Raw genomic sequence first — 72,089 nt, 5'->3', positions numbered from 1 at the left:
GTAAGTTAGCTGCAATCTTAATTTCCCTTATTTACACCCTTGCCTCTTTCCTGTTGTGTTGTCTTTGGAGTGTCATGGCTAAAATCTGACCAGAAGCTTCTTGAGGAACAGGCTGGTCCCTTTGTAGTACCGTAGAGAATGCACCACACTTGGAGTGGAAGTGAAATTAAATTATAACAACAAATAGCTAACCAAATTATAACATGACTAGATCATTTTGCACACTTGTAAATTGCAATTGTTAATTGGAAATAGTAGCCTGGGGAATGATTTTCCTAGACCTCAGAAATGTGGATAAAAGAATGGCCAGGACAGCTGAGGACTTGCCCTGGGTGGAAAAGGAAGAGGTTAAAGACTTGTTGGCCAAGCTCAAGGCTAGGAAGCCAATGAGTCCTGATGGGATGCATCCTAGAGTGCTGAGGGAGCTGGTTGATGTGGTTGCTAAGCCACTCTCCATCATTTTTTGAACAATCATGGAGGACAGGCGAGGTGCCTGAGGACTGCAGAATGGCCAATGTCACGCCAGTCTGCAAAAAGGGCAGGAAGGATGACCCAGGAAACTACAGGCCGGTCAGCCTCATCTCCCTCCCTGGAAAGGTGATGGAACAACTCACCCTGAACGTTATCACTGAACATATGAAGGAAAAGATGGTTATCAGGGGGAGTCAACATGGCTTCACCAAGGGGAAATCCTATTTGACCAATCTGATATCCTTCTATGAGGGCATAACCGGGTGGCTAGATGAGGGGAGAGAGCGAATGTCATCTGCCTTGACTTCAGCAAGGCTTTTGACACTGTCTGCCATAACATCCTCATCAGAGGGCTCAAGCAGTGTGTCTTGGATGAGTGGACAGTGAGGTGGATCGAGAGCTGGCTGAATGACAGAGCCCAGAGGATGGTGATCAATGGAACACAAAAAGTTCCACTTAAACATAAGAAAAAACTATTTCACTGTGAGGGTGAGGGAGCCCTGGCACAGGCTGCCCAGAGGGGTTGTGGAGGCTCCTTCCTTGGAGGTCTTCAAGACCCACCTGGACGTGTTCCTATGTGACCTGATCTAGGTGACCCTGCTTCTGCAAAGGGGTTGGACTAGATAATCTCTAAAAGTCCCTTCTAACCCCTACCATTCTATGATTCTATGAAAGAGGTGAAAGAATCATAGAATCACGGGATGGTTCAGGTTGGAAGAGACCTAAAAGATTGTTTGGTTCCAACTTCCCTGCCACGTTCAGGGATTCCTTCCACTAGACTAGTTTGCCCAAAGCCCCATTCATCCCAGCCTTGTACATTTCCAGGGATGACGCATCCACAGCCTCTCTGGGAAACGTGTTTGAGTGCCTCACTGCACTCACAGTAAAGAATTTCTCCCTAACATCTAATTAAATCTACCCTGTTTCCATTTAAAACTGTCACCCCGTGTGTTATCACTACACTCCACAGTGAAGAGTCTCTCTCCATCTTTTCTGTAGGCCTCTTTAGGTACTGGAAGGCTGCTACGAGGTCTCCCCATCGAGCTGTCTCTTCTCCAGGCTGAACAATCATAACTGCTCAGTATTAATCAGAACTGCTGCAAATTACTTTCATTTTCCATATATCAGATATAAAGTAATCTAATTTTCCATACATCAGAGACGTTATGCATGTTATTGAGCAGACATCAAGTGAGTTTTTATTGTCAGTTGCTTCAACTGAGAAAATATTTGCACAGTTTGCCTTGTTGAATCAATCATGTGAGGTGTTACCTGATACAGGTGTTCCATCACCTGCAGTGGTTTTTTCCTTTTATTTGGATAAAAACTAAATCAGGAAAATAAAAGAGAGTATGTTACCTATCAGTTGCCTGTACTGAGCCCGTTTCCTTCTATAGCGTGATCCCAGATTGTGCAGCTTGTAATCAATCTCCTTTAAATCTGTCAACCACACAATCTCATGGGGGCATTTGTGGAGAACGAGTAAAGGAAGGACATTTCCTGTTTTTCTAACAAAACTCCCTTTCTGTTTCCAGGAAAGCTGCCTCACATTACCATAGTTCTATCTCCCGTCGGGGAAAGATCATTTTCTACATAAATTATTTCCAAAAGCTTTTCACAGCTTGCAGTTCCTCAAATAAAGGGATTTCCAGATATTTCTCTGTATTACCAGCCCCCAGCCTGAAAGATGTCACTATGAAGCAATGAGTTTCCTGACTATCCACCTGCATACTCTTTAACTCAGTTTATCTTGTTAGACTTCATTGTACTATGGAAATCAAGTGTTTCCTTGTCTTACAGCTCCAGACAAAATTCCTGATAAGACCTGCTAATATCTATGGATATTATTAGAACTACAGGACTGAATCTGATCAGAGATATTTCAATAAAGCTGTTTAAAAATATTTTTTCACAATGTTCCACAAACTACCAAGTCATACTTTATATGTAGTAGCAAATCAAACTTCATATGTAGCACCCGATCAAGGAATTTGGTATCTTTTTTTACTTACGGTGGTTACATGTTCACATTCTTTCAGTTAAGAAGTCTTTTTATCACCCTCTGTTGAGAAAATTGTTGTCAGCTTAATCTTGCCCATTTCTCATTACTCATTTACTTGAAGCACAATTCTGCTCAGGAATGCATGTTTTGTTTTCTTTTTTGAGGTAAAAGGAAGACAATGAGTTACAAATATTGGCTTACAGAAAAAAAATAATAAATTGCCTTAAAAAAAAAAAACCCACAACATTTTTAGTCCTATGTCTTGCATCTTCCATTATTTGGAAGAAGCTTTTTGTGTGATTCATGACCTTACACTTAAAAATAGGTCTTTGATGGAACGTAGTGTCAGCTAAAGTGATATACAAATTTAGAACAATGGCGTGCACCTGAATGTGTCCCCACAGCATTATTCATTGGACTACTTTACCTTTTGCAAACATGTCCTTCCTTAGGTAAGATGTGACTTTTTAACAGGATCTGCTGTACCCCATTAAAAACTTTAAAGCTGACTGAAGGGTTTAAGTTCAGAAAAAATTCCAATCAGTTTCAAGCTAGTTTAAACATGGTAATATCTTTTATTACGTGTTTGTACTGATGACCTAATATCACTCATACCTTTTCATGTGCTCTTTAAGGCAAAAGTTAGAAATAAGAAGATATACTTGAAATTGATTGAGGCTAAGAAACCAGCTTTCATGAAGACTGAAATTATTTTGAATATACTAGTGGTGGTTTAGCCTGGTGTCCATCAAGTCATAAAATCACTTCCCCTCCCAAACTGGACAGGAGAGAGAGAGAGAAATATAACAAACAGTTTGCAAGTCAAGATAAGGACGGAGAGATCACTCAGCAATTAGCGTCATGGAAAAACAGAGTGAACTTAGGGAGAAAAAGGTTTGATATATTAAAGAAACGATAAGAGCAGGGAGATGAGAAATAAGACCATCTTAATGGTTTGAATCTGCTTTGATTTGGTTTCAGCTTTTGCAGAAGATCGTACACTAAGGTTTCTTTAAAATTTCAGGAGGTTTCTAGGATAAGTAATGAAAATCCCCGTAACACTCTGGACATGTAGCATGGACTTGTTTTTGTATCAGGGGCTTTTTTTTTGAATGCTGGGCCAGGTTTTAGGCTGGTATAGCTGAACATAGCTCCATTGCAGTCAGGGTTCGATACTCCCCAACAACTGACTGTGCATTGCATCAGTGTGAAAACACCTTTTGGGACACCAGTTACAACAGATGGTGACATGATGCTTACTCTTTTGCTTTAGTAATACTTGGTCATGAAATACTCTACGTTTAATGCATGTGAACTTATAATAGCATCCTATATATATCTTTTTCACACTGCCACGATATTTAGCTGTCTCCATACAAGGCAGAATAGCTGTAGGCAATAGATCCGGAAGAACAGTTGCAAGTTCTCTTGCTGGAGCCTTGATGATAACACAGCTACAACTTGCCTGTGTCTTGGAGCGTAGACTTGCAGCACCATGCCAAATCCTGCGTGTGAGACATCGGTGCCTTGTGCTCTTATCCCTTGCTAATAGGCTTCCCTGAAGATGCTCAGGATGCAGGCAGCACACCTGTGTGGTGTGCTAGCTCCCCATGAAGGGTCTAGCACCTGTCTCCTTTTCTCTAGAAGATGGAGAGAAGCAGTACAGTTGATCCATCCTAACTTTTTTGGACACATAGCCCTCTAACCAAAGATGAGATGAGAAATAAGATCATCCTAAAAACTCCTTCCCCGACCCCTCCTCTTCTCAGGACTCTCCTTCCTTTCATTCCAGCAGTGCAGGGGATGGGGGTTGCGGTCAGTTCAGCACAGATGGACTTTGCTGCTGCTGCTTCTCAGGGGGAGGCCTCCTCACACTTCCCACTGCTACACTGTGGGGTCCCTCCCACGGAAGATAGTCCCTCACAAACTTCTCCACTGTGGGTCCTTCCCATGGGCTGCAGCTCCTCACAAACTGCTCCGACGGGCGGTCTCCCATGGGGGCAGCTCCTCACACCCTGCCCCAAAGTGGGTCATCCACCAGGAGAACAGTCCTTCAGGGACGGACTGCTCCAGCCTGAGTCCCTCTCACAAGTCTTGACAGCAAACCTGTTCCGGCATGGACACCTCCCCCATGAACTCCCAGATCCTGCCAGGAACTTGCTCCAGGATGAACTTCTTACAGAGCCACAGCCTCCTTCAGGCATCCATCCGCTCCAGTGTGGGCTCCTCCGCTGGCTGCGAGTGGATCTCTGCTTCTCAGTGGCCTGCATGGGCTGCAAAGGGACAACCCACTTCAATACTTAAGCACTCTATACCTGATGTCATATAGAACAATGACAGACTACCTAAAAAATTATATTAATAAATAAATCGAAAAGAGAAATCAAAGATAGGCACTAAACATTACTTATCTTTATTTCCTTCTTTACCCATGGTGAAAGGTATTTATGGAGATATTGCTGTCTCTAACTTACCTGCATGGTGATTTGACCAACACAGTAGAGATTCAGACAATTTGAGTCTAGTTGTGGAAGGAATTGTTTACCTGCTAGAGATCAGACACAATATATGGATAGTATAGGTGCCCAAGGCCTTCCTATATGTGATTGCAAAGTCACTCTCTCTCTCCAAATCACCTTACCACTCTGCCTAGGGCTCCTCTCAGGTGCTTTAAAATTAGGTCACAGAATAATTCAGATGGGAAAATACTCATATAGATCTTTGATCCTACCTCTTCTCAAAGCAGAAGCAACTAGATGAGGGTCTTTCTTTGTCTGAGTATCTCCAGGATATGGTGAACTCACAGCCACTTTGAGAACTCACAGCACCTGAGCCAGTTCACATCATTCATACAGAACTCATTCACCACATTCATACAGAAAAATTTTTCTTCTTTCATTCAAGGGAATTTTCCGTTTCCGTAATTAGTGAAAAGTGCGTATCTGTTGTCCTTCTACTGTACGTCTCTGGCTCTGTCTTCTCTATGGCCCGCCTTTAAGTGTCTGAATTCAATTAGATGCCTGCTAAGCTTTCTGCTCTGCAGGCTATACAAACCTGCATTCCTTAGCTTTTCCATGCATGTCATACTCAGCCCCTTGAAGCATGTCTGTGGCCATCCTCCAGACTCACATCAGTTTATTGGTCTCTCTGTTGTTCTGTCTCAAACTGGGTATCAGTCTTCCAGCTACAGCTTCAAGATATGGTTTTAAATTATTAAAGGGAGATAATCACATCCCTTCAACTGACATCACACTCCTAAGCATGTGTTGTGAATGGCAAAGATAAATACAGCCTGAATTTGCCAGTCCCTACTGGCACACTGGAGTCTTGCAAAACGTTTCTACCCCAGGATCTGATGGATTTTTCCAGGAGAAGCTGACGCTGACAAAGCAGTGTATCAACTTGGATGCAAGAATAATGCGTTTGTACAGTCCAGGAAACAGGCCAAATGGGCCATCTTACCTATAACAGACACATTAGGGATCATTTGCTGAGGACTTATTGCTCCTTAGCAGGAACAGCCTATCCACAAATAGCTTGAAGTTCAGCTTCCACCCACCGCTTTGAAAAACTACTCTGTGTGTACTAAGTCCTCATTGCAGCACGACCAGAATTCAGTAGGATGTGACCACTTCCTCTGGCTTTTAGTAGTGAACAAAAAAGTGTTTTCTTGGTCTTTGACTGAAGACACTAGTGTTTCTCAAGGTGCATCGTAACCCAGACTGTACTTGGTTTTGAGTAAAAAAGCAAATACTTAGAATGTAGCAGAAGAATGGGAAACCTCAAACTCTCATTAGAAGACTGAAACTGGTTCTCAAACATCTCACCTAACCAACCTGAAAAGTAAAGACCTCTGTCTACAGAGCACGGACATCATGAGGAGGCCCAGGGTCACAATCTCTACTCTTACTTCATCAGCCTAAAGGCTATTTCCCTCAGAGCAAGAAAGGCCTGCGATGCTCTAACATTGTCAGTGTACTTTCAAAGAACAAGTAGAGCCTTCCCCTTCTACCACTAATGTGCTGCTCTGCCCCTCAGGCCTCAAGATACTTTGCATAGAGAAGTGGTCTTCAAAGGACAAAAAAAAGAACAGTGGAGAAAGGATAATCTCCTCCACACACAAGCCAAATCCATGAGGAGCCGGTTGAACACAATGAGGAGCAGGTTGTGCCGAATTCGGCTTAACTTCTTTCACACCCTGACATGGAGAGCAGCCAATGAACATTTGTGTAGAAGCTGCCAAGTTACCAAGCAAAGCATTGGCTGGGACATAATCTTAAAAACAGCCCAAAAAAAAGATCCTGTCAGAAGATATAGAAATGGGAAAAAGAAAACAAAAAAAGAAGAAAGATCGTACAGAATCTGAAATACTAACGCTGCTTTGTCCTCGACCTTCCTCAGGTGGGGTGTTTCACCACATACCTGTCATCATTTTTCTGTCAGCACCCCATCTCCGAGCCTGCCTACGTTGGTTCAAGACGTCTGTGAAAGCCTTCATTTATTAAACTATTTTCAGGAACAGTAAGCACACTTACATTATAACATAGCTGAAGCTGTTTCCCAAATTGTAGTTATTCTATAATAATTTTCCTTCTTCTTTTATTCAAAGTGCATGGCAACTACTGTAACATTGCTTTTGGAAAGTGTGCTGGAAACTCTCATCTCAGGTATCTAAGTCAGGATTGATTTTTTTTTTTACTTTTTCCACATTGAAATATTTCAAATATAGTTTACAAGCATTTTACACATATGCTGCCACACATATTACATGGCAACACTTAACCGATACCCTTTCAGAATACCAATTCCTCCACTCCTTCATACTTGTACATTCATTAAACATCCCTGGTGTAACGTTTCTTTTACTAAAACAGATATAACCACTTAGCTTCTTGACAAAAGTTTATAATACTGTTCTGTAATGTGACTCAATCCATCCTGATAATCCTGCAGAGCTGCTTTTCAGCAGGTCAATTCCCAGCCTGTACTGGTGCATGGAGTTGTTCCTTCCCAGATGCAGGACTCTGCACTTCTCCTTGTTGGACCTCATGAAGTTCTTCTCTGCCCAACTCTCAAGCCAGTTGAGATCCCGCTGAGTGGCAGCACAGCATTCTGGGGAATCAGCCAGTCCTCCCACTTTGGTGTCATCAGTTCTCGATCCAACTCACTGTCCACTTATCCAAGCCACACTGCCTGAGCTTTCTGATGAGGATGTTATGGGAGACAGTGTCAAAAGCCTTGCTGATGTCAAGGTAAATGACATCTGCTGCTCTCTCCTCATCTAGTCAGACAGTTATGCACTCATAGGAGGCTATCAAGTTGGTTAAATAGGATTTCCCCTTGGTGAATCTATGTTAACTCCCCCTAGTAACCATCTTTTCCTTCATATGTTTAGTGACAACACTCAGGATGAGTTGTTCCATCACCTCTCCAGTGATGGAGGTGAGGCTGACCGGCCTGTATTTTCCTGGGTCCTTCCTGCCTTTTTTGCAGACTGGAGTGACATTGGCCTTTCTCCAGTCCTCAGGCACCTCACCTGTCCTCCACAGCCATTTAAAAATGATGGAGAGCGGCTTAGCAATAAGCTGGTCAGCCAGTTCTCTCAGCGCTTGTGGGTGGGTCCCACCAGGCTCCACAGAGGAACTGAAGATCCTCTAACGTCTGTGTTTGAGTAAGCAGACTGCACTGCCTTGTCCTGGTTTAGGCCCATCAGGGAAAAAAAGACCACAATTAGCCTCAAGTACCAAAGACCTGAGATTGCCAAAGGGCAGGGAGAGCTTAATTGCAGCTTAAGGTTCAGGACAAAATAGACCAGGCTACTCGGCTTGGGGAAGAAAGCAGAAAATAATTTAGTGCAACACCAACTAAAACATAACCATAAAACCCAAAACATAACCAAAATAAAACAACACAGAGTGGTACAATGATGAAGAGTCCGATCAGCCCTTTAACACCACCTTCTTCCCACTCCTCCCCTCTTCCTGGGCTCAGAGTCCTGACCCCAGTGTTTTTACCTCCTCCCCCTCTGAACAGCCCAGGGGGGCAGGGAGTGTGGATTTCAGTCAATTTCTGATAGCTGCTGCTGCTGTCTCTCCTCAGGGCAGATGGGCTCCACACCAGTCTTCCCTGCACGTCCATGGGGTACTTCACACATATGGTAGACCTGCACGGGCTGCTCCAACGCACATTCATCCCAAAGGCTGCAGCTCCTCTCTGCCTCTCATGTGGGGCTGCTCTGCGGCCCGCAGGCTCTCCAGCACGGCCTGGGCCATGGCCGTCTCCCCACACAGTCCCTCGCCTGTCCGGGTGCACTCACCCGGAGCTGCTGGTGGCTCTCAGTCCTGCCATGGCCCTCCATGGGTTGCAGGAGCACAGTCTGCATTCTCACCACAGGTTGCAGAGGGAGGGGTCTCTGGTCTGGTGCTCCTCCTTCCTTCCTCCTTCTCTGACTGTGGGGTCCGCGTGGTCGCCTCCATCTTGTATCACTCTTACACCTCCTACCAGCACTTCAAATTCCCATCCCTAAATAGTGATGGCAGAGGTGCCAGATTTTGGATGTGAAGGTTGGAGGCAACCTCGGCTGCAGTGATCGTGAGATGGTAGAGTTCAAGATCCTGTGTGGAAGAGGCAGAACACAAAGCAGGACCGTGACCCTGGATTTCAAGCCAACTTTGGCCTCTTCAAAGATCTACTTGGACGGATCTTATGGGATATGATTCTAAAAGATAGAAGTGCCCATGTGAGCTGGTCAATCTTCAAGCACCACTTCCTCCAAGCCCAGGATCAGTGTGTCCCAATGCGCAAGAAAGGAGGAAAAGGAGGTAGGAGGCCTCCATGGATGAGCAAGGATCTGCTGGGACAACTCAGGCAGAAAGCAGCCACCCATGAGAGGTGGAAACGGGCTGGCTTCTTGGGAAGAGCATAGCAACATTGCCAGGGCATGCAGGGGTGCAACTAGGAAGGCTAGAGCCCTTCTAGAATTAAACTTAGCCAGGGATGTTAAGGACAGCAATAAGGCATTTTTCAAGTACATCAGCAGCAGAAGGATGGCCAGGGGACTGTGGGCCTGCTGCTAAACGCTGAGGGTGCCTTATTGACCGAGAATGCAGAGAAGGCCAAAGTACTGAATGCCTTCTTTGCTTCAGTCTTTATGGCCAAGGCCGGCCCTTGGGAAGCCCAGTCCAGGAAGGATAACAGGATGACCAGGACAGCAGAGGACTTGCCCTGGGTGGAAGAGAAAGAGGTTAAAGACTTGTTGGCCAAGCTTAAGGCTCATAATAAGCCAATGGGTCCTAATGGGATGCATCCTGGAGTGCTGAGGGAGCTGGCTGATGTGATTGCTAAGCCTATCTCCATCATTTTTGAACAATCATGGAGGACAGGTGAGGTACCTGAGGACTGGAGAAAGGCCAATGTCACTCCAGTCTGCAAAAAGGGCAGGAAAGATGACCCAGGAAACTACAGGCCAGTCAGCCTCACCTCCATCCCTGGAAAAGTGATGGAACAACACATCCTGAATGTTATCACTGAACATATGAAAAAAAAGATGGTTATCAGGAGGACTCGACATGGCTTCACCAAGGGGAAATCTTGTTTAACCAACCTGCTATCCTTCTGTGAGTGCATAACCGGGTGGCTAGATGAGGGGAGAGTAATGGGTGTCATCTACCTTGGCTTCAGCAAGGCTTTTGACACTGTCTCCCATAACATCCTCATCAGAAAGCTCAAGCAGTGTGTCTTGGATGAGTGAACAGTGAGGTGGATCGAGAGTGGTGATCAATGGCACAGAATCGCGTTGGAGGCCTGTGGCCAGTGGAGTTCCACCGGGATGGGTTCTGGGGCCAGTCTTGTTCAACATCTTCTTCAACGGCCTGGATGAGGGGACAGAGTTTACCCTCAGCAAGTTGGCTGATGCCACCAAACTGGGAGGACTGGCTGATTCCCCAGAGGCTGTGCTGCCATTCAGCGGGATCTCAATCAGCTTGAGAGTTGGGCAGAGAGGAACATCATGAGGTTCAACAAGGGCAAATGCAGAGTCCTGCATCTGGGGAGGAACAATCCCATGCATCAATACAGTCTGGGGGTTGACCTGCTGAAGAGCAGCTCTGCAGAGAGAGACCTGGGAGTCTTGACTGATAATAAACTGAGCATGAGTGGCAATGTGCCCTTGTGGCCAAGAAGGCCAATGGCATCCTGGGATGCATCAAGAAGAGTGTGGTCAGCAGGTCGAGGGATGTTCTGCTCCCCCTCTCTACTCTGCCGTGGTGAGGCCTCATCTGGAGTCCTGTGTCCAGTTCTGGGCTCCTCAGCTCCAGAGGGACATGGAAGTGCTGGAGAGAGTCCAGCACAGGGTCACCAAGGTGATCAGGGGACTGAAACATCTTTCATATGAGGAAAGGCTGTGGGAACTGGGGCTGTTTAGTCTAGAAAAGAGGAGACTGAGGTGAGATCTTATTAACATTTACAAATATCTAAAGGGTGGGTGTCAGGAGGTTGGGACATCCCTTTTTTTCTATAGTAACTAGCAACAGGACAAGGGGTAATGGGATGAAGCTGCAACACAAAAAAGTTCCACTTAAATATAAGAAAAAACTATATCACTGTTCAGGTGACGGAGCCCTGGCACAGGCTGCCCAGGGGGGTTGTGGAGTCTTCTTCCTTGGAGGTCTTCAAGACCCACCTGGTCATGTTCCTATGCGACCTGAACCTGCTTCTGCAGGGAGGGGTTGGACTAGATGATCTCTGGAAGTCCTTTCCAACCCTACCATTCTATGGTTCTGCGATTCCATAATCTCAAGTAGACACAAACGTCTTCCATCAAGAGCTCTGAATGCAGCGGTGTAAAATCTCTTCAGGAAAACAGGTGCACATAGAGACATTCGTTTTCCTCTCCTTGCTTTAGCAGTGCTACTTTAACCACTTACTGATGACATAAAAATACAGTCTCGGGTTGGCTTTTTCTTTCAGGTTACACGACAACTATCACAAGGAACTGAGATTAGGGGGAAGAAGGAAGGTAAGACTTGTCTTTTTGGTGCCAGAAGAAGAAGCTGCGGCAGGAAGTTACCGTGTCATGGCAGTGTAAGGAGACCCAACTGCTGGCTGTCCTTTTAGGGCTGCTGGTTCCCTCCTTCAGCAAAGGATCCACCAGATACCAGAGCTGGCACAAGAAAAGGGCTGGAGTATACTCTTAGGGTTGGAGTCCAACCAGGACTGTGGTAATCACACTGAGAACATGTCTTGGTGCTTTGGTACATACCCCTTGAAGTAGTTAATGACATATAACTTCAAATTAAAAAGAAAAAAAATCATAATTGCTCTCTTGGGATAATGCTGTGCTGCAGCGCTCACCACAATTAACACTTAGTGGGCAAATTCCATAGCTTCACAGGGAGGAAGCAAGTTATGTTAAATCTTGGAGCTGAGGTCTGCATTAGCTGACACTGACACAGAAGTCACTGTCTTTTAAAGCCACCTCTCAACTCCCTTACGAATCAGAAAAAAAAATCTGCTCTTATATGTGAAATGATCCTACAGACCTCTACCACACTACTGTATAGTCCTACATGGTCATCAAGCACGTCCTGACTTCAAGATTCAATTATTTAGTAGGTATGAAGAAAATATGTGTAGCATGTTTAGCAGTTTACACCACAGACTTTCACATTGACAAACCTGTCTAAGAACAGATGTTTTATTCAAATAGAGAAGTGGTTCCAACAAAGAACAATCAGAGATCGTACATATTGAAAGCAGAAAGACAGTTATGGGAAACAGATCAAAACTGAGAGACAACAAAAGGGAAGAAACAGTCCATTATCCTAAGCCAAGAAATGAAACAGCTGAGATACATACTTTCCTAAATACTCAGGGGACGACATTTTTTTTCTGTAAGAAAAGGAGACAGAAAGGCTGGTGGGATAACGGAAGGTTAGGAAAACTAGACGACACGCCAGATGACAGTACTGCACACTGGGAAAACACACAGCCATCAAGCCTATCTTGGTGTAGCTACAGTACTTGTAGCATTTTACTCAGTTGTGATGCATTGTTATAGTCATACAAACAGTGGTAGTACTTGGATAACATGTCCTACAGTTCCTACAATTAAGCATCTTCTGATGTTTTCTCATCACAAAACAATGGGGCATGACTCGGTGATACATTTATTCCAGTGATGAAACTCACCTGGGAAGCTTCTGCCTCTCCATTCCTCCTGTCCTGCTGCTTGGCAATTATGGCCTTCCCACACCGCTGGGCCCTGCTGTGCAGCTTTCTGGGGGCTTATGAAATTACCTGGGTCAAGGATCAGCCATTTTTCCCTACCTGAGGGGGTTTATTTGAGACTCAGATAATTTTGGAAGCAAATCTGATCTCCCTATTTGAGAGAGATCTCTCTAATGTATGTGTTTATGCTTTGCCCCATCATTGTAGTGTCTGAGTGCCGTGCCATTTGACAAGCCTTACCCATGTACCACCTTGATAGAATTAAGGGGTAGGATTCACCAGCCATTCCATCTATTATAAGCAACTCCAACAATATGTGTGAGGTAATCCTCAGGTAGGGTGTGATCACCCACAAGAGCTGGCTCGTGAGAAACATACACAATCCAAACAGTAAATGCTAATAAAAATTACATCAGTTTTTAATCACCTTTGCTGCAGGAAAAGAGGAAGTACATTCAAGTGGCCGCCTTGTCAGCTTAAGGAAAAATATCTTCCCAGGTTTAGGGTACAGTAGAGGTGAACTACTCTGATTACGGGCTGCTGTGGAAAACAGCAGTTAAATTACCCAGATGCCTCGCTCTTCTCTCCCCTCATCTGTGCATGCTGCTTCTCTTTCACTGTTGGTTCTTGTTTGACCAGCCTGATCACAGAGCTAAAGCGACACAAAACCAGTTCTACCAAATCAATCAGTGAACAGCTTTATCCTTGGTTGGCTTCCTAAACTGACCCACCTCATCCATTGGACTCCTGCAGTGGATGCCTGTTGTTGTGCAGTGTTTATCCCTCACAGTCAAAACAGTAGTGCCCTATCCCAGATAAAAGAAAAGATCACCATTCACCTAGATATGTGTAAATCAGCAAGTATTAGTTTCATTTGTCGTCGTTTCATAGCATTTTATCTGAAGGTAACATCTTTAAAAGCCACCTTGTTACACTGAGGAAGTGTTTTGCTGAATAACTTGGCACAGAGCTTCTGAGGAGAGACGGGACAGAAACTGAGCTCCTGTAAGTTCAGAGAAACCTGTACCTTCTGCTTGAGCCTTTCCACACTTCTTTTCAGCAAATCTCCTGTCCTGAAGGAGATGAAAAATCTCTGGGTAAATGTGATTTCCCGTGACTAATTGGCTCCAATGTTAAAAGCTATGCCTCACTTCCAGCCTTCACTTGATTAGTTTTGACTTCCAGCAAGTGGATCTTCTTGTACTGTTGGTCCCTTGACATTGGTGTCTGTTCTGTGTAACTATGGAAACAAGAAAAGTCAGTTTTATAAAACTTATTCCATTCTAAGTCTCAAATAGCGCTGAAAAGATGTACATTCCCGTGAACCTTCATATTGCGTCCTTCACCTCTTTCCTAAGGGCTCCAGGAGGAGCTGCTAGGGGAAACACTTTAGTCTACCATAACATTTGTTGCTTTGCAAAGTTCATGCTCTTGGATGCTCAAATGATCTGTCAACCTCATCAGCAGACCTACAGCTGAGATCATTTTTCTGAAGTTTGATTGGAAGGATCAGCTGTTTTTATACTTCTTTTGTGGGCAAAAGATAAATAATCTGATGGATCATCTGGCCATACACCATTTAAGCAATTCCCTTACAAGGTCAGTGTGGCTTCACTGCATGCTGAGAACAGAGCAAGAACAGACTCTAGGCTTGCACTAGCCCTAGTGCAAGAAGCTGTGGTTACTGGTAATGGCCTGTCCATTAGAACCTCATCTATTGTGGGAGCAACAGGGCATACTTACGATGGCCTCCAAGCCCACAAGAGAAGTTTTCTCATGGCATTAAACTTCCATGCACAAAGACCATCTTGTCAGCCTTGGAGCTGCAAAAGAAATTCATGACATTCAGTGAGAGAACCCCATAGGAAAACACAAACAAATCCTGTTGAGTGCCTCTTTTTTTAGGTTTAGGTGTCATTGAGACCTTGGAAATTATTTTGCCTTCAACATAATGGATATAAATGAGACACAGAGCCCTATGTAGACTAATGATATCTAGTAAATGATATCTAATAAAATTATATTATATATAATGAGAAGAAACTAATACAACTTGTCCAAAATTTTCCAGGAAGGAAAATCCAAGAATACTCAGGCTTTCATTAGTTTTCAAGTAATCCACCCAGTTATGATTTAATTGTGAGGGACTGAACTTCTTGTTCTTGGGCTAATGGCATAGCAGCTATGTCTCCCAAACACAGTGTCAAAGCTTCCATGACATCTCCAAGCTCATTCAAGGGAAGACCCATTCAAGAGCAGTTTTGTCTGCCACATGGTTTTTGGCACAGACAGATGAGCAGAAGGACAAAATCAAGTGCCAACCCTGTGGCTTTCACTTTTACATTCTGGGCTGAGGTCTCAAAACAAAGTGGGGGAAACTGCTCAGTCATCTGTTTGTTCACAGGAAACAGATCGTGCTCCTGAACAAGGCAAAATTTTGATGGATCCTGCAGCTATTTCCACCGTTTATTCCTTGATGTTCAGGTTGCTATCACCAACATTGCCACAACAGCAACTAGCTGCTTTTAATTGTGTTCCTGGTAGGCTTGCCTGATGACAGACACTGGTGGTTGCTAAAAGCAGTTGATTCCAGAAACAGACAAGACCGTATTCCATTTAAGGGGCATAATTTTAAACATCTTTCTGCCATTCATCTGTATAAGTCACTCTCTGGTTCAATGTCAAGAACTGTGAAAAAACTCCAGAGTAGAAGCAGAAGTCACTACATGAAAAGATGGCGATGCTAAGAGCTCTAGTAATCCCACATCTCTTCTAACTAGCAGTCTCCAGTATGCACTCAGTTCTTACAACACCTAAGAATTTAATATTCAAAATAAAGAAACAAAAATATGTTCTGCTTAGGGAAAGCAAAATGTATGTACCATTTTTAATGGTACATTTTAATTAAATAGTGGTATGAACCACTATTTAATAAGCAAGAGCTGTGACTGTTCTCAGAGCTGCCTCCTATGTAACTCATCAAAGTTGAGCCTTCTCTCTCACCTGCTCTGTGCTTAATTATAAGAATATCCCATTGTAAAGAAATTTAGAAGAGCATTAAACTACGAGGCTTCTCTAATGGGCATAAATGGTAACTGAAACTTGTTTATTTCCCCATGAGCTTTCCCCACTTTCTGAAGGAGTAACTCATTTCAAGCAGGATGTAACAACACAACTAAAGATGATATTTCCTTCGCAAAGGACTTAAAAATTCTATGGTAATGTTGAATATTTTTAGAAACAGAAGCTCAGTTGGCATTGTTTGTCTAGAGAGAAACTGAAAACTCTGGTTTCAAACTGTGCCTGTCTAGACTCAATGTATATTAGTTTTCTGAGCCACTTAACAGCTGCTTCACTGTGAGAGTGGTAATTAAATAACCACAGCAGAAATACAAAGGGCCACAAAGGCATCATAGGAAACTTGGCAGCTCAGACATATCAGGTCACCGTGTCAGTTACCCTTTGTCATTGCTTCTAACTGGATGCCTGTCCCTGTGCAAAGCCAGAGCCTGTAACTACTGTGGAAAATGGGCATGGTTCAGAATAGATGGTCCCTGCGATCTGGGTGAGCATGGTGAGAACACCTGAGGCATGGGTCTGAAACTCCCTGCATAAAGAGTTCCCCGCTGTTTCTGCTCACCTGGGTTCATCACACTTTGTGCACCTTCCAGCTGTGCAGGAGCAGCAACTGAGGTCATCACAACCTGTTAGGTATATAATTGTGAAAATGGCTGTGCAACTGCAAGCCCACAGCAAAAGGCTCCTGGGGAAAAAAAACCCCAACAACTCTATCTGAAACAGCAGGTGTGGACTATGCTCTAAACACATTTTGTGACAATGTACAGTGACCTGTTACTCACAGCTCCTTTAAACAGCAGGTACCTAAAGGCAGGTACTGCTCTTGCAGGATGTGTAACTATATTTGACAAAGTTAATCGGTGCTCCTGTGAAAGAGTCGAGAAAACTTGCTCAGGGTTGTGGTGAACTATTATTTGCACAGCAGTCGTTACCACCTTCCTGTGAGTAGAATTCTATTTTTGAACTTAGTTTCACAAAAGAAAGAAAGTAGGAGGTCAGAAAGCCAAGCAATAAGATGGAAAAGCAGCAGTAAAGCAAAGTGAGCAACTCTGGAATAATTCATATTTGATTGACTGAAATACTGTATTAACAACTACTTATAAACAACTATTTCTTAGGTAATAGACTCTCACACAGTTTTTAAAAAGCAGTCTGAAAAAGACAGATGAATTTTCCTCTACCAATTTCAGCAGTTCGTTTTTATCCTCACTGTCCTTGTCTTCTTTCAGAAGCATCCAGGTAGAAACTGGACAAGTCAAGCCATCCCTTTCAATCACTGCTATGAATCTGTAACTTTTTGATGAGAACCAAACATACAGGTACAACAGATGTCCCAGGGAGTTCTGGCCACTCGTACATAGCCTTTCTTTCCATCTTCAGTCTGCATCTTCATTTAAATTTTGGGAGATGCATGCTAGAAGGAGATCTCAGCCCTTCATGCTGGAGTTCTGGGTGATTCCCAAACTCTTAGCAACTGCACAGCTGTTGCAAAAGACACAAATATAGCTCACACCTTTGCAGGCTCTTCTGTTCCTGTGGAATGGCTCTGACGAAGCTAGTGGACTATGACGTAATTCTAGACCTTGAGACATGAGTAGGAAACCCTGTGAAGTGTCTTGATGACTGTATCTAATCACAAGACATATCTTGTAATCAATATGTTAATTGTGGACCTCAGAGATTGCCAAGTCTTGCTTCAAGGCGTGGCTGAACCTGATTTCTAAGCCAGATATCTTTCTAAAGCACACATTTCCTCCGTTCCTCTAATACTGGGGTGCTTTGATAAGTAAGGACCAAAACACCTTTACGAATTTGCTCATCTCCCAAGCCAAGGTGGTTTTCCTTCCAGGCTCTTATGGATGTAATGGTGAGAAAGGACTGGGGGCTTTCCAGCTGCTTCTGGATCTGCTTCCACTGAACTCAGGAACCACTTCCCACCCTAACCACTATTTTGTACCACAGGTGTCTAGTGTGGTGACCCAGGAGCGCACCAGTTGCTTTAAGGACTAATTTCCATGGTGGTATCTACAGATCCATCTAGCTATATTACTGCATCTATTGGTATTGGAGGAGCATCAAATATTTGTTGATGGAAACATCAAACATTTGTTGAAGCATCAAACATTAATTTTAAATCTAGTGTCATATTCAGTCATGAAACATCACTGCTTAGTTCACTTCTTCTGTGGATGTCCTCTATTCCTCCTATCATGTTTTCCCTTGATTTTTCTCTTTTTGCCTCTTCTCTCAGTGTAAGGGGCTGTTCACTCTAATTGACAAAAACTCTACACTGTTCTTGCTCACAATAACTTGAATGTAAAAGGAGAATTCTGGAGTACCTAACAGAAATGTGTTTGGGCGTGGGCCCTGGAGAACAAACCTTGGAGAAACATGGCAGAATATAGTCTAGGGAGCAAACAGGGATGGAGTAAGACTGAACAAAAAGAGACTCAGAAAACAAGAGGACAAGAAGGCTGGGCAAAGCTGGAGAAGAAGCCATTTAGATATAAGATGATTTCTACCAGGCAACTAGAGTGAAGAGTAAGAACTTCAGAGAGGAGTCAGGGAAAAGTAGTAAAGAAATGGTAGGTATTCAGAGCATATGAAGGAAAGAGGGAAAAAGTCTGCATGGATGAGCAAGGGCTCCTGACCAAAAACCAAACATAAAAAGTAACCTAAGAAGAGGTAGGAACAGGACAGGCAAGCCAGGAGGAATATGAACATACTCTCTGAGCATGCAGAGAAAGCCACAATCAATCTGGAGCTGAATCTGGTGAGGAACATGAAGGACACTGCAAAGCTTCTACAAGTACCTTGTAGCAAAAGGAAGACTATGTTTATGCCTAACCAACCTGGTAGCCATCTATGACCAAATGTCCAGTTGTTGAACAGGGGATGGTATCTACACGTTGTGAACCTGATCTCTAGCAATGTTGTCAATACTGTCTCCCCTAGTATCATAGACAAACAGACAAGGAACAAACTAGATGTTGAGGCAGACAGAAAGTTGGCTAAAGAGCCAAGCTACAAGCCTTGTGATCAGTAGCAAGAAGTCCATCTGGAGGCCAGTGACAGAGCATCAGGGGTCGATAGTGGGACCAATGCTGTTTGGTATCTTCATTAATGACAGCATTCACTCTCATAAAGTTTGCAAATGCAAAATCCTGCATCTGGTGAGGAACAATCCCAGGCACCAGTACACACTGAGGACCAATTTGCTGGAAGGTGGCTTTACAGAGAAGGAGCCAGGGGTGCTGGTAGACACAAAGTTGACCATAACCAGCAGTGTGCCCTTTTGAAAAAGAAACCCACAGCACTGTGGTTTGCATTAGTATATGTTGCTACTATAGAAGAGTCATGGACATAGTGCAATTAGTTCAGTTGAGGGATACAAAGATGACAGAGGAACTGGAGCATCTGACGTATGAGGAGAAGCTGAGGCAGCTGGAGAAGATGCACCAATGTGCAGAAATACCTGGTTGGGGGGAGTAAAGAGGATGGAGGTACACTCCAAAATGGGAAAACTTGTACTAGTTGACTCTGCTTGGGTAGTAAGTTGGAACAGATGATCTCCAGATCATCTCTTCCAAACTCAGCCACTCTGTGAATCTGTAAAATTGTTTACTTTGGTTTTCTAAATTTAAGTCTGACTGCATAATCATAACTGTTTCCAGTAGCAATACTTAGAAGAAGGTTTATAGGTTAGTGTAGACCTGGTTTAGTTTCTCATGAAAAATATAATGTAAATGAAACAATTCCATGGGTCTCACAACATTGTTTGAGAAAATTGTATTAAGTGCTTTCATATTCTGTTACTAAAACATTTCTATATCAAATATCAAATCTATTGAAGCTTCATTCAACACAGATTTGTACTTAGAGGTCTCACTGAGAGCTGTAGGTGTAACTTTTTCCATTCTCAGGCATTTCTAAGAGCTCTGGGGGTCTCATTTTTCTGATGTTTGGTTTGTTGAGACACTCCACCAGAGAAGAAACAGCCTGCACTACAGCTAGCCTAGAACTGCATTTGTTAAACCTCATGGGCCACTTCACATACACTGATTAGATAGCTTCTTACTGCCAAATAAAGGGGACATGGGGACAGCTGTCCAGTAAGTTGAGTCTCTCTCTCTCCCATTAGACAAGCTATTCCTCAATATTTACAAGTGCTCTAAAACTTGAATAAAATTCTGAACTCACTTAGGCAAGAATCCAACCAGTCACTGCACACTTTTTTCTTTTTTTTTTTAAATAAGCTAAGCAAACGTGACTTAACGAGAGAAAGCTGCAAGACAGAGCATTTGTATAATAACAAACATGCTGAGCAGTAATACATTTCTCTGATTTAAATCAAAGAAAAGGAATAAAAAAATGTATTTTTAATAGAAAAGGTTACTTATACCCACCCAACATTCAGCTTGGCCTTGGAGACAGATTTTTCAGAGTTTAAATTATTAAAACTTTATTTCCTAATGCATATTCCCTTTATAATAAGGTATTTTACAAAGCACTTTCAGTGAGCAGATGCACAAATGGATCTTCTCATTATGCACAGGGAAAACTTACACTGTCCTCTTATTTTCACATTTTCATAAAGAAAAATGCATATAAGCAAGAAAAAGTTAGTTTGTTCTTGCCTATTTGCCCAGAACCTCAGTGATATAATTCTGAACAGAAACAGTAATAGTACATTGAACAGGGAAGTTTATACCTGGAAATACTAACAAAGGTACACACACAAGTTGTGAAATGGCATTTCAGTGGATTATAAATGTATTAACTGCAATTTAGGTGAACAAACTGTTTTACCATCTGAAGACAGAGAACTAAATCAAAGTTTTCCCTCCCAAAATGTTATGTAAATGATGTTTTTTGACAGAAACTCTGATGATTTGGGAGGATATTGAAAAGTTTGTATAGTGGTTAAAAGCTTCTACAGATACACTAGAAAGAGAATCTTTTGTGGGTTTGGTTTCCATAGCCTTCTCAGAATTAATACAAGAATCACCACAGGTTAACACACTAACGTTCCTTTTGTTAATAAGCTAAATATATATATATCTCTTTATATCCCTCCAAGGTATGATCAGGAATCTTTGAGGAGGGGGCAGATTTGCACTCCCTGAAGAGCACTGTTCTCTGTGAATCATTGCACTCCATACTATCAACAGGAAACCAGGTGCATGTTCTCTGCCACTGAACTGTCACAGCTCCAGATGGCCCGTTGTTCCAGGGAACCTTTACTCTTGTTGTTTGCTCCTTCACAAAGCATAATACACCTGCTTAAAGAATCCATGACACAGGGTTTGACTACAGAAGTTACCCAGGTCAAAGGCCTTACCCTACCTGGCTTTCCTTCACCATGCTTCCAAAGTACCTCCTGGAAGCACATTGGAGCTTCATATTTTACAGTAGACATTGATTTGAGTGTTAGGTGCTGCAGCTTTTCACCTTAAACATCTCCAGAGAGTGAAATTCTTTCTCTCCTGCCAGGGTTTAACCCCAACTGTCAGCTAAGTACCACGCAGCCACATGCTCCCTCCTCCAATTCCTTAGAGAATTGGAAAGGAAAAACAAAGTAAAATTCATGGGTTGAGATAAAAACAGTTTAATAATTGAAATGTAATTTACATAACACAATACAATATAATATAATGTAACACAATACAGAAAAGAATATGATGGAATATAATGTGATATAATGTAATACAATAATTATAATAATAGTAAAGAAGATAACGAAAAAGATAAATAAAACCCAACTAAGACAAGTGATGCCCAATGCAATTGCTCGTCACCCATTGACTGATGACCAGACTCTTCCTTGAGCAGTGATTGCCCCTCCCAGTCAACTCTCCCCGGTTGCCATACTGGGCAGGATGTCCTATGGTAAGGAATAGCACTTTGGCTAGTTTAAGTCATCTGTCTGCACTCCCTCCCAGCTTCTTGTGCACCTCCTTGTTGGCAGAGCATGGAAAACTGAAATATCCATAATTTTAGGATAAATACCACCTAGCAACAACGAAAACATCAGTGTTACCAACATTATTCTCACAGCAAATTCAAAACCCAACAGTGTACTAGCTACTGGATGAAAATTAACTCTATCCCAGCTGAAACCAGGACGTTCACATAAAACAAAGCCAGGACAGAATGCTGTCACAGAGAGGATGGCAGAAAGATGGATCCTTTGCTAAACCGAAGTTATTTACACTAGTTTGGCATTTTCCTGGGTAATGCTGCTTGAGGATTGCTCATTCATTGGTATGGTTTACTGAAGAACAGCAGGTTACATAACCTTTATTAATTTTATTTATTAAGAATACTCAGCAAAGTTTGTTTTCATGGAGCCATTGACCCCATGGAGCCATTGCAAAATATGCAGCCTGTCACTGTAATCTCTCAGGCAATCCTCTAGGACAAAGAATAAGTTTTACCACTTCAGCTCAACGCTTCTTCAAAACCAGAAAACGTTTAATAAACTGTGATTACTTGGCTAAACAGTTTGACTATTGAAGACAGGCCCTCAATCTTCCTAAATTCATTGTACTGTCATAATTTAATGAAAGACACTGCTTTGCTTAGGCTGTTTCTGCCTTGGGAGAGAGATGGAATCCTACCATGTAAGGGTTTTGTCAACTCTATTCTATCGAGTCATATATATCAGCTCTCAATCCTTTGGATAGACTAATCTTGTCACAGTGCCAAAGTTGAGCATAACAACTCAAATCGTGGCTAAAAAATGTATAAAAAGTTCATATAAATATGACTTAGACTAACTGCAGAACAAACTGCAGAGATGAAAAACTGAGTGCCACTTTCAGTGACAAATGAGATTTGTAACATAATCTGGATTTGGACATAATCTGCAATAAGAGAATTTGAAAATTAGGATAATTTGTTTTACTTCTTGAAAAATTAATTTTAAGGAGGAAAATACTGAAGCCAGTGTAAAAGCTGCCACAATTTATGTGGGAAATAACATTAAGCAAGAACAGACTAAATAGGCAGTGTGGCTCTAGGATGGACAGGTACCTGAACTGTTAATACCAGTGTGTATCTTTTCACTTTTAAATTGTACTTTTAATTTAAATGTAGTCAATTTTTCTGACACATCATATGAGATTCTAGCTTTTCTGACAGTAACTTGCCTTTCAATCTCTACATCCTAACTTCTCAGCCACAACCAGAACTACCTTGAAACCTAATTCTCCAGTTTCAAAGCATTACGGTGACTAGAACATTTTTAAAAACCACATGACCTACTTCTAAAGCAGAATTTATAAACAGTTCTTCATCTGCATTAATAATTGAGAGCTATGGAAGAATAAAAAAATCTATTAGAGAGCATGTATACACTGAAATGTTCATCTTATGGTACTGGTCAAGAATCCTGAGGAAAAAGTATACCTTCTCACCTACAGGCAACCATAATCTCTTATGTATGGATATGCTTCTTCCAGACTAGAACCAACTTGCATCTGGCAAGCTCAGTATGCAGACACAGGTGCTTAAGTCGTTTTATCTTTTTGTGGCAAACTCCAAATTAATGCAGTTAACTTTAAAATGGCTAATGCAACGTATGCTTGCCTATCATACAACTGGCAGAACAGATAAGTTGACATTTCTGAACCCAGACCCAAAACACTAGTGTGAACTGTAAAAACTGCAGTGCTGACAAGTTTCTTCACAGGAATCCCCTAAAAAAAGAGGGGCAACATCACAGCAATAGCAACTGCTTTAAGTACCGTAATGAAATAAAGGCAAGACTAGATGGCCTCAACTACTGGTAATGAGCAACTGACTCTTTAACTGGGCACTAACCCCAAGCTATCCAAAGCTGGTAGTCGCCAAAGTGTTTTATCACTGCATGGGCCTGGCTGACAGCTGCTCCAGTGTGACTGCTGGCATCACACCTGCCTTTTCAGCGGCGGCTCTTACTCAGGATCAGCACCAAGCACCACTAATGACTTCTAAGTCACTAGTGGTTGACACCAATGCTGAAAATTGCAATTCGAGGTCATCGAGAAAGTTTTCCGAGTCAAACTGTAACCCTCAACAAATTAAAAAATACTAATGGCTACGCAGCCGTATCAGCACATCGATGCTGGACTAGCTCGGCAACAGCCTGCTGCCTCCAGCGCTACTCCTATGGACGAAGGGCATTCGGTATCCTAAGCCACGGCGACAAGGCCTTAGTGGGGCACGAAGCCTCCAACTCAATCGAGGCCACTGCGCGGCCGCCTCTACCCTACCCGCACCCACTCTCAGGAGCAGGCGCTGGACCGGGCAGGGCAGGGCAGGGCAGGGCAGGGCAGGGCAGGGCAGGGCAGGGCAGGGCAGGGCAGCGCCGCGCCCGGCCTCCGGCCCCGCGGGCAGCCGGGTACCGTCCGCAGACTCAGGCATCCCGCAGCGCCACCGCTGGAGCTTGGGAGGCCGTGGTAAAGGCTCCCGCCCCGCCCCGCCGGCGGCCCCGCCTCTCCGGGCCTGTCGCCAACGGGGCGGGCGGTGCCTGCGCCTGACAGAAAGGCGGGGGCGGGGGGCCGGGCGGGCAGGCAGGGAGTGGGCAGGTCGGGCTGGGCTGGCGGCTCCTTAGTGCGTGAGCGGCTAGTGGCGCGGAGGCCGCCGCGTCGGTGCGGGAGCAGCAGTTGGTACATTGAGATCTTGCCCGCCGTTGTCCCGCTCGGCGACAGGCCACCGCACCGCCCGCCTTCTCTTCGCTATCGCTCTGCCGCCGGCTTCTGCTCAGGCCGCCGCGTCCCGGGGATGGCGGTGCTGGCTCTAGCCCTGGAGGGACTCGCCATCTTCGGGCTCATTCTCTTCGTCGTGCTCTGGCTCATGCACTTCATGTCCATCATCTACACGTAAGCGCGGGCCGCGGTATAGGGGAGAGGGGGCCTGGTGCCGGCGTTGTTCCCTCACCCTCCGCCCGCCATCGCGCCAAGCGCGTCCCCGCCGCTGAGGAGGGAGGCAGCGGGCCTCGTCCACGCACCGCCTCCCCCGCCGGCCGGGGGCACTTCTTCCCGCCCCTTCGCTGCGGTGTCAGGCACCGGGAGCCTCCCGCCCCTGCCTCCTGTGGCGGGGCTGGGGGTCACAGCCGCGGGCCGGCCTGAGGCAGCGCCCGCTGTCTACGGCCCCGCGGCCGTGCGGCCGGCCGCACATCTCGGCGGTCGGGGCAGCTGCCGTGAGGGCAGGGCCGGTTTCCCTGCCGTCATCTGTCTTTGGGTGCAACTCATTCCAGTAGGTTTCAGTCTCCTGCTTCCGCACTTTTGCTTTTTCCGAAGTACTTTGCCCGTACATCTGTACGGCAAGGCGTCTCGGCTAATGGTAGGAGACAAGGTGCCCAGCAGTTACAATACATATCCTTTTTCGCTGGGCGCGAGTGTACAGCAGAATAGCTGAAATAGTGTAGTACTCTGTGCTGACTAGACAGAATTTTAGCTATAAGTACATTTTTTCCCCTTTTTTTTTAAAAAAAAGAGAAATAATAGTACTAGCAAAAAGAAGTATATGTGGAAGTCTGTGTCCAGGCTCTTGGGTAACTCCAAGGGGAAAATGCTTTAAGAGTTTGTGAGGAGCGTGTGCATTTTGATGACTGACAAACAAAGCAGCTTCCTGCTTGAGCTTGACAGGGGAATCATCTGTGGGGAAAGGATTAAGAATACACATCTCTTTCTGTACAAGACCATGGTTTTACTCCCTTAAATAAGACGCTGCTGTTGCATCACTACAGAGATTAGAAAATATCTGAATTTCTGTTTGCTTTTCATGTGCTTATCTGTTCTCCTTTATTGCTGTTCCACATGCATTTGATAGGTATCTATGATAAATCCCAGGCCTTGTTGAAGGCAAAGCTCCTCTTGAATTTATGGTGCTAGAGTTTTGCTTCTGCTGCCCTTGGTTATGGGTGCTGTGATCTTTTCTTTTTTTTTTTTTAAATATGAAATAACTTATAACCTTTAATTGTTTTTCTGTACTTTTGACTGTCTTTAGATCTTGTGATTACTTGGTAAATTACCTTCTTTCTTAAAAACTAGCTGTATGGGTTGTCTTGTGCACAAATCCGTGGGCAGGATTTCAGTATTGGGGACTTGCAAGAGTGCTTGATGGGTGAAAAGTCTCTGGACTACCATGGGCACAGCGGATTCTGGACAGCTTTGAAGATGATGAAAACAGCCCACCCCTGTTTACCACAGGGGCACACATGCTAAAACCTCAACCTCTCTGTTGAGCATGTGTGATGCTGCTGCTCATAAATCTTTTGAGAGAATGGCAGCTGTGAGGGGCAGGAGACAGAAATGGATATGTGGGGGAAGGTATGCAAGAGGATAAAGGGAGGAAAAAGGATGAGATATAAACTAAGAGACGTGAGAGAGTAGAGAACAAGAGAAAGGAAACGTCAGGCAGCCTGTACTTCAGGATCTACACCCTCAAAAGGACTACCTCTTGAAGAGGCTGCACACTGGAGCAGGGGAGTGGGCTGCAGGCAAGCCATGCCAGAGCAAGTATACATACCCCTGAAGGGACCATCACCTGTAGGTGTCCCAAGTCGTGTTGGAGACACCCCAAGGGACTACAGCTGTTGGGTGGCCAACCTCTGAGGTGACTGTGGCCCATAACAGACCCATACTGGGGCAGAGACTGCCAAAGAGATAGCAACTTATAGGTAAGTCACTTCAGAGCAGGTACACCTGCTACAGTAGAGCAATAGTTAAGTAGTAATCAACAGTTTAGGAGAATGAGTAAGAATCAAGGTGTGGCAGAAAAACCATTATGCACTCACCTTCACCTCCTGCCTTGCCTTGCTGAAGGGCTTGGGAGGGACTGAGTGTAAGGAGCAGTGAAAACAGGAGTGGTTAAGATAGAAAAGTGGGGAAGAAAGATCTCTGATTGAAGCTTAGCCTGGGGAAGGGGGACAAAAAGTGATTTCCTAAAAGTGTAGTTATCTTTTGGTTTTTCTCAATACATGAATCAGTAATTTTTTTTCATTTAATAGACAAATTAGTAGAAATTTTTTGAGTTGAAACTGTTTTGCCTGTGACAGTAACTGGTGGAGAGTGTGGGTAGCAACTGGTGGCCTGGGGCTGGAGTATTTGCAGTGGTGTGACACTTGGAAGGAGTTGTGCGTTTCATTATGAAGAGTTTGTGTTGCAAGTGTACGTATTATGTATGAAAAATTAATGCAAATAATGTGTTAACAGGTGGAAAAGTTGCCAGCTGCAAAGGGGAGGGGTGAGAGTTAGGGTGGCCATGTCCCAACTTGTGAGACCCCTGGATGCTTCCCATAGAGTTCTTGAGATACCATCTTGGCAGGTCCAGAGCCAAGAGTTGACTGTCTTTGTCAGAGTAGTGGTTTGCTGGTAACAAGTGTATTTAATCAGAGCAAAAAAGGTAGCCCTTTGTTGGAGGTGAGCGGCTGGTAGCATTGAGGAGACCAAGTAGCAATCTGTACTGGGTTAGCAGGCTGTTGTGACAGAGCTGCCCCAGTTACAGTGATCTGATAGATCTGTGGAAGGGACCACTGCTCCCCATAGTGTGACCACACACCTGCCCTTTGCTTGTAGTGAAATTAAAGAAGGGCTGGACATCTGCAGCAGCCGTCCAGCTGCAATGTTCTTGTGGCAGCAGTGGTGTTGGCTGAAGAGAGCACTGCTTTGGTGAGTTCAGAGCCTGTATTGTCCAGGACAGTGGGCACAGCTCTTCCCTAGACCACTAGGGGAAATAAGAGATCTTCACTTAAAGACAGAAACTTCCTCTGATGTTAAGGGAGGATGTAGTACTAGAGTTAGGTGATACTTGTCATATACTGAAAACTACTTACACTGTCCTTGTTACAGGGAGTGAAGAAGAAAGATAAAAGTAATTAGTCTTCCTGTTTTTATGAGCAGTATTGTTTAACATTTGTTTTAAAGTCATTGGAGTAGGGGCTGTTTTGTCCTCTACCTGCACTGTGTCTAGCAATGGTGAACTGATGAGTTGAAAGGGCTGACCTGTGTCACTGGAGCACGACGATAATGTTGAAATGTGACTGGAAAGCTGTTCTGACCTTGGCAGTCCTCCTCTTGAGTATCCTCCCTAGAATTATAGATGTTTGACTTAACTAACACATGTTCTAAGTATTTTGCTAAGTAGATAAATTGAGTTATTCAAGGAAGTAAAATTTTTGTTTTGTAAGTGTTGTCAGCAATTGTCAAGGTTAAGGTCATGCTGGCTTTCTTGCTGTGTTAGTGCTGCAATTGCTTTGAAAGATACAGGTTTTGGATATGTAAGGCACTGTACAAGGTTTCCATTGAGGAAGAAGGCCTGTTTAGGTTCTTGTTGCCTCTTTCCCCTACTGCACTTCTCCACTTTGAATGATTTTAATTTGTAAGTAAGTATTGTAGTGTGAATTGATTTCATGCTTCTTTAAAGTGAACAGGTGGGCCAAAGCCGTGAAATGCGACTACTCACACTGTTATGTCAAAAGACCTGTCTTTATAAACTGTCAAATATATGTGATTATGAATCAGACTTAGTTTTGGTGCTGTCTCGGTGATAGTCAATGAAGTAAATGCAATAAATGTGGACCAAATAGCAGGGCTTTATAGCTAGTAATTAGAGAAAATGGAGTTTGTGTATGTTGCTCTGTGTAGTAAGGCAGTGATATCTGACTGGTTGGACATGCTATCCTTCATACTCAACTCAGGACCTTGACTTAAGACCCTTCCTTATTTGTGTGTAGGTTCTTCAGTTGGAGTTGGGCCATAAACTGACGTGGTAGGAAGAGTTCAGTGTTGGAGATTATCTGGTGCACTGACTCTGAAGCCCTCTGAAGCTTGTGTAGCTGTGCGGACAACTAGAATGAACTTTTAGAACTAAACCCAAATGTAGAACTGTATCTGAAATGGAAGACCATGTGTGTGGTGTGCTAGTAAGGAAAAAGTTTTCTAGTATTGTCTTTCTCAGGAAACTGAGGCATAAAGTGTGATATTTTTAGCAGATTATTAAAATAGTTGTTTAATGATTCTTATTAACTTCCATTCAAAGGACAGACAAGGAGTGGAACAGCAGTCTTGTGAAATCAGGGAAAAAGTGTAAAATAAAACCCCAAACCTCACCAAACTAAACAAAATGAATGTAAAACTGTTTTCCTGGAGTTTATGGCACTTTGTTGTGGCTTAATCCCAGCCAGCAACTGAGCACCATACTGCCACTCACTCCTCCCTTCTCCCAGTGCAGGAAGGAAAACTGGGGTGGGGGAGGGGGAGAGGAAGATAAAATTTGTGGGCTGAGGTAAGTACAGATTAACTAAAATACAATGCAATAGTAATATAGTAATTGCAATTAAGAGTTATAAAAACAGAGAAGCAAAACCCAAGAAAAGACAGGTGATGCCCAGTGCAGTTGCTTACCACTCAATGACTGATACCTGAGCAGCAATCTGCCCCTCCCCACCAACTCCCCCCAGTTTCTGTACTGGGCATGTTGTCCTGAGGTATGGAATAGCCCCGGGACTAGTTCCAGGCAACTGTCCTAGCTCTCCTCCAGGCAATTGTCCTATCTCTGCTCCATCTAAACTTCTTGTGCACCTCCTCACTGGCAGAACATAGGAAACTGGAATATCCTTGATTTTAGGATAAGCACTATGTGGCAACAAGTAAAACATCAGTGGGCAATGCACATTATTCTCACTCTAAATCCAAAACACAGCCCTGTACCATCTACTAGGGAGAAAGTTAACTCTCTCTCAGTTGAAATGAGGACAGTCGACCATAACACACTTTGTAATTCTGAGTTGTTGGATGGCAAGATCTGTGGCATGGGGTTTGATGTTTTATCTATATTTCAAAATAGATGGTTCTAGTTTAATCACAGTAGGAGCTTTCTGAACATGGTATGCCTCTTCTCAAGTAAGGCTGACAAGCAAAGCCCACAGAACCTAGAGAATGTCTTATTTAAGTGTAATCAATCTGATATGTTTCTCTATTAAACCTTCAGAATTTAGTCTAAACAGTAATGAAAGGTTTTGTATTTTTTTTCTGGGTAACTCTCATTTTTTTTTGTTGATAATTATTTCAGCTTGAACCCCAAGAAGCGGTGTGTATTATAAAGTTATTCTGGGATTGAGGAAAGGCAGTTGAATTGCTTTTAAGCTGAAGAAGTAAAATCAGCCTTTGCTGACATACACTCATCATTGCCACAGAGTTCCTGCTGCTTTATTTTCCTAGTCCACAAAAAAGAACTCATGGAGTCATATTCTGGTTTTGAGTCTCTGCTCTTGTCAGTGACAGTTCTAGTTATTACACTTAATGTAAAGGATTTTCTTTAAGGCATCCACAGTCAGCTGATATTGAGGCTGTTCATTGTCTTGGTTCCCAATAAGTAGTAAGGGCAGTTTATGTCATTTAACTGATAACCATATTGGTGGATTTAGCTCTTAAACATATTTGTCTGTAAGTTACAGTAATCAATGACGGAAAGAGATTCTGCATTCACATGGTATTTGGATGTAACAGGGCCCATTGTGCCTTGACTGCTGCATGAAAATTGGAACTTTCAGAAACATGTAAATGTAGAAACATGAATGTAAAAGTAATTAATAGCCTTAGTATAATGCATATGCACACGAGGAAATTTGTTTGCATGGATGCATAAAACTTTCCATAAAAGTTTCCTGAAGTACTTCTGCGATGGTGGTGAGCTTTCTAAACATGGCTTCCAAACCTAAACAAAACCCCCACCCAGCTGACGTTCAACTTCTGGTTTTTTGTGAGTACATTTTAATCTTTCAGTTAATCTATTATAGTAATTGTGACCTTCCATTCTTAAGAAAATAATAGACCTATTTTTCTTGGCCTCATTTTGTTTTCTCATCACCCTGTTTCTCATTTGTCTGTCCCTTGCTGCTCAGTCCATGATTTATGCCCAGGCTTACCTTGTGCTGTTCTGACCCTTCTGCTAGTTTGTCATCTCTGTTTGACATTTTAGCTTGTTCATAGGAGGCTGTCTCTTCCTTTGGGCCGTCTTTTGTTTTCCACCATTAGTGGTGTAAAGTGGTAGAGTAAATGGTGTAGTGGTAGAGTAGCTAAAGTAGCTGTGAAGAGCAGTAGTAGTTACTAATTTTGTCACTGTAGGGTTGCATTTTATTTGGTTTGTGGAAGTGCTTCAGAGGCAGTCTTGTCACAGAGAGGAGCCTGGAGGGAGTGTGGTATTAGTCTTACTTAAAAGGCAGTCTTTAGAGAACTTGATTATTAGTATCAACTATTACCAGGCATAAGTGAACAGACATTTTCATGGACTTTGGAAATAACAAAAATACTTTCTTCTGAGACTAGAGGTACCTTTACCTCTTTTTAATAATCAAACTCAAATAGAAAATTGAGAAGTGTGATTTTACTGAAGCTTCTCTGGGGATTGATGGAAGATGTCTAGCACATGCAGAATTCCATATCTGTTCTTGGCTTTGTCTTTACTCCTTAGTTAAATCATTATTCAACTTGAACACCTTCTGCTAGATTTTTCCCTGCAGGTTATCTATGCCGAGATAAATAGTTTTGTCCAGTTACATAGCTGATGACAAACAATGTAAAATGTTGGTAACTTAAATAGCTGGTTGTGTATGTGGAATGGGGAAGTAGCAGATCTGTATTGGCAATCTCTTTCTGCAAAAAATTTAGTGGGTTAAAAGCAAGCAAAAAAGCTTGTATGTTTGACCACAAACTGGGACACTGGAGAAGCGTGAGAAACCGGACAGTTATCTGAGACTTCTGTTTGATCTTGGGTAATTATTTCACCTTTCTGTTCTTTCTCTCAGTAACCTGTCTCCAATAATCTGAGCATTGAGGACACACCATGTTTTACACACAAACCTTAACGTACTTAACTGCAAGTGTTAGTCATACAACTTGATGGGCTCCTTTTACTCAAAGTAAATGACTTTCATTCACTTGAAAGCATTACAGCAAAGGAAATCTGAATGGCAGCAGTACAAAGATATGAAGTCAAGTACAGTTGCTTGGGAGAACGCACTCTGTGAGACTTTTAATAGCTTAAAGGCAGAGTTGAGAGTAAGTTTTTCATCACAGTGAAGGAAATCAGAGTGCTTCAGGCTGGAAATGCCTGTTGAAGGTTCAGTTCCAAACCCCTGCTCAAAGCTGGACCAAATTTCAGCAGTCTGCTCTAAGCACAGTGCACAGATAGGATAATGATAGCTTGTTGATAGATGGCAACACTGAAAGGATGCCAAGTTTGAGGTGCACAGAATCATTAAGGATCAGTGCTGGGCCACCAGTGTGAGACACAGAGATACTGGAGCAGGTCTGGCTTAAGGCTACGGAGATAAGTGTGACTGCAGCATCAGACATGCAAGGCTGACAGATGGGGCTGCTTAGCCTGGAGAGGGCTCAGATACCTCATCAATACCTGATTTTTGTGGGGATGGAGGAGTGGGGAGAAGACAGGGCAAGACTCTTGTCAACTAGAGATGCCTCTCAACCATGTTCTGTGATTTTTTTTTTTTTTAATTTTTTTTTTTTAGTTTTTAAAGATGACACCCAGGCTGCTGTCTGAACTGTTACAGAGTGATAGACTGAGAAGAAGGTTGTGTGGAGGATGGAAATTGTGTATGTTGCTTATTTTAAACAATTTGAAATGTACGTGACACTGTGTAGTTGCAAGACTTAAATTTAGGTAATCCTTAGGGGCAGACAGATCTGGAGGAAGGAGGAGTTAATTTTTTAATTATTTATACTGAGATTGTGATTAAATGAGTTTCTGCATTACAAGATAGGTAATTAGGGAAAACAAAACAATGCAGAACCAGGAATCTGTGACAACAGTGTGGGAGAAAACACATAGTGTTGCAGGCAGTTAGGGAAGGCCAATTTTTTTAATGGTGGGAGTCAGAAGGATAAGACACAGACTGTAAACTTTGTGGCAGTGGTATCGTAGTACCGATTCCTAACGTGAACGATTGAACGGCATGCAAGGAACCAAAGTCTAGATTAAATCTATACTAGAACATCTTTAAAGGAGGGGAATTGTGTCAGACTGGTTGATATACTTATGTTGAGGACCTGGAAGATTGTGCAATAGATGTGATAAGTGGTCTTTAAAAACAAACGGCACCTGTTTGGGTGGTTTGCCTGGAAGGGGAATATAGACTACCAAGAGATATATAGTATATAAAATGAAAGTGGAATGGGTTGAGTCAATGGAGTTCTTGGAAGGCAAAAAAGTATCCAGTCTTGGATGTCATCTAGCCGAGAAAAAGCTGAGCAGTGGGGTGGGGAAGAATGTAATATTTTTGTCAACTTTTATCAGGATATAAAGATTTCAAAGAAGTTTAAAGAAGCTGAGACTTCACATGAGCCATGTTTCTATAAAGAGGTAACCTTTGGTTAAGCTGAGCAAGTAGAGTGATAGATGAAAATGGGACTTTAATTTGTGAAATTTCTGTTAGAATTGCTCTGTGGCATGCAAAGTATGTAGCTGGTTTTACAGGTTTACTAAAGCTTTCTTCAGTATTTGTGCCCATCACTCCTTGAGAGATGCATAATGCTCAGTGGAAGTGTCAGGGCTAACTGGGATCTTTACATTTTATTTTAACTGAAATGAGGTTCTGTGGTTTTGACATACTTAATACTGTGAAGACTGCGGTTTAAAGTAAATTATTAATTTGTGATAAATGTTTTCTACAGATTAAAACCTTTTTTTTTTTTTTGCTAATTGCAAGGTGAACAGTTTTGTGTTTTCTTAGGTATGTTGCTTTCAGTAATAGTTTATGAGGACCTAGGCTACACTGTTAGCTTCTTGTAAGCAGCCTGGGTGAATTCATACTCCACTCTGCCCCTACCCTCCCCCAGTAGAGCTCATCTCAGCATTGTCAGCAGTACATTCCATGAGGAGGAATCTATAAATTAAGTTAAACATTAATTTTTGCATTGCTTGCAAGCTTTCAGTAAGTGCTGTATAGAAATGACTTCTCAGGTGACTGTTGCATTGCTTTGGTGATGGTACTGTACTACACTTGATTATAAAGCAGAAAGAAATATTTCTCTACTAATATGCACACCTTATTAGACATGGAATACTCAAGCTGCTGAAAATACTATTTAAGTCAATGTATTGAGCTGTTATTGAAGAGAGATCCTAAGCACTTTCTACTGAAATCAACATACATTTTTGTTGCAAGCCTAGCTAAGGTTAGATTCTGTGTTAAAATGAGGTAGAAAACTTTCAGACTCCTCTCCTTCATGAGAACATGTATTTTGAACCATTTAATATTCATAGTAACAGTAGTACCAATTAGAAAGTGGAAAATACTCTCTGATGGGATAGAGGAGAAGGGGTGTAACCAAGATTTTCAGGCTGCAAGAGTCTGTGAGATGTTTTGCCGCTTTTCCCCTTCCCGATGCACTGACAACATAGTATGAGGTAATGCAGTGAGTGATTGAAATGCAATGTCAAAGGTTTCTTCAGTTCTTGATCTTCCTTATAACAGACCAATTCAGACTCTCCAAGGTGTTTCCAGTGAGAGGGCAGTCACATTGTGTGATTGACAATTGTTTAGTCCAGATAAGATTTACAGCTTTTTCATTATCCATACTGAGGGTAGTAGGGCCAGGGACCGTGTTCAGATCTGTGAATTGGTGCTTTAGTAAGGTTTCTGCTGTTTTGTGCTCAGGAGACACTTGAAGCTGAGTTAATAAATTAAAAACTGTCCTGTCATCCACTGAAAACTACGAAAAGAGCATTGGCATGATGTCTGCTTTGATTCATTAATGTATGTTCTGTTTAGTCATTAACACAATTCTGTTACTGGCAGTTAACTGTTTTGGAAGCTTTTAGGAAGAAGAAACTGGAAAATATGTGTCAGGGATTTTTGTCAAAGAGCAGTAAGGAGCAACCTGGGGTGTGTAGTAAGCATGTTGTCTAATGTTTAGCAGATGTCATTTAAGCTTGTGCCTTATGAAATTACTGGAACTGAACTATTTTAATCCTACAGATTTGCAAAATAAAAGTCAGAAAAACAGATGACACTCATGTTCTAAAGCTTTGTCTTTTGAAAGATCCCATGCTTAACATTGAGAGGTTGATCCTGTACTGAAAGCTGTGTGCTGTGGTTGGCCCAGAGTTACTGCCATCCACTGGAGACACTTTCATAAACAAAACACAAATTGTGTTGGATGCAGTTCTCTGAAGTTGCATAATGTGTATTGCACAGCATCTATATCAAAAAGTGTTTCTATTTCTTAGTGATTCTTTATTTGATGCTCATCAGGATAATCCAAATCTGCTCCTGGTCCTACACCTTTCTAAACATTTCTGCTATTCTAATCTGCCTTTAGTGAGCACGTGGCTGTGTGGTGACTCAGATCAGCAAGCTAGCTTTTTCTGTGGGATAGTTCTCTGTTTGATCAGCAGGCTGATCCAATTTATTTTGTGGCCTGACTGCTTTATAGCCACCAGTAGGCTGCGGGTGTGGGAAAGCAGGAACAGGGAATGAATTGCTATTTTGATGGCAGCCTGCAGATAGACTACAAGGAAAACCTGTGTGTTCATTTTATTGCTTAGTGTGATCCAGTAATGACTGTGTTGTAGGCAACTTGCTGTATTTTTGTCAAGCATGTTTCATTTCAACTTGCTGAATTGTAAAATATCTAGGATTCAGACAGTAAAATCTATTACTTCAGGTTTAACTACAATCTATTGTATGGGAGCCTTCGTGTTTCTTTTATTGTGCAGATGTCACAACTGGGAGGAGAGTAGAAGAGGAATTTCTGGATTAAGAAAAAGGAGTGTTTGGTGGTTTTTAGTTCAAGTCTCTAGTGTTTGATCTTTCTTCTTCCTGAAAGATACAGGGTTTTTCCTCCTTAAAACTCCAAAACATGTTTGAAAGGAGTTTAACCTCCCTCCCACCCCAAAAAACCTCTGCCAAGTGATGGGTTGTATCTACTGAAATGCCTTTATGATAACATTTGGAAGATGCTTCCTAAAAAATTTCAGCTGTAAATGAAGATTTGAAATTGAATATGTCAAATAGCACTAGGTAGAATTTCTGCTGTTTGGCATTGTATTATCTACTGATCAAACTACTGTTTCCCAAAACTAGAAGGGCAAATGGATATTTGGTTTTGTGAACATCTAGCTTCAGAAAAATAAGTGATCACACAAGGTTCTTTCTTTCTATCTCAACTCTGTCTCGACCTTTAATTCAACTTTTTGTGTATGTGTAGAGGCTTTTACTCTTGTTACTTTGGAGCATGCTTTAAGCTTGTTTTCTTTTTAAATCATTCCTTTTCCTCTCCAATACTGATTATAATTTCAGTGCATTACATTATAAGGTCCTGTTTTTGTCTGAGGTGTGTGTGTGTAGTACGGAAAAAAACACGTATTATAAGCGACTGAAATGTTTCGTCTGCTTTCTGCACTCAGATGGCATGTGATGAAACACTAACCAATTACAGCATGCTTGTCAACATAAATGTCTAGTATGCAAACAGTAGAATTACTTTTTTTTTTTCAGGATTTTTGCAGGCATACATAAACCTATGACTGTTTCTCTGCTGGCAGGCAGACACAAGAAATCTGTACTGCAATGTGGGCACCAAAGTCATACCCATTTCCTTCTTTAGAACTTGTCTCCTTCCCTCTATCTCTGAGCATTATCAAGGACAAGTGACATTGTTTTTAATTGTAATTGCTGTCATACTAAAAGTGACATTAAGGTTTCTTCTTAAGTCCTTTCCACTTACCCCATGTTGGTATTTCTGCTTCTCCCAGTTGTTGAATCTGACACTTGAGTGGCTGTTAGGTCAGTGGGTGTGTGAATCAGCTTCCTATGTGTCCATATGGCCGTTGAACAGTATGTAAGCAACTGGCAAGAGTGGAGGATGCGGAAGACTGTCTCCTTGCAAACACTCTGATTGGCTTGTGGAATGGGCTGACCTGAGCCAGCAGCTGAGCAAAGGTGTAACTGGCATCAGCACAATATCTTCCTTTTGGACAGGAGAGGTAGAGGGGTGGCATGATGGCCTTGAGTATTACTTTAAGAATCTGCTGTGAACAATGGCAGTGTTTTCTACTTGTGATTAATTCTAATTAGCTGTTTCTGGAAGGCAATAAAGATTCCCCTTAGGTCTCCTTTTGTTAATAGATTTATAGAAACATTTTTTATTGTCTTTATAGCAGTAGCCAGATCAAGTTCTACTTGGGCTTTTACCCCTATAATTTTCTTCCTATATAACCTCATGACATCCTTGTGTTCCTCCTGAGTTGTCTGCTTCTTCTTCCCAAGGTCATAAACTTTCCTTTTTTTTTTTTTTTCCTTGAGTTCCAGCCAAAGCTCTCTGTTCAACCAGGCTGCTCTTCCCAGCCAGCTTATCTTTTGGCACTTGAGGTTGGCCCCTTCCTCTACCTTTAAGACTTCCTTCTTGAAGAATATCTGTCCTTCCTCGACTTCTTTGCCCTTCAAGACTGCCTTCTAAGTGACTCTGTCAACCAGGTTCCTAAAGAGGCCAAAGTCTGCCCTACAGAAGTCCAGGGTGGCAGTTCTGCCAACCCCACTTCTTACTTTGCCAAGAATCAGACTCTTACCATTTCATGATTGCTGTGCCCAAGACACCTTCCAACTATCTTATCACCCACAAGTCATTATCTGTTCATGAACAGACCCAGTAGGGCCTTCCCTAATTGTCTGCCTCACCAGCTGTGTCAGGAAGTTCTTCCACACAATCCAGGAACCTCCTGTACTGTCTCCTTGCTGCTCTATTTCCAGCAGATATCTGGTAAGCTGAAGTCACCCATTGAGTGCAAGGGCTAGTGATTGTGAGACTTCTCTCAGCTGCTTATAGAATATTTTGTCTACCTCTTCATCCTGATTGAGTAGTCTATAACAGATTCCAGCTGTGATATCTGCCTTTTTGGCCTTTCCTCTGATTCTTACCAATAAATGCTCAACTCTATTGTTACCACCATTAACCTCTAGACAGTCAAAACCATGCCTGACATAAAGGGCTATCCCACCACCTCTCGTTCTTTGCTTATGCTTTCTGAAGTGCACTCCAGTTGCGTGACTCATCCCACCATGTTTACATGCTTCCAATTTTATCGTAGTTTTCCAGCTGCACAGTGGTTTCTAGCTCTTCCCGTTTGTTGCCCGTGCTGTGTGCATTGGTACAGATAAACTTTAGTTGGGCTGTTGATCCCATCACCTGTTTGGGGGTAGAAGGTCTAATTCCTACATGGCCATTCTCATAGACATCTGAGATTTCTAGTACATCAATAACTTTTTGTCTTTCAATGTCTCTCATTTCCTGCCACTGGAAGGATAGAGGAGAATACCCCTTGTCCTCTTGATCCCTTAACCACTTGTCTCAAAGCCATTGTTATGCATATATTATTTTTATATACAAAAGTATTATCTATATAAAAAGTCTTGGTTACTTAGTTGTAAAATGGTCAGATGAGTGTATAGAGTTACAGCTCTGAGATACTGAAACTTATTTGGTAGCTATCTATGCCACCTGATATAGAATTGTCTTTGTATTGTTACATTAATATGCTAGGATTTTAAATGGGCTAATATTAGTCTTTGCAAAGCAAGGGTGTTATTAATCCTTTCATGAATTTAGAGGTTGTCTGTAATACTTTTTAAACTTTTTCCAGTCTTTCTTTCAGTTGTGTTTAGTGTACTGGTGGATGTGGTGTATCTGTAGCAAATTAAACTTTTTCTTCATGGATAAAGGTACCTGCTTTTGGAAGTGTTTTAACACAAGATATATATAAAAAATAAGGAAGATATCGAAAGCTCATCTTTTTTTTTTTTCTTTCTGTTGCTAAAAAAAGCAGGATCATGCTACATTTTATTTCTCCTGTTGAAGCTGATACCTCTCTGTTACTTCATAGCAGGTCAACACTCCACAAACACTTGTTTGAGATTATTCATCTCACTAATACGCAAAGGAACTGGGGAAGGGGTGAGTATGTAAATTCAGAAGTAGAAGCAGGAAAATAGCCTTTTTCAGAAGTAATAATCTGCTAGTTTACCTCTCGCCTGTGGAACCATAGCCTTCAAGGGAGGTCTTCAGTGCTTCCTGCATCTTGTTGATGCCATCTGGCAGTATTTAGGTATCTGTTACAGCTTTCCAACCAAGAATTACTTACCTTCCTCTAATAGGATAATTAAGTAAAGTAGCAGCTGAAGGAGGGTTGAAATGAGTAAAAAGTGTTTAGATTTTTTTCAGCTGCATTTAAAAAGCGTATGTTACAATCTCAGCTGACAGACACATCACATCATACCATCTCAGTCTTGCCTACTGTAGCAGACATTTTAGTTTTGCTAGGTCTTAATGAGGTGGGTAGAGGATGTATAGACTTGGCCTTTAAAAACAAAAGTTTTGTTGCTTAATTTGAGTCATTATCAAGAATTCATCACTACACTGGACAGTATACCAAATAACCTGAATTTTGCCTATGGAAATACCTTTTATTCCTCTGTCAAGAGAAATTCTAGATTATAGTTGCTTCTGTGGATTAATTATTATCATGTTAAGGAGCTAAGTTTGAGAAAAACTTGCAGATGCCTCTTACCTGATTTAAGTTGGCTGAACTATGACTCCAGAGACCATTAGACATACTGCTGCTGCTTTCTTTCCCCATCTAAATATATACCAGTACCAGACTGCTTGGAAAGAATTTCGTTGTTTCACTACCTAGGGATTTCAGACAGAGCCATTTGACTTATATAGGTGCACAAGTTCTTGTAGATATTTGTCATTCATGCACAGGATCTGAAAGTGCTTTTAAATAGTACTCTGCCAGCATCTGCTTCAGAGCTCAAAGTTATGTACTGCTTAGTATAGTGTTGTTATGCAGCTTACTGCATTAGGCAGAGCAAGTACATAGTATAGTTGTAGATTTTTACTGTTTTGGATTCATTTCAACACAAAATAATACATAATATTCTATATGTGATGCAAACTTTGTGAAGGGATTGCTTCCCTTTATTACTTTGTACTGTGCATGAGGTATATGCTCTGTGATCATGAAGACCCACCACTGATCACATCTGTCAGAACTGAACCAGTGTAAGCAGAAGTTAGTGCTCAAGAATGCTTTCTGTTTCATCATACCTTTGATTTAGGGACTTTGGAATGTGTTCTGCAACACAACTTCACTTTGAACATACTTGTATCAACAATATTAATGTTATTTAAGTTCAGTCTATTATTTTTACGAAGATGTTAAATATTTACTTCAATTTGAATATTGCAACTTGTTTTATAATGATTGGTCTATTTCTCTGGTGATAGTAAGTTTTGTAAGATTGTAACTTCTAAATTTTACTTCAGAGTATGCCACTTCACAAATAGTCCTCTCAGTGCAAAATGGTCTAGTTTACTGTTAAACTCTACAGGGCAAGAGTCAAACTAACAGAGTATTGCAATTACTAGCATGGAAATTGCTTTACCTTAGCATCCACAGTGCTTTCAGGATAGCAGGCTAGCCCTTTTGTGCAGCATTGTGAATAGGATAAGAACTGGGGTCTTATTTTTAAGGTAGCATGTTAGAGATAGTCTTGCCACACTCTGTCAAAAGTTTCAGTGTTTCATAGCTGAATAGATGCTCATAATGCCACATTCTCATTTGCATGTTTTGTGGAGTTTCTTCCTGGTACACTATGTGTTGGCTCTTCCTCATGTAATTAAATCCTCAGCGTAACACTACATGTCAGCAGGATCTGTAATGTGGTGCCTTGCAAGATTCTGCAGTTCTGTCACTTGCTGTTTATTCTTTATCACAGTCCTGGACCATCTGTCTTCATCCTTACTCTCCTTACCTCTTTGTGTTTACTCTACCCCTTCCTTCTCTTATTTCCTGTTCCACAAGGCTTTTGCCCTCCTACAAAGCTCTGTGCACTTCTACAGTCTGTTTTTAAATGGAGGACTTTTTTGTTTTTCCTTGCATTATCTACCTATTGTTCCTCCTGGTCAAAGTACATCCTGGTCAAAGTATGTTCTTGAGACTCTCCCTTCTTATTGTCACTGAAGTTCTTGTTTGCTGTTCTGTTTGAGACTTGTTAAGGAAGTCTTTGTCAGTGGTAGCAATCTGAGCTCCTGTGTTTCTTTCTTTGACCTGACTATCCCTTGGCTGTTAATTCCTCAGCAAGACATTTCAGTTTACCTCTGAGGTGGCCAGGCTTTGACTCAATAACAGTACAAAGACATCTGCTTTGTCCTTTTGTCTTTTTATTGACCCCATTGTTTATTCTGCAACAGCATTAGGCCTCAGGTGTTTAGCAGCAAAAAAAGCACTTTTCAGACTGTGCTGGGCAGGGCCTGATGTAACAAATGTGATGGACCTGTCACATTTGGGGGGGGGCCGTGGAACTCTTAGGAGAACTACTGGGATCTCTTCTGTTTGTGGAGTGTTGTGGTTTATCTCCAGATAGAAACTAAGCACCATACAGCTGCTCACTCACACCCTTCCTTAATGGGATGGGGAGGAGTACTGGAGGGGGTAAAAAGTAAAAACTCTTGGATTAAGGTAAGACTAGTTTAATAACTGAAGTAAAATATAATAATAATGAAAAGTAATATATGATTAAAAAAAGAGAGATCAAACCCAGGAAAAACAAGTGCTGCCCAGTGCATTTGCTCAGCACCTGCGGTGCCCAGAGCTGTGACACTCAAATCCCAGCAAATTCTATACTGGGCATGACATCCTGTGGTGTGGAATAGCCCTTGGGCTAGTTTGGGTCAACTGTCCTGCTGTGCTCCCTCCCAGCTTCTTGTGTACTTCCTCTCTGGCAGAGCATGGGAAAGTGAAAAATCCTTCCCTGGTACAATGTAGCAACAATGTGTGTTACCAACATCATTCTCACATGAAATCCAAACACAGCCCTGTACCAGCTACTTGGTGTAAATTAATTCTGTCCTAGCTGAAACCAGGACACTAAGCTTCTTGTTTTTCATTAATTTATTAATTTAACATATTCAGGCATGTTTTCCCAGAGCATTCTTCAAGGAGATTAGCCTTTTTTTTTTTTTCTATTTAATCAGAAAGAAAGATCCTATGAAGCCTCCCTTTTCCCTTTTTTTGAGATGACATCTTGTAAATTTTACTGTGAGAGTTTGTTTTTTTTTTTAGTTTAAAATTGATATGATTAGGTACATATTGCAATAAAATATTCTTTCAATCTGATTACTGTGTGTGTTAGAGAACTACAATGTGGAGTATATACACCAATTTAAGTTTCAGCAAACACTTTCTCCAGTCACTTAAATTGCATTTACTTGATGCAGATTTGATTGTGTACTGGACCATCAAGCTTTCAGAACTCAATTTTGCACTCATTCACCCAGGAATGTAGGATTAAACATTCATGTTAGTGAGTTGTGACATGAACTTCAATTTACTTTATGTATTCATTGGTGATATACTCGTGACTGTTGGGAATTTTATTCTTCTGACTCAGCCTGATGTCCAGTTTCTAGAACTTTTATACTGCAGTCGTGTGATCCTTATCCTTTCTTGAAAGTGTTTTAACAAATTGAGTAGGAACAGTTGTTTCCCCTGTACTTTCACATTGCTCGAAGTTTTGCATAACCTACTACAGGAAGAAGCTCCTGACCCCTTTCTTTGTCTCCCCTGTTTATAGTAAATTGTGTTATCAAATTATCCTGTTGTAATACTAAGAGTATGAATGCTATGGAGGATGGCAGAAAAATCTTGTATTCTGAATGAGATACTCTTATTCAAACTGCATAGTGCAAAATGCATTAATCTGAAATGTCTAATAAAGTTGAGTAAAGATGAATTTAACCTCTGTACAATGCTAAGGGTGTTTTGAGCTGTTACCTGACACATCAACTGTCAACTATAAAAGTAACTTTTTTTCTAAAATGAACACTATTTTTTCCCAACAACTTTAATTCCCAAGATTCTCTCTTTTTTTTTTTAAGTTCTGACTGTATTTTTAATGGAATTCTCTAGCATATTTTCTTTATGTGAAGATATATGTTATTTCTCTTTACAGACGCCTCCACCTCAATAAAAAAGCCACAGACAAACAGCCGTATAGCAAGCTTCCCGGTGTTTCACTTCTAAAGCCATTAAAAGGTGTGGATCCTAACCTGATCAACAACTTGGAAACCTTCTTTGAACTGGATTATCCAAAAGTATGTATACCATTTGGTGTGTCTCTTTTTCTCTCTTAGGCCTCCAAAAGTCATATCAGGAACTAAGACTAGAACTATGCAACTTGATTATGTCTTGGTTTCTTCTTCTTTCCACTGCGCAAGTGCATAGTTACACATTGTACGTGTTGCAGACAAAACCTACTCCTTTTTAAAAAGCTATCTCTAAAGGAACATGTCCAAAGCTTAGAGATGAAACAGAATTGTAGAATCATAGAAATTGGCTCATTATTCTTGTGGTGTTTAAAGCAGCATGAAACCCTTCAGTCTATGAAAGATAATTTGAGAGTACAGACACTCTCCTCAGTTAACTGCTTTGCAACAGATCTTCTAAAAGAGAATGCTTAACTGATAGCTAGAGACTTTCTGGTGGTTCTTACTGGTGGCTTATTTAATAGGGAATTGCTTGATGATAAGGTGGTGTACCTCACCAGTTGTTGCTACATAGGACAGTCTCCAAGCCTTATTGGTGTTGGGGAAACAAATAGTTAATAAAAGCTTACCTTTGCTGTTGAGCACAGTTTGACTTTGTAGTATAAGTGATAAGTGCGTCAGATGCTGCCCTTGCTCTAAGGAGCTTACAACTTAAAGGGCAAATCTGCAAATGTTGCTGCATCTTTCACTATTTGGTGTATACTCTTGAGGGTAGAGAAAGGACTACACTTTCTACTAAGTATCTCTGTATTTTAAAAATTGTAGTTTACTTTTAATAAGAAAACCTTGTCTCAATTCTTCTGCTTCTGACACAGCTGTTTCAGTTATGAAAAGGTATATGTGAACTGTACAGCAAGTTCCCTGTGTGTATTCTGACTGAGAGCCCTAACCTTACTCATAAGTAGGTAGGCTAAGACAAACAAAAAGCTCCCCACCATTTGGTGCTTAATAAAAGCTGGATAGTTCTTTCTGTAATGAAGCTTGAGACCTTTTGAAAATCTTCAGGCATCAATACTTGAATCCTTTTGACAACAAAAGCACAATAAAGATTGTGTGGCCAAGGTAAGTTTCAAGCATACTTGAGGCATTCAATATTGCAAACATTGCAAAAAAGCTGCAACCATATCTTAAGCTCATTTTATGACTGTAATAAGCATCCAAACATGATGGAGCTTGAAACACTTGACTACAGAAAATTCAGAAGAAGTTATGATGATCTTGCTTTGACACAATCTTGACTGTTCTGATAAATTATACATATGGGTGGGAATCTTATTTACTGCATATTAAGGCCATTTACTATTAGTTTTTCTGTTTTCAAATATTGGAAGGACAAAGGTTTTTTTATTTCTTGGAGACTGGATGCAGAAGTGTCATTGCAACCGTAGATTGAAGACTAGTTATTTAATTACTAGCAAAAACAGTTGTTCATGTACATATTTAACTGGATGAGCAGTAAGAACTAATTTCTTCAGCTGTAATGTCTGTGGTGTTCATGTTGTCAGGGCTGATGGAAGGACCTGTCCCATTTAATGAAACAGGTTTTTTATCCTTTAAATTCAATTTTCTATGCTGGTAACATGATAGGAATCAAATATTGCTTGCTCTTTAGGCAAATTAGCTTTGAGTTTGTATTCTGACAGGTTGAGATGTGTCAGTTTGTAGAGCCAGACCAAGTCTTACCACCTCCCATTTAGTGGTTAATGTTTTTAAGTTTCCACAATGTTCTTAATACAGTTCGAGATGTTGAGGGGTTTTGTGTTTAATGATACCATTTTTCCCTGAAATAATTTAAGTTAGTATCTTCTGTGGTATCAAATATTTCTTGCTAAACAAGAACATCAGAGATTTGTCATTGAGCCCACATGAAGCTTTCCAAGTTCAGATTACTTTTTTTGCTTAAGTAATTTTCAAAAACTATGTTCTGTGAGGTGATAGAATAGTACAAGGAAGGATTAAAATGCTTTTGATCACTAGTTTTGACTACAGTTTACAACTGCTATATCAAATGAGGTCCAAGAAAATTGGTTTTAATGAGATTGAAATTTGAAATCTTGGACTGTAAAATTCCTTCTAGCTCTTTTGATCAGAAATTTGCATCTTCTGAGTGTTGTTACTTGGATTGGAGCTCTAATAACTTGCTGTAATTTTAACAGGGAGAGAGGAAGGCTACGTCAAGTAAGCAAAAATTTCAAGAAATTTGCTGTTAATGCAGAAACACAAATATATCCATCAAAGCTTACAAAGCAGTCTCAAAGCATTGAGTGCTTTTTTAAAAGACTGTTTCCTATTCCAGTATCTGTAGCTTATGTGTAGCCAGCCTGTAGCTTAATTGCTGCAACAGCTACAGCTTTCTCTTGCTTCCTGTTGACTTTTTTAAATCATTAATCTATTAAAGAAGATGCACGAATGTGTTCCTGAGCTTAGCTTTATTATACAATCAAGCATATGTATCCAAGGCTCTGGTTGTCTTCCAATTCTTTTCTTCATATGCATCTACAAGGTGAAGGAGAATGTTCTCAGGTTTGTAGTCAAGTGTATGGTAATGTCATTCATTTATTGTTTTGTGTATTGTAGCCTCATTGAATATTCAACCTTATATTAATATATGAACAAAAATTGAAGTGGAAAAAAATATTTTACCTTGTATACCAGCATGTTTTGCTTCATGCCTTGTAGGAACTCTCTCGATAAAAGACAGACCTGTATATATTCCTCTATATAGCAGTTTACTGGGGTACAGGCTTGGTTCTTTTTCACAAGTACTTAGCTATACTTTATAAAAAAAAAAGTCTTATTTAGCTGTAAAACAACCCCTTTGGTTTTATTTTTAATCCTGTAACAGTGCTCTTAATTTTTCAAATTTGATATACTGTTAAGCTTTATTCTCCAAATCACATCGATATTAAGTGTGCATGTTTTTACACTTTCGTTTTTACTAGTATGAAGTACTACTCTGTGTACAAGATCATGATGATCCAGCTATTGATGTGTGCAAAAAGCTCCTTGGGAAATACCCAAATGTTGATGCTAGACTGTTCATAGGTAAGAGGTACAACTCAAACACAGGACTTGTCAAATGTTTTTAGGTCTTCATATACAGTGTTCTGAAATAAATAATACTCATGTTCATCCCACGCTGCATCTGTTGCTTAATCATCATTTTGAGGTAAAGAAGTAAGCTTGTAGTCACAACCTATTACATCAGTCTGAAAAAACTCCAGAAGGATGATTTATGCAGCTTCTACAGCTTTTCCCTTCTAAAGTTGAAGCAGCAATTTAAATTGTCTTTGCACTTAACTAAATGTGGATGAAGTGACTTGTGGCTATATTGGAGCTGTGGTACTGCCGCAATCCTTTTTCATCAGCTTATACTGTAGGTCTCTTTCTTTACATTTGAATTAGAGGAGGCAAGGTATATTAGGGCTAAGTACTAAGACTTTTCTTTCATTTCTGTGACATAAAACTAACTGGCCCGTGTCTATCAGTTGGAATCAAAAGAGTATGTCTCACTTTCTTTCTAGTGCTCCTTTTTTCATTCTGCTAGGATTACTGTAGAGTATAATGGTCATAATCAGTCTTAAGAAGGTAGTAGTAAACTTTGTAGTTGTACTGCCACTTCTAATTACATCAGCCTTGTTACACAGCCATTTTTATGAGTATTTGAATACCTTTCTTCTTAATTCTCTGCATAATTGTAGTAAGTTCTAAGGAGTACTTTAAGACTTTAAGAATGGATGGGTAAACATTTACTGTTCTTCAGTTAGTGTATCTAATGATTTTGGATATAGTTTGAATTCTAAAAAAACCTGCAAACATTATTTTTGTATGATGTTGGTAATCTTTAGGTGGCAAGAAAGTTGGCATTAATCCTAAGATTAACAACTTAATGCCTGGCTATGAAGTTGCCAAATACGAACTCATATGGATTTGCGATAGTGGAATCAGAGGTAAGCATGTTCTCTAATGTGCTGACTGTTGTACTGCCCTTATTGTCTCTAGAGAGGCAGTTATTGGAAATTATTTTTACTGAGAATACAAGTAGAAATGGAAGTTAAATTACGGGAAAAATATTTTTGTGATATGAAAGTATTTAATCTCTAATTGAAGGTGAAAATCCTATTTGAAAAAAACAATGGAAACAATTTGAACAATATCATTGATTGTAGTAATGTTTATCAGTATTTTTCCTGAAGCTGAGTTCCACCAAAATACTGTGCATCAAATTATATGTGCTCTTGATATTGGTGAGAGAATAAGAATTACTGTCTCTATACAATATTTTACTAATGATAGAATTTCTCACGGAACTCTTTTTTCATTTGCCATGTAGTAACACCAGACACACTGACAGATATGGCCAATCAAATGACTGAAAAAGTAGGCTTGGTCCACGGGCTTCCCTATGTTGCAGACAGACAGGGTTTTGCTGCTACCCTTGAGCAGGTGAGTGCAATGTTGTTAGGTTTTTGTTTAAGATTTTGTGGTTTTTTGCAACACTTTTTTTTTTTTTTTTTTTTTTTTGTCTGCAGTCATGTCTAAGTTATCTAAGGATAACTTCTAAATGCTCCAAGATTCCACTATGGTGCTCTGAACTTAGCTTCAGTATTTAAGTTTACAGTACAAACAAAGATTACAGGATGAAAATGATGGATTTTATTAAATGTATTAAAACAGAAGAACTCTTTCTAGTGCTTAGTCAGTAGGCCATTAATTCTATTTTGATGTCTGAAAAAGAACATAGAAATGGCCATAAGTCAGAATAAATTCCAGCTTGCACAATACCTTATTTCTAGCAGATGCTAAAAGCAAAGCCGTTAAAGAAAGTAGAACACAAGAAAGGTTTATATCCTGTATTCCTGTAGTACTGTCGCAACTTTATGCAATTTTCAACTTAGAGACTTCTTGAGCAGAAAGTAGACTTGTATATTTACTGATCCTCAATATATTAGTATCTTAGTAGGGGTAGGTTTTATACATGAACTTTTCCATCGTTTCTTTGAGCCCATATAGATTTTAAACACCTATAACCGTCTTTACCAGGAAGTTCCAAAGACCTGCTATCAGTTACAGGAACCACTGCCTTGTTCACTCTGACCCTTCTGTAGTGCTATTTCATGTCTCCTAATATGTGTATTGGATGAGAAAGTAAACAGTTTATTCCTATCCACCATCTCCATATTACTCGTTCTGTCCTATTGTTGTCTGCCTTCTTTCTCAGTAAGTTCTCCTTTGTAGAATGAAGTTGAGTTTTCTTGTTTGTTCCTTGTGTCACAAAGCATGTAATTTAATCAAGTAGCTTTTAGTCTAAGATAAACTTGTATGAGGCATTTTGGCCCAGAGGCTAGCTAATGTGTGTCAGAGGCAGAAATGTGAAAGGTGAAGGTGCAGTGAAATTCAGTACTCCTTCATTGCAGGAAGAGAGGGCAGTTTGTGTGAATTTTTGTTGTTGTGGATTGTAATTGCAATAAGTATTTTCTCAAAAGCAAGTTAATTTTTATTGCATCTGAATTTCTTGTAAGAGAAGAGCAATGAGCACAAATCTCTTGCTACTTCAGCATGTAGCAGTATTAAGAATTACAACTCATGCCTTCTGTATTCCTGGAAGAGCTCTTGCTTCCAAATTCAGTATGCTGCAATTATCAGCACACCTTTTGTTTGAATGCGTTACTGGTAAGACCAGTGTGAAGCCTAATTATAGAAAGAACAGTAGTTGGGAGGTGCTAGCCCTTCATCCCCACTGTGTCTTTATAGGATGCTCCTAGTTTTTAGTTATTAAATCTTCTGAAAAGATTTACTCACAACTTGATTTTTTTGCTATTTCTGTTTGCAAGTATATTAAAAAAGACGTCCCCCTGCTTCTTTACAGTCATATAGTAAATTCTAAAGAATATGTTGGCAGTAATGCAATTGATCTTCACAAGAGGAAGGAGACAGCATGTCTGGTAGCTATTGCCAAATAATATATTAATCCTAGTAATTAATAAGCTACTTAATGGATTATTAATATGTATTCACTGGGAACAACCTCAATAAATCAGAAATGAACTACCAAATGAAATAAGGTAGTTTAATATGTGTATTTAAAACCCACTTATGTATTTGCAAAAACACAGTCAATATCACTACTAGATGACTCAGATTTGGTGGTGGACTAGGTTTCTTAGACTGGTGGTAAAGATCTTTCCAGATACGCTATCATAATTGTTCATGTCTAGAACTTTTTTCCACCAAAAAACATTTGGAGGGAAAAGCCATCAGTGAGTTGTACTTGCATAAATACATACAGAATTGTAAAAGCCTTATCTTGTTTTTTGCAGGTTTATTTTGGAACTTCTCATCCAAGGTCATACATTTCAGCCAACTTGACTGGCTTTAAGTGTGTAACAGGAATGTCATGCTTGATGAGGAAGGATGTCTTGGACCAAGCTGGAGGACTGATAGCTTTTGCACAGTATATTGCTGAAGATTACTTTATGGCCAAAGCTATAGCTGACCGGTAAGATATCTCTGAATTAGGCTTATTGCCTTGAGTGCAGTTTAATCTGTTTTCTAAAAAGCATGGAACATACTCTCAATTATAGGTGTCCAGGTCAGCTTCACATGTGTTCAGCAAACATGCTTATGATGTGCTTCTACCTATCAACACAGTTCTTTAGAAATAATTAAGCCACATCATAGTCACTTCCTTGAGGAAAAAGTTTGAGAACTTGTAATACGTATTATTCAGGTGGTACTTTCTTTCGACGAGGAGACTTGGTAAGATACATGTACATTTTTTGCTTATACTCAGTGTAGTAATATAGCACATATGCCAAAATAATTTTTCAAGCTTAATAAAGTTCTGGTGGGTTTGTTCTCAATTTTTTTGACGTCTTGTATTTGCATGTTTTTATAATACTAAACTTATTTTTCAGGGGTTGGAAATTTGCAATGGCCACACAAGTCGCAATGCAAAACTCTGGTTCATATTCTATATCTCAGTTTCAGTCCAGAATGATCAGGTAAAATTAGTATTATTCTTTACTTCCTCTCCCACCCACCCTGTCACTTGCTTCTGATGTGGAAAAGCTAATGAGGGAATATATTTTCCAAGCTAGATTGATCTCATGTCTAGAATGCTAAAGTCCCAATAAATAGATTGATGCATGCTTTTTGTAGCACTGGGAGAGAAGTATTGACTTTGCACTTAATATGAGTATTAAAAAACCCCAAACTATAAACCTCACTTTAATGCCTTGTAAATGCTAGGTGCAGTATCTTTGAGAGTTTCTGCAATGTTTTATTTGAAAGTGTAAATTAGTTGAGACTAAGCTAACAAGTGTTAGCTCAAAAGAAATTTGTCAGAAAAGACCATGTTGACTCATCATTTGGTGAGATGGGGGAGGAGGATGCAAAGACTTAACGCATAGTCACAACTTGTTTATTTGTCTCTTCTAGGTGGGCCAAACTGCGAATTAATATGTTGCCTGCCACGATAATTTGTGAGCCCATCTCAGAGTGCTTTGTTGCCAGCCTGGTTATTGGATGGGCTGCCCATCATGTGTTCAGATGGGATATAATGGTATTTTTTATGTGTCACTGCCTGGCGTGGTTTATATTTGACTACATCCAACTAAAAGGTGTTCAGGTATGTAGCTTAATTTTCTTTGTAGGTTAATGAAGTTACTAGTGCTATCTACTAGTGCTATCTTAGCAAAGTTACTAGTTACAAAGTTACTTAGCAAAGTTACTAGTGCTATCTTAGTAAAAAGCTAAGCCTAATTATTACAAAATAATTATATTGATGTCAAGGAAATAACAGGTCAAATCCTGTTACTTCAGTCTTCCATCTTCAGTTATAGTAGTACGGGAGGGAGTAAGTGGACTGGGTTTTAATTTTGTTCTCTATATGCACCTACTTCTGCCTAGTCCCTGGAAGTTTACATATCAATCCCTTTAATAATCTTCACATTTCCAGGCTGCTCTACCCTAGGCATGTGCAGAGACTTTAAGCTTTTTTTTTAAACAGAACAAGAACAGTATCTTTGTGGTGTATTATGGGTTTTTTTCTTTTATTGTATTTGTCAGTTTGTTTTGTGTATATATAGAAACATGTCACAAATCAGGACAGCATCTGTTCTTCTAATGCTGTAGAAATTAAACTACTGTGGCCACATTCCATCCAAATCGGATCCATAATTACTTGTTCATTCGAACTTACCCAAATAGTTCTCATAATACTGAAAAATATTCTTTTGGTAGCCTCAACATGTACTACAAATAAAAAGTTAGGCCTCATGTTGGTTCTCTAGGACTCCAGAAGATCAGTTTAACATCACCTTTCTGATTCCTCTTCTCACCTTGCATAGCATGTAAAAGAGCTTTGTGCCTACCTTTCCTTTTCTGAAGACTCTGATTTCCAGTTGTAGATGTAGCTGGAAATTCTCAAAGAAGCGGAAAACATAGAAGGTCTATGAGCTTTTTTTCTCAGTCTCACTTTTTCTATGCCATAGGCTTATTTGTTTGAATTTCACTCTTCTGGGAATGTGCAGGAGTGTTCTGTCTAGATGCTGTTCTTTTCGAGTCTACAGCAAAAACCCAGTGTCTGTTTGAACAGAGTTTCACAAAGCTTCAAAAAGAAAAGTGAAATTGTTGCACTTTCCCATGCCTTTTGCTCTACATACTTTTTTTTTTTTTTTTTTCCCCCCCCAACATTCTGGGTCATTCTTCCAAGCTCATGTTTAATATGGATAATCATACCTTACAGGAGAATGTTCTTGGCTTATTTACATATCAACAGCATATTTTTAAATCTGCAAAAGTTTTAGAATAGACTTATCAGTATCATAAATGTTTTACATTACCTTCAATACACTGATTATTCAAAAGGAATTTTAAATACTTGTGTTTTTTTAATATTCCTAGGGTGGTGCGCTCTGTTTTTCAAAACTTGATTATGCAGTAGCTTGGTTCATCAGAGAATCCATGACAATATATATTTTCCTATCTGCTTTGTGGGACCCCACTATTAGCTGGAGGACAGGACGCTACAGATTACGCTGTGGAGGCACTGCAGAAGAAATTCTTGATGTATAGCCACAGCTTTAACTGTGAATGTCAAAAAAGGGTGGGGGGAGGGTAGGGAGAAAAGTATTATAAATTGTTTATATAAATACTTTAAAGAAAATCTACCTTCAGTAGTTTTGTTACTTGTATGTTTTGGTATCTGTTCTTTAATTTATTTTTGCATGGCACTTGCATCTGTGAAAATACATCTGTAGTCTTGGCAAAATGGTATCTTGCTCCTATGTACAAGTACAAATGGAGAGAATTGGTCCTGACATCTACTTTCTGTAGGAATGCTCTGCAGTAAGCTCTTTAAAGATAAAATATCTTCCCGGACATGAACAGCTTCTTACTCCATGGTGTGCTAGCCTAGCAAATCCAGGGTTCACATAGTTATTTTCCAGCTGGATTACACAAGGCTGACCTAGTAAAATCACAGAGGTACAGCTGATTTCTGTTTTATCCCATTAAACTGAGCTAGTAACAAGACCTTGGGAAAGAAGCTCTTAAATGCTTTATGCCTACCTCTTGCAGTTGCTGCAGAACAAAACTAATGGAAAGTAAAAAAATAAAAACCAAAACAAAAACCAACACTTTGCAAAAACAAACTACAGTAAAGCTGGAGTCTTGTGTTCATAGGTATATATCAAATACTTTAGTCTTTGCAATGAACCAAAAGTGGGCTGAGTTTGACAGAATGAGTTGGAGGGGATTACTGGTCAGATGTATATTGTGGGCATCTTTTGGCCAACTCTGATCTGGTTCTGTCTTGAACCTTGTTAAGCACTGTGCTGTAACTAGCCAAGCTGGTCCCCTTCACTTGTTCCATCCTTTTTTAAGAGGTGTTTGTTTTTCCTTGAGTGAATGCTGCTTTGAATGGGGGGGTGGGGGTGGGGTGGCAGTGCATGTGTGTAGAGAGGGGACATAGTAGGGGCTGGAGGGGAGCAGAAATACATTTCAGAAACATTTCACACATGAGCTATTTTCTTACACAATGTCTTAGGAATGTAATTTCATGATGCAGGTATTTAATATCTTTTTAAAGTGAACATACATACCTATACTAGTCATAATTATATATTCAATTACAGTAGATATTGTGACTATATTAAACAGCCATGTGAGTTTGCTGTTACTGATTAAAACTTGTAATCTTAATTTAAATCAAACTAAGTCTGCTCTTGGCTTTTTGCCTTCTCCTGTTAGTCTAGCCTTTAAATTGGACTCTTGTATTCCAGTGGTATGTCTAAAAGGACTAGATTACAATGCATGCCATGTAGTTTTCCCCTCTCTGCTCCCTGTAGCTTGGTTTCTAGCCTCATTGTGAGACTTCCTAATTTGTGGTGAACTGGACTTGTTTTCTTTGAACACTTTTTAATTAAACACAGCAAAGCTAGAAGGGATGTTGCATAAGCCTTTTGTTTTCATAATTTTATTTATGCTGCTTTACTTCGTATGGAATACCATATTGTCACCATGAATGTGAGCTGCTAATTAAATGCTAATGCTGACAAAGCAGCTTTAGAAGTGGGATGATAATGTGTAGCATATTAGCAATAATGACATGGATTTATAAAAATTGATATTTTTACCTTACTGAGCCAATCCCTTACCTGTCATATGCTACACAAGTGTAATATGTATGTATGCATTGTAAAACTGGGCCAAAATGCTTCATCCACTTTAATATTTCCTTTGCCTTAAGCCATGAGCACTTCTTTATGAACAAAGGCTTTTGATGCTTGCTTCATTCTTTTCATGTGAATCAGGAAGAAGCACTCTTCCTGAGGAAAGTTGCAACTGAAAACCAGTCTAGTTGTGACCCACAAAAACATTCTTGTTCTAATATTGTTTTTTACATAGTTGAATTTTGCTGACATTTGTATCTTCATTTGTTTCATGAAGTTTGCCATTCATTGCACTGCTGAAGTGAAGCTTAGCTTGCAATTTAGCTTTATGCTGATTTCTATGCAGGCAATGGAACAGAACCAAAAGAGCTGAACAGACTTCATTTTTTAAAAAAAATCGGTGGGGATAACTGTTTAACAGGTGCTTCTGTATTTGTAGAGCCATCTTTGGTCATGAAAAATAAAGCTTCACTTAAGCAAATAGTTTCATTTGGCTGTTGTTTGGGTGATTATGAAACAGAAATGAACACTGTCAAATGTTGTAGAAGATGCTGCAACAGTACTTCTGAAAGTTAGAGATGGTTAATGTAAAGTTGTTTTGATCTATAGTTGTGTAGAATGTACCATGTTTATTTAAAATCATTGTCTTGTTTTTATTTCTTTTAAAATAAATTTTGAATAAATCTGTTTGGAATAAAGGGTGGATTTTTTTTCATTTCATGAATGATGCTGCAACATGACAGCTTTTAAGTATTTGTGACAGTTTTGATGGAAGTGATTTCTATTTAATCTTTACAGCAATAAATGGATTTTAGTGCTAAGTTTAAGAGGCTGTGTGTATGAGAGAATTGTTGGAATCTGGGAGGCATGTCAGAAAAAACACCACTGGAATCACTGGAAAACTAGTTACAGAACCTTAAAATACTCTTAAGCGTGCATGGTGCTTGGATATGTTCACAGTCACACAGCACAATATCTGAATCCTCTTTCCGAAGTCCTCCTGTTATCTTCCTGTCTGCTATCAAATAATGTTCTGATTTTTATTCTGTGCTTTCAAATAACCTTTCCCACTTGAATTTCTTTCATTACCATTCTTCTGCCTTCTAACTGGTGACTGCCTGCATTTCTTCTATCTATTTTGTCATTTGCAAGTCATATGAAAAAGCAACTATTTCAAAAGTTATTTCATTCATATTACAGGCTCCTTTTAATCCTCACACCTCACTTCTTATATGATTTTGAGGTGGATTTGAGCTCCAGCCACTCCTGGGTTGAAATGCTCCCCCAACAGCTGTGACACTGATTCCTGTAATTATTGAGACTAAGGAAACATGAAGTTTTATAGAGCAATAAATAAACTTTTTTACAACTGTATTATAGAAAGTGACTTCATCTGAAATACTCGCCAGGGTTGTCTAAATAACAACATTTGAAAAAGAGGATGACAGTCTGCAGAATGGCAGTAATTTGAAATTTGATCCAGATATTGGGTCTGAGAATACATAAGACAAAGCTTCTGATTGTCAGATTGTACTGCATGGGTCTGCTGCTTGGATATGTAGAGTGAGTACACAAGTTTTATTTAAATGCATTTTCTTTGCTTTTCAAATAAACCAAATTCCATGGCAGAACTACCCCTCAGCCCAGTAAGTGTTGTGTATGTGGGCAGATGGCTTCCCTTAGGAAGGTCATCTCCACCTTCATATTGGCCTTGGAGAAGCCAGTGCTTTCTACCTTAGTGTTGCAGAACTGTACTGTAACTAAAATCAGTGATCTAGGATGTGCTTTCAAAAACAACCAAAATCAAACCCCCAAAACAAAAACCAACCCAACAAAAATACAGAACTGAACTCCACGGGTTTTGTGTACCCTGAAGACCCTCAGCCTTTGAAGCTGGGGTGCTTTAAAGGTGATTCTCTTCTGCTATCAAACTGTTGAGAAAAAGTGATAGTTCTTGCAGTGAATTCCCCCACATTTGCTTTTCACTGCTTAATTGTGTGGTCCTTTAGAGTTTGATCCTTTCAGTAAGGGAGCAAAGTTTAGTGAAGCACCTCAGGCCTATGTGGCCACCTTTGTTTTAAAGAGCCTGGTTGCCTGTTTCATGGAGAAAGCTGCTTTTTGTTGAAGCAGTTTCTACTGCCAGCTGCCTCTGTTTTAAATTTTAAGTCTTACAGGTGGATCTGTGTCCAGTTCACCCTTCAAATCCATCATGTAAACCAGCCAGTCCGGACACTTTGTCCATGCTCAGCTATAACCATGCAGGGTTTCTTTTCAGAGGCAGTTTTAGGTTGGTTTCTTGTAATTTACTGACTTGTACATTAAAATTTGTACATGTTCAAACTATTCTGAAGCCCTGCAGTCTGTATATGGAAAGCAGCGTGTGTAACCTAACCATTTCAGTGGAAGACGTTTTTGATGCTTGTCTTCACACTTAGCATAGGTTAAAAGAATTAATTGTCTGATTCCTGAAAGCTAAGACTATAAAAAAAGAAACGCAGCATTTCTCATACTCTCCAACAGACCTTTGGGAAGGCTTTATTTTTTATATTTTCTTTGGATGAAGTGTGGACAGCTACTTACTTGTGGTTCGTGCTTCTGGGAAGAATGTGCTTCCTCTTAATATTCTTGTCTAAATGTTGGTGTGATGGCAGATTATCTTTTAAGAGGTGCAATCCAGACAGTTTGCAACAGAAGTTTGAGGATTGCAGCTTGTTTCTGTCTTATCCTTCCACATATCCCCATCATCCCCCCTGCCCCCCAGCTCTTTTTCCCTGTTACTGACAGGAAGGAAGGGCCTCAGCCAAACCTCTGTGCCAGCTGGAATTAATGGCCACTTTACATGCAGCCAGCATGTGGGTGAATGGGAGAGGTCAGGCGTGTGTGCCTGTGCAGGAAGCCAGTATGCTCACTGGGAGCATGAAACGGCAGCTGTCAAAAGAGATTTTTTTTTTCACTGGGCTTTAACATGAAGTGAGTTATTGTTCTTGACTTTGGGCTTTCCATCCTCTGGGCCTGTGTTAAAGTTAGATTTGCTCACAGGTGATAGGAAAAGAGATAAGGGTGTCTTAACAAATAAAGAGGTAGCAATGTAGCTTAGCAGGCCTCAGCTGAGCTTTGCAGCTGAGGTGGTTTAGCAGGCCTCATTTGGACTCTGCAGAACCACACAAAGCCAGGAAGTGGCAGAAATTTGCAAAGCAAATCAATGTGGCAGACTGGTTTGAAGACCTTTTCAACAACAGGAGCTAGGTGAGACAAAGCAACAACAAAGTAGATTCTTTTATATACCTATTTCTGAAGTTCAGTTTAATACACAGCTTAATAGGTTTTTACATGTTAACTTCTCTGTCTCTCTGGACAGCATAAAGCTGGAAATAATGAGACATACGATGTGGGCTGTAAAGTAGGGGCACATGTTAGAGCAAACTTGTAATAGGCGGATCACAAAGTCTGTACCCTCTGTGTACTACAGCCACTGGGGACAAGAGGAGGGCGTCTCAGGTGGCTGCACCCTCCAGTAAGTGGAGACATGCCATGAGGTAATGCCCTGGTGGGCTCTGTATTCCAATAAAGCTACAGGACTCCTCTGTCTCCATTGTGAACACTGACCTCTGGTCATGGGATTTTTCCAAAAACAGGGTTGCAGTGAGCTCAAATGAATCTAAGGCTCTGCTAGTCCTCTCTTCTGCCCCTACTGTGTGATGAGTAGCTTTTCTTCTTTTAAGGAGGAAAAGCTGTGCCTGTTGCCTGAAGAGTGTATTTTTATCTATTCAACAGGAACTTAGTTTTGGAGGCATTGGCTCCTCCTTTCTCGGATACCAAAGTGCTGGGGAGGTGTGGAGGTAACAGAAGACCTGTGCTAGTGAACATGGAAACTGCAGTAACACATTCAAAACCAAACCTCTAACCCTGTGAAAAACAAAACAAAACAAAAACCCTGTGGAAAAACTATTATGCCTTTGGGGCATTCCGTCAGTTACATATAATTAAGTTCTTGTTTCTTTTTGCACGTATGTACAATTATATATAAATTTATGTGTGCATGCATTTTTATATATTAACTTCATATATAATTCTATATGTGCTAATACCATAATAAAACCTTACAAGAAGCTTTGATTTTAACAAGCCTGTTCTTTTCTTTGTGTGTAAAATAATGTTTTTCTAATATAAAAAGCCAGCAGCTCAATGTTAAATAAATCATGCACCACGGGGGCTTGTATCCAGTTTCATTTCATCTCTCAGTAAGAAGATGGAGGAAAGCTCAAAATAAGTCATTTTTTTTTTCCCTAGACTCTACTTATAAGCTGGAACAATATTTTATTCATCTAGCCTTTTGGGCCATCTCCCACTGAGGGAGAATTTCGAGACTCTGCTTCCTTAGCTGGCAGCCCCCAAAATCTGGACAAGGCAGAGCACATACTTCTGTCACTTGCCTCCTTTCTGTTGAGTTCCACTGGTTTCTGTGTAGTTCCACTGGCTTCTGCTCATCCCTTTTGGGAAAACTGTCTTGCCCTTGAATATCTTTATAAGAGAGGTTTTCACCTGGGACAGAAACATGCAGGAGGAGAAAGAACAGTAAGAGGGAGAAAATTGGTATGAACATGCTGTTAAATTTGTCTGTAACTAGTGCTCCAGAGGGAGGGACTAGAGGCAAATCTGGGTGCTTTTGCAACATGTTAGATAATAAGGAAGACAGGTGAAACCTTAGAAATGTTTTTAAGGGTTCTTGCTTAGAGGCTGAGACCTCTGAGATGTTCCTCAATGCTAGGTCTCTAGAATATTCCTGTTTCCTCTGACTTACATGGGGCTTTCAGCAAGATCTATTTTAGGGTTATGTTGTGTAGTTGGCAAAGGAGGAAAGCCAGACAGCAGGGGTTGCTGACCACGCTGCAGCTGAGTAGCAAGACATGACAACTTGACAGCTGTTGTCTCCTGGTTACAAGACACTCAAACGCCTTCTTATTTTGGCTCATCATGGCTCAGAGTATTCAGTTGATGGATGATCCTGCAGATGGCTTGTGGGATAAGGACGGCGTGTCGCTGTTGGCCCGCTGGCTGAGCAGAGAGGGAGCTACAGCTGGAACGGGGTTATATGGACCTTCCCCAAATTTGGGATTGTCTGCAGCCACGGGCTTTATTTGAGATGACAACATTTGCTCTGGCACTTGCTGCTGGTGGATTTCCCAGCAATGAAGGGTTCCTGCTGATGTTGCGGAACTTGGGGAGTCCATTTGTCTAAAGCAGACGGAGTATCAGGGAGGAAGAAGGGAACTGGCATGTATTAGCAGGAGTGTTGTCTTGTGAGTACCTCCTGTCTAACCCCAGCAGTACAGGCTAGGAACCCTCTTGCTTTCAGATACTAGAACAGCTGAGACTTGGTATGTTTCTGGTAATTATGATAACAACCAAGCAGAGTTGTACAGCACATGGTAAATGATGACTCCATATAAATATAGAGTGTATCTTGTCTGTATGCAGGCTGACACAAGCAACGGTCTCATCATAATGCATCAGCAATGTGCCAAGTCTGCTAGGAGTGAACAGTCATATTTGACTTTCAGCAGCACTTTGATAAAGACAGTCTTTCTGTGGCCAGAATGCAACTGCATGTTTTTGTGCATTGCATGTCAAACAGATTGCTTTTGTATGCAGCAGGTGAGGGACAAAGAGATGATTTCCTTTCGCTTCAAGCTATAGCTGAAATGACCAGAAGTGAAATTTGACATTTCCAGCCCTCTGTTGTATGGTTAACAGAGAAACTGGTGAATTTTTGCTTCAGGCAGTTTGTTGCTGTTTAACAGCGGACTCTTCTTTATTGCCATATAAAGTAATAAACCCAAGTCCATAAAGCAGGAAAAATTGTGCTTGTGCATGTGCATGTGGGTCTGTCTCAAGGCTGGTTTTCCCAGTCTCAGCAAAGTGACAGTTATGACCAGAGGGCTTGTACCCATAGAGCTGTTCAGCACTACAGGTGTCCCTGAGGGAAATTGCCCTTCAAATGACTGTCACAGTGGTGACAGCTGTTTTTTCAGGACCACAGGGACCAGTGCTGGCCACAAAATTCTGCTGTTTTCCACTGCATGAGTAGCAGTTCCTGATGTTGCTTTAAGCCTAAACATATATCACATCAGAAAGCTCAGGCACTGTGGCTTGGATGAGTGGACAGTGAGGTGGATCGAGAGCTGGCTGAATGACAGAGCCCAGAGGGTGGTGATCAATGGCACAGAATCGAGTTGGAGGCCTGTGGCCAGTGGAGGTCCACAGGGATGGGTTCTGGGGCCAGTCTTGTTCAACATCTTCAACGACCTGGATGAGGGGACAGAGTGTACCCTCAGCAAGTTGGCTGATGCCACTGAACTGGGAGGACTGGCTGATTCCCCAGAAGGCTGTGCTGGCATTCAGCAGGATCTCAACCAGCTTGAGAGTTGGGCAGAGAGGAACCTCCTGAGGTTCAACAAGGGCAAGTGCAGAGTCCTGCATCTGGAGAGGAACAACCCCATGCACCAGTACAGGCTGGGGATTGACCTGCTGAAGAGCAGCTCTGCAGAGAGAGACCTGGGAGTCCTGATTGATAATAGACTGAGCATGAGCCAGCCATGTGCCCTCGTGGCCAAGAAGGCCAATGGCATCCTGGGATGCATCATGGAGAGTGTGGCCAGCAGGTTGAGGGAGCTTCTCCTCCCCCTCTACTCTGCCCTGGTGAGGCCTCATCTGGAGTCCTGTGTCCAGTTCTGGGCTCCCCAGCTCAAGAGGGACAGGGAACTGCTGGAGAGAGTCCAGCGCAGGGCCACCAAGATGATCAGGGGAATGGAACATCTTTCGTAAGAGGAAAGGCTGCAGGAACTGGGGCTGTTTAGTCTGGAAAAGAGGAGATTGAGGGGAGATCTTATTAACATTTACAAATATCTAAAGGGTGGGTGTCAGGAGGTTGGGACATCCCTTTTTTCTAATGTAGCTAGTAACAGGACAAGGGGTAATGGGATGAAGCTGGAACATAAAAAGTTCCACTTAAACATAAGAAAAAACTATTTCACTGTGAGGGTGAGGGAGCCCTGGCACAGGCTGCCCAGAGGGGTTGTGGAGTCTCCTTCCTTGGAGGTCTTCAGGACCTGCCTGGACACATTCCTGTGCAACCTGATCTAGGTGACCCTGCTTCTACAGGGGGGTTGGACTAGATGATTTCTAAAGGTCCCTTCCAACCCTTACCATTCTGTGATTCTATGATTCTAAAATAATTTCACAGGCTAAAGGAGGCCCTTTTTACTAACTCCTTTCCAGTAGACTTCCCCTCTAAAAGACCCCATTGTTGAATTAGTCAATTTATTACTCCTGACATGACTCCTGACCCTGTTGCTCAAAACAGTATCAGCTAAAGCAGGTTGCACAGGACTGTGTCCAGTTGGGTTTTGAGCATCTCCAAGGATGGGCACTCTACAAACGCCCTGGGCAACCTGTTCAGAAGCAACCTGCTGTGTCTCAGTTTGTGCTCATTGCCTCTGGCTCTATCTCCCTTACTCCACCCACATAAAGTGTTTATACACATGGATAAGATGCCCTTGAACTTTCTCTTCCTGGTCCGAGCAGTTCCAGCTCTCAGCTTCTCATATGTCAGATTCTTCAGTTCCTATACCATCTTTGTGCATGTCCATGGACTTGCTCGAGGGGTGGCCTCACTAGTGCTTCAAATCAGCTTTCTCACCTGCTACAGCGCTCCTCCTGGTGCAGTCCTTGACACTGTTAGCCATTGCAGCAAGAATACTCTGCTGGCTCATGTTCAACTTGGTGTGCACCAATACCTGCAGATCCTCTACTGCTAAGTTGCTTTCCAGCTTGTCAGCATCTGCAGATGCCCGTGGTTGTTCCTCCCCAGGTGCAAGTCTTTGAACTTGTTGTTGAACTTCATGAAGTTCCTGTTTGTCCCATTTCTCCAGCCAGATCGAGTGCCCCTGGACGGCAGCACTATCTCCTGACTGTCATGTGTGCATCAGCACCCTGCAAAAAGGGAACACGTGTGCCAGAGTAATACATAAATTCATATATATTGGGTCTCTGATAAAAACCTTTCCTAGTAAGTGTATTTGTGTTATGTTGATGATAAGTCCTAGTCTTAACAAAGTGAGTCATTTTATTAGCTCATTCTGTCCCCACAATTTTCTTTTGTCCAAACTAGGTGCACAGCTGGTGTCTCAGTTATATTTCTTTAACCTTTGTGCCTTATCTCTGCCTAACTGGCAAGTTATTCCAAGCAGCTACTAAAAGCTCTTGCTTTTGCCATGTCTGCAAGTAGCTGAGTATTTTCTAGTACTTCCTTCCAGTGGGAATCAATGACTGCATTCTTTCATTTTTTTTACGAAATTTTTAAAAATACTGCAGAAGAACACCAAGTCTGGATTTCACCCAGTTTCTGGCTCCTGTGTACTGTTTGATGGTCTAACTGGACTTGAGCTCGGACTTTTGAAGACTTTCAACTTCTGTTGCTGAGAACTGGAACTAAGAGTACGTTGGGTATCACTGGGCTGCCCTAATACAGCTCTCGTCTACACCCAGACTTAAGAACATGTTCGTTTCAGGAGGGCAGTACAGGCAGGGCCGCCAGATCTCTTCATTATGTGTTAACAAACAAAAGGAACCATCAGCAAGGGAGCAGTGTTAGAGCCTCTCTGCAAACATTCAAATTATGAATCTGAAGTAACTTTACTTCAGTGTAAATAGGGAAAACATATTCTGTCACTCTGAACAAAGGCAAATTATCTCCTCCTCTGAAACGGAAACAATACAACTGGATTGCTGATTGTAATAATTGGCTGTGACTGCTGCTCCAGCACTTATTCCTGAAATAACTGGGTGAAAAAAGAAAATAAATGGGTTTTGTAGATCCCTGGTGTATGCATCTTGGCACAGATTCTGAGTGCATTCATTGTTTTCCATAAGAGTCATCTTTTTTGGGTGAGGGCATCAACTATCCTCCACATCAAGCATTCCTCTTTGCCCCAGTGTCCTTTGTTTCTCTGCCAGGCTTTCCTTTTCACCTGTCCAATCTTTCACCTGACGTCATCTTACTTCTAGCTTTATTCTCTCCCCTGTTGCTTCCATTTCTTCCCTCCCAGCCAAGTGCAGATGTAGGCTGCTGCTCCCTGCCCGACACCATGTCTATAGGAATGTTTCATGTTCTCCTCTGTGTGCCTGGTGCAGGGACCAACGTTGCTCTCTCCAACTTTGCTCTTTTGCTCCATTTTTAGGATATACCAGTTGACACAGAAGCCAACCGTGCATATATTACTGGCATGCATCCTTCTGGATGATGCATGCAGGAAAAACCTGCTGCCTGCTATAGGACAAATGCAGAGGTAGCTGTAGTGGTTTGATGGCCACCACCCTGACCACTAGCTATTCCTGCTGCTCCCACATCTGGTGGGGCAGCACATATGGTGAGTGTAGCATGGCTTTCTGCTGGCTTCAGGGTATGTTCAGCCTCCCTGCCAGAGCTCACTGGCAGTTTCATGTCGAAACTTGGGAAGTGGAGCCAGTGGCTGCTGGAATGGGGTCCTGGATGCTCTGGAGATCCTTTGAAGCAGTGAGGAAGGCATGTTATGGAATAAAACAGAGGGTTCAGCTGCTGTCTGTCTGTCCTCTTTCTAGCTTTTCTGACATTCAGAAAGCCAGTGAAAAGAGTTGCTCTGTGTTTCGCACCTATGGTGTGAGAAGCCCCTGAGAAGTATAACTCTTGGTTTAGCACAATGGGCCTGCTGGTCCTCCAGTGGGCTGAGGCATGGATGTGGGCTCCTAGGCTTGACAAGACTGCTCAAGACATAGGCATACCTTGAAAAAAAACCTTAGAAGAAGAAATCTGAGCACCTGCCAGGCGTGGGTGCAGTTGGGCAGAGTCCACAGATTGTTTCTGAATGCTTCTCTTTTGTACTGGCTGCAGCGGTTTCTGAACCTTCTGCCAAAGCTTTTTCAGCACAGCAGGGGAGGCCATCAGGGCTGCATCTAGAGAGATATGTCAGGGGACATTTTGTTTGTTTGTTGCTTTAGGAGTGGAAGATCTCAGTGAAGGGCCTGGTGTCTGGCAGGAGGAAAGGACTGCAGCAGCAAGCACCAACAGTGGTACGAGCTGAGGTGAGCTCACACCCTCAGACAGTAATGTCTTCAAGGGCTTAGCCCACGTTTCTGTGCACATGCTGGCTTTTGGACATTGGTCTAAGTGATTTAGGTTTTATGAGTCATGCAACTTAGTCATAAAATGTATTAAGCTGTGGGAATTTGAGTTGCATATTGGATTAGGTTTAACTCTGAGCTAGCTAAGCGACATTAACTATGTGCATATTTTATTTATATGCAATATATTCACTTTCAAACTAAAGACATTGACTTTAATATTAACTCTTATTTTTCTTTCTCTTCAGAGGGCTGTATTTTAATAAACATAAGTAAGTCATGCTTATTTCTGCATAAGTTTGCACACTTAAACAGAAAAAAAACCCCAGAAAATGTGCTGTTAATAAACCTCTACTCCTTTATTTTCTATTAAATACACAACATTTCTATTTTGATAAATGAAAAAAGTTTTTGATTTGCATGTTTACCTCTCTGCTGTCTGGAGGTGTTTGCATTCTTACCAAGGCCTTTTGTTGAAATACAGTACTCTTTCAGCAGGTTACCAGATATTACAGAAATACAAGCAAACTGGGGTCTTAGCCTTCAATTTTTTCACAAGGTGCTATGTCCTATTCCTGTGAAGCTTTATCCAGCAGTGTTATAGCTAGATTCCTCACTGTCTTCATTTGTTCCAGTGCAAAAGGCAAGGGAAAAGTATAAAATGCTGCCAGTATGAAATGCAACATCTTTCACCCACTTTATTCTGGTCTGACTGACATAACTATGCAAAAGGCAGTGGATGTGTCCTCCCTGTGTCTCATTTGAATGGTTATATTGGTGTTTGCCAGCAGTGTTATTTGGAATTATTGGTTTTTAGCTGTATTTGCTGTTTCCTAGCCCATGCCTTTATTTGGATTAGCATTTTTCAGGTGTCTGTGTTTGCAAAAGTCTCCTCCAGATTTGAATCATTGTGCATGCGTTTGGTCTTTCAGGCCATGTTGCCTGCTCAGGGAGGAGCATAATTTTGTGTCTCTGCTACTGCCAAGATGATGCACAAAATGTGACGTATGCTGAGGAAGTCAGACAAAGCCCCTGAACATAACCACAAAGGAAGAGGAACATTTTCTGTTTTGCCCTGGAAACGCGTGTGGCAAATGCCTGCACACCCTCCATAGCACTGCACTTGTGCTTTGGACACAGGTCGGTGAGAACACCGTGTTGTGGTTTTTTCTGTGTGCTCACAGAGGTGACTGCACTGCGTGAGACCAGGGACCAGGCTCGGGATTTTTGAGCATCATCAACACATGAATAAATGCCATGAAGGTCCAGAGCCTCCCCTGTGCACATCATGACCCGTGTGGTGTAACTTGCTCCTGACAACCTCAGAGCTGCCACCTCAGCAGAGGCAGACTGAAACTGAGTGCTTTTAACCAGTGTCACAGTGCTAGTTAAAATGAGACAGGGGTAGGTCTGAGGATGCCTTCTGCTGTTTATCCTGCCCAATTTTGGAGCAAAGAAAACAGCTACTCATGATTGCAGCCAAAGGACAGACTTGGCTGGGCACAGGGATTAGGCTTCTGCTAGGGAAACAACTCCTTTGCTTAGAGGTGGTGCAACTATTTGTCCCACTTCTGAGCAAGCCAGGATGAACAGCACAACATCATATGCACAGCACACTACAAATGTCCTACTGTGACAGCCAGGTAGCATCTGCAGGCAGAGACTGCACCGTAACAGCCTTTTCTGTGAATTCAAGGAAGGGCAGTGAGGGTGGATAATGCTGGAAGGGCCATTTTCTCACCTGCAAAGTTATGTGTGCCTTTTCCCCTTCCTGGGGCTATGAAGAAGTAATTTGCAAAGGTATCCCGCTGAGTCCTCATTCATCCCTGCCTGCTCAGCCAAACAGGAGAGCGGCTCACTGCATGGTCGCCCTGCACAGCCCACCTTCGCTTGTGGTGCTGCACAAGTGCAGCCTCTGCTGTGGCCCACGGTCTGGATTTTGCTGAAGAGGAGAGTATGAAGAGGCAGAAATAAGTGGCAGAGTTGATACAGTTCTTCTGTGCAGCTGATGCTACCTGTGTAAAAGGTGCTGCTGGCACCATTGTGCCATTGGGACCCCCGTAGCAGGATTCTTTAATTAGGTTTCTGTTTCTCCAAGAAACTGCTCCCATGGGAGTCTTTTTGCCACCTGAGAGGTGCCAGTGCAGCATCAGCTACCCACAGCCTGGACAGGGGCCAGGCATCACCTTCAACATGTGAAGGTCACGCCTGTGGAAAGAGTTGTTCACACAGAATCACACAGAATCATGCAGAATGGTAGGAGTTGGAAGAGACCTCTAGAGATCATCTAGTCCAATTACCTGCTAAAGCAGGTTCACTTTGATCAGGTTTCTCAGAAATGTATCCAGGCAGCTTTGGAAACCTCCATATCTTCCCTGGGCAAAGTGAAGCTTCCTGTGTTCCAGCTTGTGCTTGTAACCCCTTGTCCTGTCACTGGGCACTACAGAAAAAAAGACTGTCCCAATCCTCTTGACACCCACCCTTCATGTATTTGTAAGTATTGATAAAATCCCCTCTCAGTCGTTTCCAGGCTCATCAGCCCAAGGTTCAGCAGCCTTTCCTCATAAGGAAGATGCCCCTGTCCCCTGATCATCTTGGTGACCCTGTGCTGGACTAGGGAGTCCAGAACTGGACACAGGACTCCAGATGAGGCCTCACCAGGGCAGAGGAAAAGGGGAACAGAACCTCCCTCGACCCACTGCCCACACTCTTCTTGATGCATCCCAGGATGCCATTGGCCTTCTTGGCCATGAGGGCACATTGCTGGCTCATGTTTAGCTTATTATCAATCAGGATTCCCAGGTCTCTCTCTGCAGAGCTGCTCTGTAGGCAGTCAAATCCCAGCCTGTACTGGTGCATGGGGTTTTTCCTCCCCAGATGCAGGACTCTGCACTTGCCCTTGTTGAACCTCAGGAGGCTCCTCTCTGCCCAACTCTCAAGCCGGTTGAGATCCCACTGAATGGCAGCACTGACTTCTGGTTGCTGGTTGTCTTCTAGACACCTAAAAATTCTGTTAAACTGCAGACAGAGGTAGCTGCCCTGAATTCATACAGGGGGCAGGATCTTGAGACTAAATGTTGTGAGAAACCTGTACTCCTGTATCAGAAAGTACTTTGTTTCTTATTCTGTGCCCAGAGCTACCCTATTGCTTACTTTAATCAGCTGGGGACATGGAAACGGGGACCTCTGCAGCTGCTGACTCTCCAGGTGTCTTATCTCCTAGGAAGAGGAGTTACTCCGCTCAAACTCATCAAGGCGCTCATTACATTTTCAGTCTCTTGGCGGTCTCTCCACTGAGGCCAGGCAAGGACTTCTCCTCACAGCAAACAACCCTGTAGTGTTGCACAGTCTTTGTCACAACTGTCTCATATCAGAGATACTGCTGCAGTACTAGATATTCAACTGGCACATGCTGAATACCACAAACGTCTGGTTTGCTTTTTCTTGTTTTTCAAAAAGGAAGAAGGTGATGTAATTTCCAGAATATGGGGTTTTCCAAAGCACACTCAGGAAAGTGAGGTTTATGGCAGTAGTAAAGTAAGACCTATCAGTGCTGCTGTTTGGGGGAAGCACATGAACAATACTCTACATCCTCAGCCTAGCTGCTTTTGTTGTGTACACAATACTAATCTTGCAGTCTGGATAGGACACAACAATGCTCAGCAGAGTTCATCTGACCCACCCTAGGATAAAACAGATGTTTTAATAGAGCACACTTGCTCTGTTTCTCTGTGTGTCTCCAGAGAGGTGTCAAGAGCCTTTAATCCCAAGGTTCACACCTCTGTCGAGCTGCTGATCAGCTGGCAAGATTTCTTGGATGTTTTAGGCTTGCATTTTGAGGCAAGAAAACTGTTTGCAAATGCCAGAGGAAATAGGATGTTACTAGCATTAGGAAAAACAGCATCGGACTATGGGCTGGAGGTCAGATATAGCTGTGTGAAGCAAACTATCTTCCAGATGTGTTTTCCCAGGGTGTCTGTTGGGCTGGCAGCTGGAGGGCAATACCTTACATCCCAGCAACCTGCTGATTACCAAGAGTGAGTTAAAGTCCAGCAAACTCACGGGCATGTGGGTGGTATCTCAGAGCCAGCAGCACTCACTAGTACAGTACTGCACAGGCAGCAATGCTGTGGTACAGTGCTTCTGTCGAGGGACAGAAGCTGAGCCATCCCCGACATGACCTTCTGAACACTAGCGAAGGGGATTAGGAACATAGTAATAAGTTTTCCAACCCCCATGACAGTCAGCCAGGACAAACAGGCCAATATCTGTTCCCTATCAGAGCTTTCTACAGGTTTTTTTTTTTTATTATCACAGAACTGCTGTCCTGTGTTAGCCATACAGGAATGCAAAATGGCTAAGCTCAGATCCCCTCCATTGCAAATACCTGAGAAAGGGTGGGGGATCTCAGATCTGAGGCTCCAGTACAAAATGAAATTGCTCTCCAAGCAGCGAGCCTGGCTGATGCAGGCTGATGCAAGTCCTTGTCTGGTCATCACTGTTTCCTGATGGACTTTTGTTTCTCTGACTGATTGATTTCATCATGCTGAGCAGAGTAGAAAGGAAAAGAAAAGGCAAAGGCAGAAAAGCAGCTGCATAGTCGGCCTGAGAAAGGGAGCAGCGTGTGCATCTAGAGCTTCAGTGCCATTTGTCTTGAAACACTCCTTAGCCTCATCCTGCTGCAGCTTTATGGTGTGTTGAGGAACAAGGGACAGCTGTCTGCAAGGGATGAAAGCAGGAAGAATGTGGGATATACAGGCATGGATGCTGCAGAATGATTCCTCAAGCTGACTATGAAATTGTTTCAAATGTTTCTAATGCACACCCACATGCACAAAAGAAGCAGCTCAAAAAAGCTGCAGAATCTTGGAACTTATGTATGAAATCAAATCTGTCAAAACCCTTTGGATTGCAGCCCAAAGGGAAACTTGCATACCAATGCATGGCTGTGACTTAGGACAAGCCTATGGAAAAATGCTTAATAATTCTATGTGGTTGAGGGACTTTTCATAAAAAACTTATGGTCGACCCAAAATATCTTTGGCTGTGGTTGCACTGTGGATTTAGTTCAGTATTTTCTATCAGGAAAACCTGGGTATGTTGCAGGCAGATCTTGGGTCTTCTTGTTCCCACCTTCCCTGGACTGCAAATAGTTGCACTGTTGACAGTTTTAGCTGCTGCATCAACCACATGGAAAATGGCCCTTTATTTTGACCTGCAAATGGTAATGGAGGATCACTTTCTCTTGACATCCCACTACAGACAAGATCGCTTTAAACGGGCAGAAGCCAAGCTATGTCCAAAAAGCTTAGCCTTGTTTTGACAGGAAAGACTCTGCAGCATGGGACGGGCTGTAGGGGGACACGCAGGCAGCCTACCCTTCACTGCATTGCCACGTCTTTGCAGCCCCACTCAGATAGATTCTTTCCATGTGTTGCAATTTTCTCGTGTGACAGCTACAGAAAAATTTGTAGGTAGTGCAATTTTCTAATGGTGTGACTGCCATAACATTGGTGCTTTGGGATGGCTTAGTACAGAAATGGAGTATTAATATTTTTATCTGCATGTCAAAGCACAGTTGGGGTTTTGCTGCTTTGTAAGAGAGGAAATACCTTAGCCTCCTTGTGGTTTTTCTTCCCAAGATTTCTTCCTGTGAAGTCAGGAGCATGCCTAAAATTCAGTACCGTGAGTAATTTAACAAATGGTTTCACTTAAGAAGAGAAACAAAAGCATACTTATCTTGGAGACGGGCTGGTAAAGTTGCTATTTCCCAGAAGCCTTGAAACTCCCTGTTTCTCCTCACCTCCCTCCAAAGGTCCAAGCAAAGGCAACCTACTTGGGATAACTTTCTGGCCCTGAGAAGGGGAAAAAAGCATCATTGGAAAGATCGACTTAGATATGGTCAGAGTTTTGACTAAACAAAGTGGAGAAAGCTGCAGCTCCAGAAACACAATGGAGATCTGCTGACCAGTGTCTAAGGACAGCTGGTATGAGGGGGAGGAGTGATGAGCAGAGGGTTGATCTCACAGGGTGGGCAAAGCTGGTAGGGGTGAGTGCTGGCATGGGAAGCACTTGGCTTTGCTGCACTGTTTTCCGAGGCATGGGGAGAACCAGGTTTGCAAATCTCCAGCCCAGCATAGAAAGACCTTTGGGCCCTTTCCAGATGAGGGTTTTTTAAGCATGCTGAGAGGCCTCTGTGCCATGGAGTCAGATGGCCAGGAAGGCTGGAAATCACTCAGTTACTGGTGCTGCTGCAGGAGAAGGAGGAAGGGCTGCTGGATTTGGCACCTCGGCTCATCACCCGGCTGATTCAGAGGCTCAGGATGTGATGTTTTCATACATAGTCACATGGAGGTGGCATGTGCTAGAGGAAGGTGACTAGGACATGTCCATTTGTCACCGTGAACAGCTTCTTTGTATTTTGTATCTTCTGGGAGCTTGTGCTGTGGTTTAACAGTTTTGGCTGAATAAAAATGCTGGGGTTTGGGTGAGTTACAAATTCTGCGGTGTTTGGTAATTGTAAGGAGCAGTGATGGTTGTCCCCTGGCCTGGCCTTCAGAGGCTGGTCCTTGCAAATGTCCAGTGTGCTCTCAGAGTTACTTATTCATCTGCAGAGGGGTGCTGAAAGAGCTCAGGAATTCAATGAGGTCTCACTGCCACTGTCTGTTACTAAGAGCTCAATCCTGGCTTGATCATCTGAGAGAGATGTTCTGGATTCTGCCAGGTTTTGCCTACCTTTGTGTTGGATTTACCACTTTTCTCCGACTTCTGAATTTTCTTTTTATTTCTTCTCCCTCTGTTTTAATTTTTATTCTGAATTTTAAGACTATTTGAGATCATTTAACAGTTTAACATAGAATCATAAAATCATAGAATGGTAGCGGTTGGAAGGGACCCTTAGAGATCATTCAGTCTTAACCCTCTTGTTGTAATGGTGCAAGCAATATTCATTAAAAGATGTAGAGAATCTGTAATGCACAGGCAGAGACATACACAGGCAACCAGGTACAACCAACAGAGTTGACTCAAAGCCACCCTTCCTTTGCTAGCTACTTCCTTATATGCTGCTTCTGCACATGTGATCACCCAGGGCCCAATTGATTAACTTGCAGCACCTGTTTCTGTTAATTGGAAGTAGCTTGTCAGCTGCATTAACTTGTCCCCTACCATCTTCATTCAAGCTGGTTGGTCCAAGCCACATTTGTGCCTACACACTCTAAAGCAAGTCCAACTAGATCAGGTCACACAGGAACGTGTTCAGGCAGGTCTTGAAGACCTCCAAGGAAGGAGATTCCACAACCCCTCTGGGCAGCCTGTGCCAGGGCTCCCTCACCCTCACAGTGAAATAGGGTTTTTTATATTTAAGTGGAACTTTTTGTGTTCCAGCTTCATCCCATTACCCCTTGTCCTGTCACTAGATACAACAAAAAGAAGTGATGTCCCAACCTCCTGACATCCACCATTTATATACTTATTAATGAGATTGCCCCTCAATCTCCTCTTCTCCAGACTAAACAGCCCCAGTGCCCGCAGCCTTTCCTCATATGAAAGATGCTTCAGCCCCCTGATCATCTTGGTGGCCCTGTGCTGGACTCTCTCCAGAAGTTCCCTGTCCCTCTTGAGCTGAGGAGCCCAGAACTGGACACAGGACTCCAGATGAGGCCTCACCAGGGCAGAGTAGAGGGGGAGCAGAACCACCCTCAGCCTGCTGACCACACTCTTCTTGATGCATCCCAGGATGCCATTGGCCTTCTTGGCCACGAGGGCACATTGCTGGCTCATGGTTAGTTTATTATCAACCAGCACTCCCAGGTTAACATCTTAAAATTCTGGAGAGAATATACTTTCTAACCTCAGGTAAAGCCAAACGCATATGGATACCTACATTTTGGTATTTAGTTTGGGGTATTTTAAGTATATATATAAAGCACTTAATGTAAAATATGTCTCTAAAAAGAGCTTTATCTCTTTTTAGTGCTCCAAATTGTCTCTTTATTTCCCTCTTGCTTGCAGGGATTTGAGGAGTAGCAGTCACTGGGGTAATAGAAGGACAGCTATTCAGTCCCCCTGCCACAATGGTCCCCATTCTCCGCACTCTGGAGACTGCTCAGGGGTAGGATTCAGGACATTACTCAACGGTTATTCTGTCACTTCAAAAAAAGAGAACATTCTCCAATTTGGTACTGGGGCTCCCAGAAGAGTCTTGTCTGTCCTCCTTCAGCTTAGAAGATGATTTTTGTCTGTCTGTAAAGAACAGCAGGAGAGGGGAAGAAATAGAAGCTGAATGATGACTCTGGTTTCCTTAGAGTAGCTCACACAGCTCCTGTGCATTCATTAGAATATATCACTAAGCACTGATTTCCA

The 72,089-nt window shown here is 41.8% G+C and overlaps 1 protein-coding gene across 1 annotated transcript; it reads left to right on the top strand.

Annotated features, from left to right (window-relative positions):
* The first annotated feature begins 24,337 nt into the window (after positions 1 to 24,337).
* Positions 24,338 to 54,265, top strand: UGCG (UDP-glucose ceramide glucosyltransferase). Its single transcript, XM_062019267.1, has 9 exons — positions 24,338 to 24,642; positions 42,798 to 42,939; positions 45,834 to 45,936; positions 46,740 to 46,841; positions 47,225 to 47,337; positions 49,212 to 49,390; positions 49,809 to 49,895; positions 50,332 to 50,521; positions 51,799 to 54,265. The coding sequence occupies exons 1-9, from the start codon at positions 24,545 to 24,547 to the stop codon at positions 51,967 to 51,969; spliced, it is 1,185 nt and encodes a 394-aa protein (XP_061875251.1). The 5' UTR covers positions 24,338 to 24,544; the 3' UTR covers positions 51,970 to 54,265.
* The last annotated feature ends 17,824 nt before the right edge of the window (positions 54,266 to 72,089 follow it).

The sequence above is a fragment of the Colius striatus genome, chromosome Z, assembly GCF_028858725.1.
Source record: "Colius striatus isolate bColStr4 chromosome Z, bColStr4.1.hap1, whole genome shotgun sequence".
Classification (NCBI taxonomy): Eukaryota; Metazoa; Chordata; class Aves; order Coliiformes; family Coliidae; genus Colius; species Colius striatus.
Note: the sequence above shows the minus strand (reverse complement) of the source record. Positions and strands in the feature narration are given on the sequence as shown.

Bases quoted from the DNA above. Each gene is read 5' to 3' on its own strand.
- UGCG (XM_062019267.1), top strand. From the start codon at position 24,545: ATGGCGGTGCTGGCTCTAGCCCTGGAGGGACTCGCCATCTTCGGGCTC. The intron at 42,940-45,833 runs GTATGTATACCA...CGTTTTTACTAG, and splicing joins TTGAACTGGATTATCCAAAA to TATGAAGTACTACTCTGTGT. The intron at 50,522-51,798 runs GTATGTAGCTTA...TAATATTCCTAG, and splicing joins TCCAACTAAAAGGTGTTCAG to GGTGGTGCGCTCTGTTTTTC.